Genomic DNA, 72089 nt, shown 5'->3' with positions numbered 1-72089 from the left:
AGCTTTTCTCATGTTCCTGACCCAAACAAGTTGTAAGAATATCATCTAGTATTTTATATGTAGCAGTCCTTGGCATCAGCCATTTGTCCAAGAAGTTTGGTAGCTTTTAGTGTGGAAAGGCCTCTATTGCTTCTGATGATGTTAGCTGTCATTTAAATTCCCTTTATTCCCACTTATATAATATGACAGTTTCCTGTGGCTTTTTTCAAGATTTCCTCTTTATTTTTGGATGTCGTCATGTTGACTCTGATGTGCTTTAGTGTGATTGTATTTACCCAGCTCACAGTGCACTGTTCTTCTTGAATCCATAAGTTTAGTCTCTTCATCAGATTTGAAATACGGTTAGCCTTTATTTCTTCAAATATTTTTCTACACCCTCTCTTCTTTTGGTGCGAATATAAATATAGATACCTTAAAATACTTGATATAGTCCCAAAGACTATTGAATTTTTCTTCATATTCATTTTCTTCCTCTTCTACATAATAATAAATATACAATTCTATTGAATTTTTTATACTGTCTTACAGATCATTGAGTTTCTGTCAATTTTCTTCATTTTTTCCTCTTTTATATATTGTAAAGTCTCTATTGATCTATTTTATTTTACTTATGTTGTTTAATTGAGTTTTTACAGAATATCCTTTGTTTTTCATAGTTTCAGCTTTACTGCTCATATTCCCCCAAATATTCATTGTAATTAAATTTTGTTTCAGGACCTTGAATATATTTATAATAGCTGCTTTAAATCCCTTATCTGATAATTTCAAAATGTATGTCTTCTTGGGAATCATTTCTGTTGACTTTTTTTTTTCTGAGTATGAATCATTTTGCTGGTTCTTCACATGTCTACTAATATTTCTATTGCATGTTGGGTGATGTAAATATGTTGTGGGGTTCAGTTCTATTTATATTCTTCTTAAGTGTACTGATATTTGTTCAAGCAATGAGTTTAAATTAGTTGAATTCAAACTTCAAGCTCTGTTTCTTTTATGATGGTCAGCAACTGAAAATCTGTATCCTAGCTTCTCACTCCTTTATTTGCCAGGCTCCTTGTATTTCATTAACACTAAACTAGATAAGTGTTTCATCATGAATTATGCAGATTTTATAGAGAGATTTTGGCACTTATTCCATGTGCAACTACTTTTTAAAAAGGGACTTTCCCCCTTAATCTCCTAGCCAATATACCAATTTCAAAGTTAGTATGCTGACCTCCTACCCTCAATATCATAGAGATCAGGGAATACCTTCCAGCAAAATTGAGAAAACATGTAAACCATACGTGGTACACTTGCTGTATTTGAGAGATCATCCTTTTCAAGACTCTTCCTGTTTTAGGTCAATACCTAATTACAATATTTCTTAATACTGCATATAGGTTTTATAGGTGTTATCTATGGGAAAGTTTAACTATACAGGTTGGTTTCTCTATTATTACTGAAAGGTAGAATCTCAAAGTTATTTTTTTAAGATTTTATTTATTTGACAGAGAGAGACACAGTGGGAGAGGAAACACAAGCAGGGGGAGTGGGAGAGGGAGAAGCAGGCTTCCCGCGGAGCAGGGAGCCCGATGTGGGACTCGATCCCAGGACCCTGGGATCATGACCTGAGCCGAAGGCAGACGTTTAACGACTGAGCGACCCAGGTGCCCCTCAAAGTTATTTTTAAGTGTGAACATTTTTAAAAATTAAAATTTATACTAACCCAAAACTTAAAAGTGGAACTGCTCTGATTGGATAAAGAAATGGGAACAGAATCTTGCCCTTTCTCAATACAACGGACACATACAACACAAAATTATTCATGTAGCACTCCTCCAAAATTCTACATTTGCATAGACTATTTGAAAATAACTATACCAAATAATGAATATACAAAGAAGAAACCTATACTATAAAGAATGTGTTCACATATGTAGCCAGAATAATTAAGTTTCACCACACAAACTTTAGGCAAAACTCCCAATGAACATCTTTAAAAATGTGTAAGACTTTATATACATTTGAGGGTATTTTCAAATATATAATTTACTATTCACAACACTCCTAAGGTACAGCACATATAATTATTGTCATTTTAGTAGTGCTACTACTTTATAATCCTATAAGAAATCATGAAAACATGTAATTTAGTGATTGTATATACCTGACACTATGTTAAGAGTTTTGCAAATATCATCTTACTTCATTTCTACCAAAAGCTTTTGATACTGGGTTATTAGTTCAATTATAAAAAGTGAAACTGAGCAATCAAAAGATCTTAAGACTTACTCAAGGAGAAGGTAGTATAAATATGATTCACAGATCAAACCTTAGTTTGTATGCTTGTGAAAGCACATTTTTTAAAATATTATATCATTCTGCATTTCCCACAGAAGGTAAGTGTCTTTCAAATGAATTAAATAACTTGACTTTAAATATACAGTCATTCTACAGAAACTGGACTCAAAATCATTTCTTATAATGGTTTGACTCAGCCTTTTTTGTATATTTTATTGCTTGAAGGAAGGTACAGACAATATTAAGACTTTAGGACATTTATTGCAACCCAGAAATTTCAATAGCTTAACTCAATAAAGATCTAGTTCTCTTTTACATAAAATCTAATATGAACCAATATCCTCTATTTTGGGTTATAATTTGAGCCAGTGGTATTCATTAAAAGTATCATGTGAGGGTTATATTCAAGCACAGACTTTAGGGAAGTAAGGGTGTGAGCTATGTATATCATTTGGGAAAACATTGTGGGGGGGAGAGAGAAAAAAATGCAAAGTTCCATATTGAAACTGTTCTTAGAACATGAAGAATAGTAAGGAGACCAGTGTTCTTGATACAGAGAGGGGAGATTGTAGAAGGTGAGATTGAGGAGGTAACGTCTGTAGGTCCTTGAAAGCCACTGCCTGTAAATGAGATAGGGTTCTTTTTCTTCAGTCCTCCACACCTGGCCCTAATACCTATCACCAAAAATTAAATAATGAACCTTGTAATTATATGAACATCTTTCCTTTCTTTTCTTGAGAACAGACTCTGAATATGGTTGTTATCATAAATGCAACAGACTTGTGTGTTTGGCACTTAATCTGGAAAGATATGCTTTTATTGTATGTTTCTTGATAAGCTTCAGATTTATGTTTCACACTGCCTCTTTAATTTTATGGGTACCCCTGTGAAAATGTTGTTCTCTTTAAATGCTTAGAACCAAGTCATTGGATTTTCATTTTGCTCTTTGACCAAAATCAGTTTGGTCCTCTATAAGTGAACTTTACCACAGCAAGCATTGTTTTGTCTTTTTGCCAAGTCTGGAAATTTGGACACTCCATCCAAGTCATTTGATTTTTCCATCTCTCTTGTGTTTGCTGTACGCTATAACTCACCATCTTGTGCTGACTCCTAGAGTCCTAGTTCCTTCAGTTTTACTCTGCCCCAAATAACAGAACTGACACCAGCCTTAATTTTTTAGTGGTGACATATGGTGTTGACATCCTGAAGAATGCAAAATGATCTGATAGTCCTTTCAATTGCACAGTCATCAGTTGGAGTTGATAGGCTACTACTGTTATGTGACTTATTACTGTAAAATGATTCAATGTATAATGTGCATAAATTTTCTCCCAAGTTGTCGTTTTGCAGTAGCAATGCAAAAATACAAAGCAAAACAAAAAGCAATCATTTAATAAGCCCCTGAGAGAGGTAAAATGATCTACTTCATTCTAGAAATATGTTTCATCTCAGTAAGGGAAGTCATGATGATGCAAACACCTATAGATTAAGTAAATTAGGAAGAAATAGTTGTGGAGAACTATTCTGAAACTGAGTAACATTGATTAGCAGATTAAAATTATAACCCAGGGATTTGATATGTTTTGAAACATCTTTACATACAACACACAGTGCTCATCATGACACATGCCCTCCTTAATCCCCATCACCCAGCTAGTCCATCCCCTAACCACCTCCCCTCTATCAGCTCTCAGTTTGTTTTCCAGCATGAAGAGTTTCTTATAGTTTGTTTCCCTCTTTGCTCTTTGTACTCCCTCTCCCATTTATTGATCTGTTTTATTTCTTAAATTCCACAGGAGTGAAATCACAAGGTATTTGTCTTTCTCTGACTGACTTATTTTGCTTAGTATAATACACTCTAGCTCCATCATGATTTTCTTTTCCTTTAAAGATTTTATTTATTTATTTGACAGAAAGAGACACAGCAAGGGAAGAAACACAATCGGGGGAGTGGGAGAGGGAGAAGCAGGCTCCCTGCTCAGCAGGGAGCCTGATGCAGGGCTCAATCCCAGGACCCTGGAATCATGACATGAGCTGAAGTCAGATGCTTAACAACTGAGCCACCCAGGCGCCCCAAGCTCCATCAGGATTTTCTTTTGTTTTTCTTTTTTTCCCTTTTATTTTTTTTATTATGTTATGTTAATCAGCATACATTACATCATTAGTTTTTGATGTAGTGTTCCATGATTCATTGTTTGTGTATAACACCCAGTGCTCCATTAAGTACGTGCCCTCCTTAATACCCATCACCAGGCTAACCCATCCCCCCAGCCCCCTCCCCTCTAGAACCCTCTAGAACCCTCAGTTTGTTTCTCAGAATCCATAGTCTCTCATGGTTTGGGGGAAATCGGAGGTGGAGACGAACCATAAAATTTATTTTATTATAGTGGGTTGCATGTTTTTTTCTAAGTCAGAGTCTCTGAAAACACTTTTCAGTGAAATTTTTTTTCCTAAAATAAAATTTATTTATTATACTCAGTACCTATTTTTTCTAAGTCTGTGTCTCATTAAAGGCAGCACTGGGTCAGGGAATGAACAAAATTTTCCTAAGTTAATTGATAGGAATATTTTTAGCATTATGGTGCTTTCTCCAAGGATTGGCTGTATTTTCCCTATAGATTCGTTCTTGAATTTGATAGGTATTAAAGTTTATGATAGAAGAGCTCCTCAATCTGCTTATCCAGAAATGCATCTAGGTTTTCTTTTGCAGATGAGTAAACTGTAATCCCTTAAGAATTCATTTTGTTCAATTTTTAAATATGCTTCTCTCTGCTGCCTCCATGAGAAAGTACATCTTTTTAAGCAAAAGAATGTTTCTCATACTTTCCTTGGCATCAGTATACAAATATTCAGGTATTATTCTGAGTCCCTAAATATTTTCATAGAGTAGGCAAGCATATAGACTATTAAGAGAGAAAAAAAACCAAATAGCTCCAGGTTTTTAAGGTTCATATTTACTTTTTCTCAAGTTATTATACCTGAGAATGCACCTGACTCAAGGCATGATGCCAGTTTTTCTTCTGATCCCACCTTTCATAATAAGCATTCTCCATTCCCAAAAGAAATTCATGCCTATCTTTTACCCATCATGATACTTCACTGTTACTTCACTTTGGGGATAAAAAGCCTCAAAGATGCCAAGTGTGTTAGGGTTCTCCAGAGAAACAGAACCAATAGAATATAGAAATATGTACCAGAACCAATAGCTATATATGTAATACAAATATAAATATGTATATAACACACACACATATAACATGAATGTATATATAAAACAAATATATATAATGAAAACATATATGTAATGAGACATTATGAGGAATTGGCTCACGTAATTCTGGAGACTGAAAAGTCTCACAATCCACCGTCTGCCATTTGCAAGCTGGAGACCCAGGAAGCCAGAAGTGTAGTTCATTCCAAGTCCAAAGGCCTGAGAACCAGTGTCAGCAGTGTGTAAATCCCAGTCCTTTAGGACAGAAGATTAGGGGAATTGTCCTAGCTCAAACTGTGATGCTGGGGAGGGAGGAACTGGAGGGCAAATAGAACCTTTTGTTCTATTCAGGATCTCACCAGATTGAATGATACCCACATACCTTGGGGAGGGCCATGGATACCTAGCCCACAAATTCAAATGCTAATCTCTTCCAGAAACACTTTCACAGACACACCCTGAAACAATGTTTATTTGGGTGCCCCATGGCCAATCAGGTTGACACATAAAATCAATCATCACACCAAGCAAAGGGGCAATTCAAAATATTGATATTGTGAACATTCTTTTTTTCAAGATATCTAAAAACCATGGTAGGAATTTGTGTCCCCCAGTCTGGTCCCCCCAACACACACACATACACATTCTATTAAGGTAGAAAAGCATTGTGAGAAATGGTATGTTCTGACTTATTCCACAATGTCTGAATTAAAATGTATTATGGAATAAATTTATGGGAGTAATATCAATTTCTCTTAACAACTTTACCTCTTCCAATCAGTGCATTCATTGTTACTAAGAAAAAGAAATCAAAAGGAAGGAAAACATTCAGACCATTAATAAAAACTAATGAAGAAAGTGACATTTGATTTCATTCAGTAACCTCTGATAGTAAAGTAGGGACTTGATCCCAGAACCCTTCGATCATGACCTAAGCCAAAGGCAGACACTTAAATGACTGAGCCCCCCAGGAGTCCCTAAAATATATATTTCATTATGCCAGTCGTGTCTTCTAAAGATCTCACAATAAAAGGTCCTGGTAGGTCTCCTGGGTGGCTCAGTTGGTTAAGCGACTGCCTTCAGCTCAGGTCATGATCCTGGAGTCCTGGGATCAAGTCCTGCATCGGGCTCCCTGCTCAGCGGGGAGTCTGCTTCTCCCTCTAACCCTCCTCCCTCTCATATGCTCTCTCTCTACCATTCTCTCTCTCTCTCAAATAAATAAATAAAATCTTAAAAAAAAAATAAAAGATCCTGGTATAAAACTTAAGTCCTCACCATCACCAAAGGTCTAATAAAAAAATGGCCCCAGGGCGCCTGGGTGGCTCAGTCATTAAGTGTCTGCCTTCAGCTCAGGTCATGATCCCAGGGTCCTGGGATTGAACCCCACATCAGGCTCCCTGCTCTGCAGGAAGTCTGCTTCTCCCTCTCACACTCCCCCTACTTGTGTTTCTCTCTCTCTCTCTCTCTGTCAAATGAATAAATAAAATCTTAAAAAAAAAAAAAAACTGGCCCCATTACTTCTTTAACAGGTGCTGTTACTACTCTTCCCACATACCTGCTCACCCCTCTCAAGCCATACCCACTTCCTTTTCCTCCTCCAGCATCCCAGAATATGTTCATTCCAAGATGTTTGTAAGGCTCTATTTGAACCCTTCTATAATGGGCAGCAGGATAAAGAATTTTAGCAAAGCATTTCAAGTTTTTGTGTTTTTTCTTAGAAATAAATAATGGTAGTGCTTTAAAAACACTTGTGAGCAAAAAGTGGGAAAGGGCAAAAAACATCACATCAGATTACTGCAATTATTGGAAGAGAGTGCTAAGAACGTGAGCTAAGGTGGAAAGAATTGTAAAAGAAGATAGACTTTGATGCATTTATGAAGTGTCTGGCCGTTCTACATGGGAAATAAAAAAAAAAAGTTGAAATGATTCAGAGGTTTGTTTGGGCAACCTAAAGAATAATCATGGAATCAAATGAAACTGAAGTTAAGAGCAAGCTTAGAAAGATAGAACTGACCTTTATACACAAATCTGTTCTTCCATGGATTGTCTGGCTTGAAAGGTGCAGGTAGTTCATGGACCTGAGGGGAGACCATTCTGGACTACCTGGAGGCTCATTTCCTCTGTCTTTGTATTAGTTTAGCAGCTGGCTTACAAGGTCCAACACAGCTCAATTAAAAAACAAACAAAAACTGGGGGCGCCTGGGTGGCTCAGATGGTTAAGCGTCTGCCTTCGGCTCAGGTCATGATCCCAGAGCCCTGGGATCGAGTCCCGCATTGGGCTCCCTGCTAGGTGGGGAGCCTGCTTCTCCTTCTCCCTCTGCCTCTGCCCCCCTCTCCCTCTCTCTCTCTGACTCTCATGAATAAATAAATAAAACATTTAAAAACAAACAAACAAACAAAAACTAAAATTTGCTTAGATGAAACTCCATAGATGTTTCCAATACTCCTAATTCTAAAAACACTTTGAGCATTATGGAAATGGAGCCATGTTCTAAAAAAATATTGACCATGGTAAAGTCAGACCAGCCATGCCCAATTCAAGCTGTGTGATAATGTGGTTGTGATCATGTTACTAATTCCTTTTTTAAGATTTCCCCAGTAAACCTTCATTTTTCATGGGTCTCTTTCACATTTTTGCACACATTTTTAACTTTTCCTTTGTATAATGGCTAATTTTAATCTCTTTTTTTGTCCCCCAAATTTCTAAATTGTATTTAGTATTGTAGCTCCCTAATTTTGATTTCAGTCATTAAAAAGAAATATTGAGATTTGGACTACCTAATTCCACATTTTCAAATAGAAAAACAGAAGTCATTGAGATAAGAAAATTTTAAGTAAGACTATATACAGAAATCCATGCACACTGGGTGTTATATGTAAGTGATGAATCACTAAGTTCTAGAACTGAAACTAATATTACACTTTATGTTAAGTAACTGGAATGTAAATATCTTGAAGAAAAAAAAAATATACACAAAAATTCTAGCTCAGAACACTAGGCTCTTCTGTGAATTATCCTGATTCTATAGGGAGATATTTTAAAGAGACGAAGGCCCTCTAGTTATACATTCCAGCTCTGTAAGTGTCCAACAATGAAGCATTCTTGGCTGTAAAGTGGTTATATTGACAGTGTCTTCTCACAGGGTTACTTCAAGAGTTAACTATGATAATTTATGTAATATACATTTACTAGTATTTAAAAATATTAGCTTATTTTATTGTTGGTGTCATTATTACTGTTCTAGACTATGAACTTTTGGGATTCCTGGACTTCAACCACAGCTGCATTTCAAATGCCTACTTCAGAGTGTGGTAAAGACCAAGTTTTTGATATATATTTCTTTAAGGAATTAACCATTTATATGACTTGATTCCATTGTTTTTCACTTTTAAAAGACTACAGAAAACTGATATTGAAAGAAAAATTCAATTAAATTTGAAACAGTACAGTCAAAGATATGTAATAATATTTATATGAGTAAGGAGATAGGGCCATGTTCAAATATTTACACCTTCTTCTATTATTAAGTCTAAGTAAAAAACTAAATATTACCCGTCTATTTTGCTCATTCCATCATTTTCTTTTTTTTTTTTAAGATTTATTTATTTATTTTGGGGGAGAGAGAGAAAGAGCACAGACAAGCTTGTTGAGTGGGGGGAGGAACAGAGGAAGAGGGATGGAGAGAATCTCAAGCAGACTACCGTTGAGTGCGGAGACCCACGCAGGGCTCATCTCACAACCCATGAGATCATGACCTAAGCCAAAATCAAGAACTGGATGCTTAATGGACTGAGCCATCCAGGTGCCTCCTATTCCATCATTTTCTTTCCTTAAATTATACCCTGTTCTATCCTTTTGTGCACCTAATTTGAAAGTTATAAAAATTATCTTTTAGCATACAACATACTTATTAAAACCTTTAGCATACAATGTTTAGAAAACCTGTTTTTTGTGTCATTACTAAATATCATGAGATACCATCATGTATGCAATGCTAAATAAAAGTATATAATTCTAGAAGATATTTTAGCTTTATATCAGTTCATGATAGAAGTAATTTTAAGATACATATTTTGACCTAATATACTTTGTTATTAAAAATTCTATTGAAATTCTTTAACAAGAATTGCATTCTATATCATTCATGTTAGAAATATTGATTGCTAGGGCGCCTGGGTGGCTCAGTTGGTTAAGCGACTGCCTTCAGTTCAGGTCATGATCCTGGAGTCCCGGGATCGAGTCCCACATCGGGCTCCCTGCTCAGCAGAGAGTCTGCTTCTCCTTCTCACCCTCCTCCCTCTCATGCTCTCTGTCTCTCATTCTGTCTCTCAAATAAATAAATAAAATCTTTAAAAAAAAAAAAGAAATATTGATTGCTATTATTAGCCATAAGATTTATATTCACCTTTTTAATTTTTTTAAAATTTTAATATATTTTAATTTTATTTTTTTATTATGTTCAGTTATAGTTGCTACATCATTACATCAAACTGCATCATTAATTTTTGATGTAGTGTTTAATGATTCATTAGTTGTGTATAACACCCAGTGCTCACCTTTTTTTTAATTTAATATATATGACCCCACTTCTGGGCCCCCAAAATAGTAGAAATCATATTTATAGAATAGCAAGATTGTAAAACTAGAATACTGCATTTTTTTCAGTTTTTAAAAAATTTTATTTTATTATGTTATGTTAATCACCATACATTACATCATTAGTTTTTGATGTAGTGTTCCATGATTCATTGTTTGCATATAACACCCAGTGCTCCATTCAATCCATGCACTCTTTAATACCCATCACCAGGCTACCCCCCCACCCCCCTCCCCTCTAGAACCCTCAGTTTGTTTCTCAGAGTCCATAGTCTCTCATGGTTCGTCTCCCCCTCCGATTTCCCCCCCTTCATTTTTCCCTTCCTACTATCTATTTTTTTTCAACATATAATGTATTATTTGTTTCAGAGGTACAGGTCTGTGATTCAACAGTCTTACGCAATTCACAGCGCTCACCTTAGCACTTACCATCCCCAATGTCCATCACCCAGCCACCCGATTCCTCCCACCCCCCACCCCTCCAGCAACCCTCAGTTTGTTTCATGAGATTAAGAATTCCTCATATTAGTGAGATCATATGATACATGTACTTCTCTGATTGACTTATTTCGCTTAGCATAATACCCTCCAGTTCCATCCACATTGTCACAAATGGCAAGATTTCATTTTTTTGATGGCTGCATAATATTCCATTGTGTATATATACCACCTCTTCTTTATCCATTCATCTGTTCATGGACATCTTGGCTCTCTCCATAGTTTGGTTACTGTGGACATTGCTGCTATAAACATTGGGGTGCACATAGCCCTTAGGATCACTACATTTGTATTTTTGGGGTAAATGCCCAGTAGTGCAATTGCTGAGTCATAGGGTAGCTCTATTTTCAACTTTTTGAGGAACCTCCATACTGTTTCACAGAGTGGCTGCCCCAGCTTGCATTCCCACCAACCGTGTAGGAGGGTTCCCCTTTCTCTGCATCCCCGACAACATCTGTCATTTCCTGACTTGTTAATTTTAGCCATTCTGACTGGTGTGAGGTGATATCTCATTGAGGTTTTGATTTGGATTTCCCTGACGCCGAGGGATGTTGCGCACTTTTTCATGAGTCTGTTGGCCATTTGGATGTGTTCTTTGGAAAAATGTCTGTTCATGTCTTCTGCCCATTTCTTGATTGGATTATTTGTTCTTTGGGTGTTGAGTTGGATAAGTTCTTTATAGATTTTGGATACTAGCCCTTTATCTGATATGCCATTTGCAAATATCTTCTCCCATTCTGTTGGTTGTCTTTTGGTTTTGTTGACTGCTTCTTTCTCTGTGCAAAAGCTTTTTATCTTGATGAAATTCCAGTAGTTCATTTTTGCCCTTGCTTCCCTTGCCTTTGGTGATGTTTCTAGGAAGAAGTTGCAGCAGCTGAGGTCAAAGAGGTTGCTGCCTGTGTTTCCTCTCTAGGCTTTTGATGGACTCCTGTCTCACTTTAGGTCTTTCAACTATTTTGAGTCTATTTTTGTGTGTGGTGTAAGGAAATAGTCCAGTTTCATTTTTCTGCATATGGCTGTCCAATTTTCCCAACACCATTTGTTGAAGAGACCGTCTTTTTTCCATCGGACATTCTTTCCTGCTTTGTCGAAGATTAGTTGACCATAGAGTTTAGGGTCCATTTCTGGGCTCTCGATTCTGTTCCATTGATCTATGTGTCTGTTTTTGTGCCAGCACCATACTGTCTTGATGATGACAGCTTTGTAATAGGGCTTGAAGTCTGGAATTGTGATGCCACCAGCTTTGCTTTTTTTTTTTTTTCCCCCAACATTCCTCTGGCTATTCTGGGTCTTTTCTGGTTCCATAGCAATTTTAGGATGATTTGTTCCATTTCTTTGAAAAAAGTTGATTGTATTTTGATGGGGATTGCATTAAATGTGTAGATTGCTCTAGGTAGCATTGACATCTTCACAATATTTGTTCTTCCAATCCATGAGTATTGAATGTTTTTCCATTTCTTTGTGTCTTCCTCAATTTCTTTCATGAGTATTTTTTAGTTTTCTGAGTACAGATTCTTTGCCTCTTTGGTTAGATTTATTCCTAAGTATCTTATGGTTTTGGGTGCAATTGTAAATGGAATTGACTCTGGAATTTCTCTTTCTTCTGTCTTGTTGTTGGTGTGTAGGGATGCCACTGATTTCTGTGCATTGATTTTACATCCTGTCACTTTACTGAATTCCTGGATGAGTTCTAGCAGTTTTGGGGTGGAGTATTTTGGGTTTTCCACATAAAGTATCATATCATCTGCAAAGAGTGAGAGTTTGACTTCTTTTCCGATTCAGATGCCTTTTATTTCTTTTTGTTGTCTGATTGCTGAAGCTAGGACATCTAGCACTATGTTGAATAGCAGTGGTGATAGTGGACATCCTTGCCGTGTTCCTGACTTTAGGAGGAAAGTTCTCAGTTTTTCCCCGTTGAAAATGACTAGAATACTGCATTTTAACATTTATAATTATTTAAAACACATTAACCAAAGACTGCTATATAATTGTGAACAGCATAACACACTTCTTTTCTTGGGCTAATTCATTTATTTAATTGTCCTTTTTAGTGCCCATCACATGAAAGAGTAAGTTGTTGTAGTTTTCATCTGGGATATTTCTCAGATACAAAAGTGTAGTTCTGAACTTTTGTTGCTTTAGATGAAATCAAAATGGTAAATAATGGAAAAATGAATAATTCTAATTCTTACTACTGGATTCTATCCATATTACAAAATTGAACCAACATAAATACAAAGAAAATGCACAGAAAATGCTGAGGATTAGAAACTAAAAAAGAAGTTACAATGCCTTCCTATTCCAGTCTTCTAAATCTTAAATTGGAGGCCTATGTTCCTGCCATTATTCTATTGTGTACATTCATTTTAAAATTCTAAAACCTTTCATTTTATAAATCAGAGAATTTTTTAATTATTTTAAATTTTGTCATTGCAGGATACTACTGATTTTGAAAGTTTTAGGGGAAAAGGGAAAGAAATCTATGGAACTTGTATATTGCTTTGGTTCAGGGTGAATTCTAGGAGGGATAATCTATAAAACCAGTCCAAAGTGTTAGCTGAATTAGAAGCTGTTCAAATTAACCAGGCATTTCCCCCTACTTCCAAAAAGAATCAAAGAATTCCAAATACTGCCATAAAAATGGATACAGTGAAACCATCACACATATGGTTTTATCAGAACATATTCTCTTCCCTAAGTGAAAATAAACTCCTTCTGAGAGTAAAAAATCTGAACAGAAATCCCATTCTTGATTATCTGCAAAAGCTACAAAAGCACTTATGGGCCTATTCAACCACCAGAGAGGCAGAATTTTAGGGAAGTCCATTCCTGAAATGTATCTTTATTTCCTGATGTGCTTATTGCAAATGCTATTTTAGCTGTTAGAGTATCTTAAAGACATAAAAGCAGTTGGTTAGATGTTCTAAAGATGATGGCAGTAGCCTGCAGCTTACATAAACACGATAGGGTCCATGGACATAGTCGCAAGAAAGCAGAACATCGAAAACACAGCTTATATAAAACTTAATACACTTAGCCTGGAAGATACTTTTAAACATTTGCTAAAATTACTTTACAAGCAGGCATGTTCACTATAAAATCATCCTAATGGAGAAATAAAGCAGGGGTACAGAATAAAATGTAAGATATTCTCTCAAACAATTCTATTTAAGCATCTAAATAACAGCTAGGGTTATCTTGATGCAATTTACAGAATTCCTTTACATGAAGATTTCATTTATATTTTCTGGTATAGATAATTATCTTATTAAATTTAATGTTGTTCCTGAAAGCTCTCATGTTTCCATAATATCTAAATGAGTCTCTGACCTATTTACCCTCCAGATATGTGTGCTTGTGTGCATGTACTACTATCTTTTAAGTAAGATTAGTTCATGGGCTGTCCCTACAACCCTGTGTGCATAGGTTTTTTTCACAGTTAATTTTATGTAGGATACAGTGCTTATTATTGACTGGGCATTATTGTTCAGAAGGAAGAATTGGTAGTTTTGGAAGAAGAAAATTTGTCAATTAGCAGAAATTCATTTATGATTAGTAAATTCGGTAAAGTACAGAACCCAGACTTGCTTGGAACTAACCTGCCTGGGTATCCTTTCACTGAATTGATGCTTTCTCATCATTTCCTATAAAAGAAGTAAATTTAAGGGGGGGATGTACTCCCTCATGAACTTGACCCCACATTGCACACATAGTAGAGCTCCTTAGCCACAAGACATATTTGTGGAAGACAGTGGGATGATCTCTTGCTGACCTTGTTTTTGTGAGCTTTCACTTTCCTCAGTGGTCTATTCCCTCCGGCAGTCAACATAAAGTTAGGGAAGTTAGGGAATTGACAATGAATTTGATACTTGGCAGGTAGTGACCATGAAGGAGCCTACCTTGTCCAATAAGCTGGAAATATTAAAAATCAATATATATTCATATACATGTATAATTAAGTATACATATGTAATTATGTATACTTAATTTTTTAAAAAAAGAAAGTTTTAGTATCCTGTGGAAATTGTTAATCATATTTCTTAGGTAAATACCAGTCATTATGCCTGGAAATGCTTATAACAAAAATCATAGCATGCTTGCTTTGCTTGGCCTTCTACTTCCTATTATGTAGAAAGCAACAGAACATTATATCATCTTTAACAACAACAAAAAATTTAGTAGTCCTCAAAATCTTTCTTTTTAAGGTTATCACATGACTAAGGTTACAAGGCCATCTAATGAAATGAAATCCAAAGAGTGGGTGGCAGTTCAGAGAGGTAGGGTGGAGAGACAAGATAAGTCTTTAGACAGATGTGCTGGGAGAAGAGGTAGGTGTCCACCATAGAAGCAGGAAATCAAGCAACTGAAAATTTAAATTCTTAAAGATGTGGGCTAGCCTGAGACTTTAGAATTCCAGGAAAATCCCCAAACAAAGGAAGTCAGACACCACCCTACAATTCATTTCTATAGTCCTCCACCAAGGGTTCACAAGGAATGTTAGTGGTAGGGCAAGAGGCTTGAGAGAAAAACCCATCCATGGTGGAGACATGTGGGGATTTCCCAGGTGAAAGCAGCAGAGCCTAGAGGACTCTCGGCACACTGGACACTGCATAAGTTTAAGCTAGTGATTGACTGTCACAGGGAGACAAATAGCATGTCTGTATACCAGATATGAGACAAAAGCCATCTGTTGCTGGAAGAGGGATAAGAAACCTCTTCATCCCTAGGACTCTTCACTGACTTGAGGCAGAAGACCTCTGGCACTGGGTGAGGGGTACAGAACTCTTAGCCTAGGCTCTGCGCCAAATAATAGGAAAAGGTTGACTGCCTGGTAGGGTCAGGACTGCTAAGAAGGCCTCACTTCTGAGGTTTAGGTACACAAGTCCTGCCTAAGACTAAGGATGAGGCAGGAGAATTGAACAACCTCTCCACTCAAGCTATGAGCCTGCGCTGAGCACCAAGAAACACATACATACACACAACTAAAAAAATTATAGACTATCCCTCATGTAGACACACATAGAAATCCTTAGCAGAACATTAGGGAATGCAATTCAACACTATTAAATGGATAATACTTCATGATCAAGTTAGATTTGTCCCAGAAACACATGATTGATTTATCATATGATAGTTTGCCACATTAACAGATTAAGGGTGTAAAATCATAGGATCATTTAAATTGATGTGGGAAAGCCATTAGATGAAACCTCAGAATAGGAAAAAAAAACTTTCTCCACTTTATAATGGACATTTACAAAGAAGCTACAGCTGATATCATCTTTTAATATTGATAGCTTTTTCACTAATCCTAGGAACACCTCAAGGATGTTCTTTTTCACCATTTTCTCACATAGTATTGTACTGGAAATCCAACACAGTGCCATAACACAAGAACAAAAAGCATGTTGGATGGAATTAAAAAGAAAACTTTGGGGCGTAGATGTCTGTGTGCCTAGAAAATCCTAAAAATCCTACCAGAGACCATAACTTGGGAGTTTTTATAAATTTTAACAAACAATTGCCATATGACCCAGTAATTCTACTCTTGGACATTTATCCAAGAAAAATGAAGACCCACATTCACATAAAACCCTGTACATAAATGTTCACCAGTACACAAATGAAGCTTTATTCTTAATAGTACCAAACTGGAGACCACCCAGATGTCCTTCATTGGTGAATGAGTCAACAAACTGTGGTTCATCCACACCATAGAATACTACCCAGCAATATAAATAGGCCAACTATTGATACACACAACTTGGATTAATCTATGAGGAAGTATGGTGAGAAGTCGATCTGAAAAAGATGTATAGTATATAATTCCATACATATAATGTTCTTGAATTAACAGAACCTAGAAATGGAGAACTGATTAGAGGGTGCTAGAGATGGAAGGGGGAGCTGCAAAAGGACACCACTAGGGATCCTGGCAGAACTGTCTGGCATCTTCACTGCATCAATGTCCATATCCTAGTGATGATATTTTAGGGTTTTGAAAATGTTATCTTTTGGTAAAAGGTATGAGACATCTCTCTGTATTTCTTTTTGTTTGTTTATTTGTTTAGAAAAGCAATGTGTTTACTATGGAAAATTAGAACATATATGTATATATACACAAAGGAAAAGAATAAAAATCACTCTTAAGGCCATCATTGTTTACATCTTTATACTAGCCTCTCAGAGTTTTCTATATATATTTTTTTATTTCTCAATAAAAAAATGGGATCATACTGTGTATTTTAGCTTGCTTTTTTACCTAGGGCATTGTAAACATATTTTCATGTCATTAAATGTTCTTCCATGCATGAGTACTAATGGCTGCATAATATCCCATTGTCTGCCTATTTTATACCAAAATTTATTTAACCAATCATTTATTGCTAGCATTTAGTTGACTCTAGTTTTTTTTTACTTTTTTCTATTGATTGATTGATTGATTGATTGATTGATGTAGTGTTCCATGATTCACTGTTTGCATATAACACCCAGTGTTCCATTCAGTGCGTGCCCTCTTTAATACCCATCACCAGGCTAACCCATCCCCCAACCCCCTCTAGAACCCTCAGTTTGCTTCTCAGAGTCCATATTAAAATATTGCTTTAGAGGATTTCTCCTTAAGTCTGGTCCAAAGCAGTCATCTGCATGTGGTTGAAGCTTACTTGAGGTGGATAAGGTACGAAAATGAGAGGTTTTAAATCTTTCCAGGCTTTTTTCCCAGTCTTATAAACTGGGGAATATGGGTTGGACAATCTTTAATATCCTGTAATGCCAATTTTGTTTTGAAAAGGAAAAATGTTTGTCTTATACCAAGTCTTTATCTACTTCCCACTGAATGGAGAAAACAAGAGGAGATTCTAAACAATACTTACTTTACTTTTATGAGTATACAGCCAACCCTATTTTGCACCATTGTCAGGGCCATTTGAAAAGGAGGATCCTGGGTCCCCATTATGTTTCTACCTCCTACATGTTGTATACATTTTGGCAGGTTACTTAAAAGTTATAAAACAATGGTAATGGTCATGTCTTATAATAGTTACAGTGGCTGAAGGCCATCCTGTGGTAAATTATCTACCAAGGTTTGTGGGAACAAAGGGTGGAGGTGAATAAACATGTTGGTTTCTTACTTTGCCTCATTTGTCCCATAGATATTCAGATATATTTGAGAAAATAAAATTGCCAAGCCCTTTGCTGCATATACATATTACACAGGAAAACAATATACGTTTTTAGTCAGATATTTTATTGAAACTTTCTGCTTAACTATTTAACATACAAAGAGATTATACATTATTTTATAGGATATGAGAAAGTCTTTAAAGTTTTTCTATTTTGGGACAGTGAAATGAGCAGAAGTAAGGTGTATCACTTGGGGCAGAAACTTTAATATCTAATACCCAGTTTACAATTTTTCCATTTCCTGTATCATGGAGACTGATATATCCCAAATGGTGAAGTTTTGATAGCCTGCATCCCTGATTAAGGGTGACAGGAAATGGAACTATCCACTTAATAAATAAATAGCCACCAGTTTAAATGTGAATGAAATTAATGACAGTGGATCATAGCTGTAAGAGAGCAAGACACTCTCTGAGGAGCAATACATAGAGAAGCTCCAAAGCCAAAGGGAGAGGAAAAAAGAATTCTAAGGCTTTTGGAAGACTCTGGCACCTAGAGCTACAACCAATTCCTAGCCATAATAACAAATCTTCACACTAAAGTCTATTTATCTCAGTTCTTATATATAACAGTTTTCAACAACAGAAATTATGAAGCATGCCAAAATGTAAGAAAAAATATAGCCTGAAGAAATAAGCAAGTGCCAGAACCAGACTTGGATATGACACAGATGTTAGAATTATTAGACAGGGAATTTAAAATAATTGATTGACATGTTCAGGGTTATGCAAAAAGTGGGCCACATGCAGTAACAGATGAGTAATGCAAGCAGACACATGGGCACCCTAGAACGTGTAAAAAGCAAATGTTAGAATTATAAACAAAAACACCTGTAACAAACCACAGATTCCTTCAACAGGTTCATGAGCACACCTAACAAAATGGAGAAAAGAATCAATGAGTATAAGTCAATAGAAACTTTCCAAACTGTAATGCAAAGAAAAAAAAAAAGAGAATTGACCAAAGCACTCACATTGGTGAAATACCATCAAAAGATGCTATATGCAACTGATAAATTATTTAAAAAATAAATAAAATAAAGAATATTTGAACAAAAAAAACCCACAAAAGATGTAATATATGTATAACTTGAATACCACAAAAATAAAGAATGGAACAGAAGAAATATTAAAATAATAACGGCCAAGAGCTTTACAAAATTAATGACAGACATCAAATCACACATCCAGAAATCTCAGAGAATACCACAAGCTTGACAGCTGGAGTGGATAGAAATCCTTCCCGTCCTCAGTGTTCCCATAACCTTCATGGTAGTGATTGTTGCAAAAACTGTAGTGATCCCTTTAGGGAAGGGAGAAACATCCCTTTTCCCAAGGATATAGTCAAGGAAAGTGCTATGCCAAACTAGCCAGGGTTCTTAAGTTCATAAGTTTTTGATTCACTTCCATATCCCCTTTCTATTGGCCTATATCTGTTCCCAAAAGAACTGGTTAGGGTCACTAATCAGTTAGGATCACTACCTCGCAACCCTGGAAAATCTATTGTAATCTACCCACTCAGGGCCTTCCCACTCATCCCACTTATGTCTGCTTTAAAGGTAATTTTATTCCAGGGGCTCTTTTTCCCTGGAGGGTCTTTATCAGGATCCTGCAATTCCATCTTAACCAGGCTTCCTAAATTTGACCCTCAGTGAACAGGAGTCTTGTTTCCTCACAGAAGGCTTCTGGCTTCCACTTAACAAGGAAGTGGCTTTACCTCCTCCCTCACCATCACCTATAACACACCATACAAACACAGACTCTTGACAAAGTGTCTGTTATTATTTTAAGGCTATGTAACATGAAGAAGAGCACTTTATGTAACCATTACTGGACAAAGGTCATCCTCCTGGTAAATACTATGCAAACTTTTAAAGATAAGCAACTAGGAACTAATTTTGCATTTATGGAGGGAAAAAATCTGCCTCATCAGGCCACCCATGAAAATTGGGTTACTATTTAGGCTTAATGATTGGTGCTAAATTTGCTTTTTAATAACTCTGCATTTATGATTTTGCAGAATATAAGACAGGAAAAAATCCTTATGTTTTTCAAAGTTCACTTATGTATTTGATCTTGGGGGCGCCTGGGTTGCTCAGTCGTTAAGTGTCTGCCTTCGGCTCAGGTCATGGTCCCAGGGTCCTGGGATTGAGCCCCACATCGGGCTTCCTGCTCGGCAGGAAGCCTGCTTCTCCCTCTCCCACTCCCCCTGCTTGTGTTCCTTCTCTCACTGTGTCTTTCTCTGTCAAATAAATAAATAAATAAATAAAATCTTTAAAAAAAGTTCACTTATGTATGGAACAGGACAGTTAGATGAATTTGGAGATTTAGAGGAATCAATGTCATACAGATAATGAAAGTAGTGATGGTACCTAAGAGAGCTATGTTTAAAAAAAAATCAGTGGTCTAATGTGAAAAGAGAGAACACTATTGCTTAAAGGATTCACAAAAGAAAAAGAATCCATAATGGAGGCAAACAATGACCTATGGAGAATTAGGACACTAAGGCATCTAAGGGATGTGGAGATTTTTAATAAATTTAGTGAAAGAGGACTCATTGGAGCTATGAAGATAGAATCTTGATTGTGATGGATTGCTGAGGAAATGTCATGAAAAGCTTCAAAATTTTTGGTAAATTGTGATTTTGAGGAGATTGAATTTATAGCAGACAAAAAGTAAATTGAATAATATCCTAACAACATAGTATGAGAAAAACACTATGCTAGATTTGATCCAGGTTTAAGGATTTATAGGATATTTGTATTTGAAGGGCAAAGTTACAGAGGGCAAAACACAGATGTAGCCATAGAATGTAAAGAATTTCTTATTTTTCTATTTTTTAAAATTATTATTATTATTATTATTAGAGAGGGAGCAGGAAAGGGCAGAGGGAGAGGGACAGAGAGAATCTTAAGCAGATTCCATACCCAGTGGACACATAAAGGGAGGATATGAAAAAATGTTAATGAATTTTGACTTACAATTTGGGAGTGGTTCTTTGGCTGAGGCTGTTGATTATCCATAAATATTCATTTCTCTCTGTTTCAGCACATGACTTTTAGCCTGACATTGCATTCTCTAATGACCCTTGTTACTTGTGGCCATGTAACCAAGTTCCTGCCAAAGCTACTTGGATAATACTGATAATGCCATTCTGGTTCATACTCTTAAAAGTAATACACTCTCTTAGCCTATTCTCCTGTCTGAGAGACATTGCAACTGTTGCAACTTCTTTGGACCTTGAGATGGAAGCTGTTCTCTCAGCTCTGAATCTTGTAGGATAGAACTAATATCCAAAGCAACAGCAGATGTGTCTCTTGTTTAAGCCACTGTTACAGTGAGCTACTTTATTACAGTGTCACAACTTGTAATCTTCTGCTAAAGCTCCCATAATGGACAGTCCATTTTCATAATTCCATTAATGTATTTCTAATTGACATGCACAGATATCTAATACCTGAATTACATTCAAATTGATCAAATGTGCAGTTATAATTTAACAGTATAATTTTTACAACTCAACACTGTTCTCCAGCATACATCAAGATACCCATAGCTAACCTTGTGTTACAAAATTGCACAAAAGGTTTTAATTTTTTTTAAAAAAGACAAGCATCTCTGAGTCAGTATTCCATGAAATGCTAAAATAAAATGGTCATTTTAACTGCATACTTGGGTTGAGTATCAGTGAACAACTTCAGTGACCACTTGAATGAAGAAATTTAAATAATCCCTAATTCCTTTTGGTTTACATATATTCCCAGTTATAAAAGGTAGTTATTAATCTTGAGTATGTTCCTCTCAGCTGATTTCCTCCTCAAAACCAAACCAGACAAAAATGCTGTCACTCAATTCTTAGTTCTTTTATATGAAATAGAAAGAATTACATATTCTAAGAATGCAAAGCCTTTAGGCTTTTGCTAGTGTTGTTACTTTTTAAATTATATTTCAGGATTTTGGAAAGCTTTCACCAGAAAAATATTTTTCAAGATAAACTTGGGTTCTCTAACTGTGATAGCAATAGTAAGGAGAGGTTCAGGTTTTTAAAGAAGTCAATGAACTACATGTACATGTACAGCCTTTATGTAACACCATTTGTCTGAGTCAAGCTGTTGTTAAGCAGTTTTTGGTGTATTCTCCAGAGTGTACTGACCAAGCTCTAATCTCATGGAAAGGTAAAGATAACTGAAGTGTTTGGAGAGGTAATGGGAAATCAGTGCCCGGGAAGAGCACTTAGCTATGTTTTTAACCATAAATGTCAAAGAACAGGGTCATAAGTGTTTCTGTTTCTTGAAAGTGTTCTGAATTTGAACACTTTTTATTTTCTCTTGGGCTCTGGCTTGAGAAAAGATGGGTAGTGAACTGACTTTCCAACATTTATTGTCTAACACAGTTCTTTCTTCGAGTGGTAACACCCTTGGATATAGTTTCCCATTACATTTATGTGCAATCATCTAATTTTTTTTTAAGTTCTCATATCCTACTGATTAAGTTCGTTCCACATTTGTTCATGGTCGAGGAATTCTTAACTGAAATATACTTCCAGGTGTGGGAGTTGTCATGTAGTAGATTCCCCCTGGATTAATTCTGTTCTAGTATTTTCTGTTATGCAGGGCAGAGCATCTGGCCTTTCAGATCTTGGACAGAAATGGTAAACCGTGACTTCCAACAGTGTGCACTTGAAAATGTTATCTGGTACGTGGCTTAAATGTATCATTAATAGGTTCCAGTATTTTATTTCTAGATTTATTTGTTAATTCAATAAATCTTTTCTAAGAACTTCTACTAACTATGTTACCATTTTAGATTTCAGAGTTATACAATTTTTAATGTGACTTACTACTCTCAGGAGTTACAAATAATATGTATCAGGAAGTCAGGTAATTGCTAACTTGATTATTAGGAAATCAAGTAATTGATACTATATGGACCAGTATTTGGACTCCATGAAATGTCAAGCACTTTAACCAAGGTCTTATCAAGATAGAAGAAGAAAATATTGAGGATAAGCAAACAATCTTTTCACAAAATTGTAAAGTGAGTCTTTAATTTTGGAGGTTTTATTCTGTTTTCTAATTCCACGTTAATTAAATGGTGACTATGTTCAGGTAGCATGGCTAATGGAATAGGTTGATTTTTTTTAAATTTAAATTCAATTAATTAACATGTGTGTATTGTTTCAGGGGTACAGTTCTGTGATTCATCAGTCTTTCATAATACCCAGTGCTCATTACAACACATACCCTCCCCAATGTCCGTCACCCTGTTACCCCATCTCTCCACCCCCCTCCCTTCCAGCAACACTCAGTTTGTTTCCTATGAATAAGAGTCTCTTAGGATTTGTCTCCCTCTCTGGTTTTGTCTTGTTTCATTTTTTCCCTCTCTTCCGCTATGATCCTCTGCCTTGTTTCTTAAATTCCACATACCAGTGAGATCATATGATAATTGTCTTTCTCTGATTGACTTATTTCACTTAGCATAATACCTTCTAGTTGTATCCACATCATTGCAAATGGCAAGATTTCTTTCTTTCTTTTTTTTTTTTTTTTTTTTGATCTCTGGAATAGGTTGATTTCTCACAAGCACACTAGTCCAGGGCTTCTTAAATACACACTCACGTGGCACATGAAAAATTATATGATAATATCAATAGATGCAAAAAGGCATTTGACAAAATCCAACACCCATTCTTGGTAGAAGCTTTTCATAAACTAGGAATAGAGGAGAACTTTCTTAACTTGGTAAAAAAATCCACAAAAAGAACTATAGCTAATGTCATTATTAATGGTGAAAAACTAAAAGCTTTCTCACTAAGGTCAAGAACAAAACAAAGAGGACCCTCTCACTACTCCTTTCTAACATCACACTGGATGTTCTTGCGAATGCAATAAGGCAAGAAAAATACATTTAAAGGTATACAGGTTAGGAGGAAAGACATAAAACTGTCTGTTCATAGATAATATGATGTAGAAAAAAATCTGAAAAGCTGACAAAAAAGTCTTCTAGAATTAATAAGTAATTATAGCAAGATTGTAGAATACATGATTAATATACAAGAGTCAATTCCTTTCCTTATGCCAATAATGAAAGTGGCACATGAACACAACCACACACTTACAGTTTCTAAAATGATGTGAGAACTAATTCCACTCCACTGAGTGCCAATTCAGATACACAAATATTCCCTGAGGAGCAGATTTCTATAGATTTCAGGAAATAGTCCTCACACCCATTACAGAAGGAGATAGTCTGTTGATATAATGGATTATATTATTTGGTTTTTGAACGTTGAACCAACTTTGCATGCTTGGAATAAACCCCACTTTTTCTGGTTGTATAATTTTTTTTACACATTTTGGATTCAAATGTTAATATTTTCATAATTTTTTCATCTGTGTTCATAAGACATATTGGTCTGCAATTTTCTTTTCTTGTAATGTCTTTATCAGGGTTTTGCGTTAGAGTAATTCTGGCCTCATAAAATGAATTAGGAAGTATTCTCTCTATTTCTATACTCTGAAAGAGATTGTAGAGATTGGTATAATTTTCTTCCTAAATCTTTGCTAACATTCACTAGTGAACCTATCTGGACCTGGTGCTTTCTGTTTTAGAAGATTATTAGTTATTGATTCAAATTAACAGATATAGGCCTATTAGATAATCTGTTTCTTCTTGTGTGAGTTTTGGCTTATTTTGTTTCCAGGAATTTATCTATTTCACCTCGGTTATCAAATTTGTGTACGTAGTTTTTCATAGTATTCTTTTAATGTCCATAGAACTTTTAGTCATGTCCCCTCTTTCACTTCTGAAATTAGCAATTTATATCTTCTTTCTTTTATTCTTAGTTGTTCTGACAGAGAATTATCTATTTTATTGATCTTTTCAAAGAACCAGCTTTTGGTTTCATTAATTTTTTCTGTATTGATTTCCTGTTTCAAATTCATTGATTTCTGCTTTAATTCTTATTATTTCTTCAATTCTGCTTGCTTTGAATTTATTTTGCTTTCCTTTTCTAGTTTCCTAAGGAGGAAACAAAGATTATTGATTTTAGATCTATCTTCTTTTTCACTATTTGCATTTAGGGCTATAAATTTCCCTGTAAGCACTGTTTTTACTATATTTAACAAATTTTCATAAGTTGTGTTTTCATTTTCATTTAGTTCAAAATGTTTTAAATTTGTCTTGTGATTTTTCTTTGACTTATGTGTTAGAAATGTGTAGTTAAACCTGTATTTATTTTGAGATTTTCCAGTTATCATTGTTATTTGATTTCTAGTTTAATTCCACTGTGGTCTGAGAGCAGACATTATATGATTTGTATTCTTTCAAATTTGTTAAGTGAGTTCTATGGCCCAGAAAGCAGTTTCTCTTGGTGGAATTGTTCCTTATAAGCTTGAAAAAAATGTGTACTCTGCTGTTGTTGGATGAAATAGTCTATAGATATCAGTTATATCCTATTAATCAGTGGTGTTGTTGAGTTTAACTATGTTTTCACTGATTTTCTGCATGCTGGATCTGTCATCTCTTGCAAGAGGCATGTTGAAGTCTCCACATATGATGGTGGATGCCCCTATTTCTCTTTGGAGTTCTATCTGTTTTTGCTTCATGTAGTTTCACGCTCGGTTGTTAGGCACATATACATTAAGAGGAGGGTATGTGTTGTGGGGAGCACTGTGTACTGTGTAAGACTGATGAATCACAGACCTGTAACCCTGAAACAAATAATACATCATATGTTAATAATAAAAAAAAAGAGTCTCTGTCTTCTTAAATAACTGACCTCTTTATCATTATGTAATGCCCTTCTTTATTTCTAATAACTTGCTTTACAGTGACATCTGCTCTGTCTGAAATTAATATAGCTTCTGTGGCTTTCTTGTGATTAGTGTTAGTATGACATATTTTTCTCCATCTATTCACTTTAAATCTATTTGATCTTTATGTTTAAAGTGGATTTCTTGTAGACAGTTATAGCTGGGTCTTATGTTTTGATCCAATCTGACAGTCTCTGTCTTTAAATTAGTACATTTACACCATAGACTTCAAAGTGATTATTGGTGTGTGAAAATAATATCTACCATACTTTTTACTGTTTTCTATTTGTTGCCCTTGTTATTTGTTCCTATTTAGTCTTTTACTCTTGTTCTACCTTTTGGGGTTTTAACTGAACATTTTATATGATGCCATTTTCTTTTTTTAGCATATCAATTATACTTCTTTTTAAAATTTTTAGTTTCCCTAGACTGCAATTTATATTCACAACTATTCCAAATAATACTTTAACACTTCATGAGTATTGTGAATATCTTATAATAACAGAATAATCCTAATTCCTTCCCTACATCATTTTAAATCATTGCTGTCATTCATTTCATTTATATGTAAGCATACTTAAACATACACATTATTTATTATATATATATAATCAAATACATTGTTGCATTTATTATTTTGAACAAATTGTTATCTGTCAGAGCAATTAAGGAAAAGAAAAAAAGCTTTTATTTTACTTTCATTTATTCCTTCTTTGATGCTCTTTCTTTCTTTATATAGATGCAAGTTTCTGAGCTTTATCATTTTCCTTCCCTAAAGAACTTCTAGCATTTCTTGTCAGGCAGGACTAGTGACAAATTCTCTCAATTTTTTTTCTGAGAAAGTCTTATTTCTTTTTTACTTTTGAAGAATAATTTCACAGGATACAGGATTCTAGGCTGATGGGATTTTTCACTCTCAAACCTTTATTCCATTCCACTCTCTTCTTTGCATAGTTTCTAAGAAGTTGGATGTAATTCTTATCTTTGTTCCTCTATAGTTAAGATATTTTCCCTACTCTGGCCTTTTTCATTTTTATTCTTATCTTTGATTTTTTTGTAGTTTGAAAATAATATGTCTAGATATAAGGCTTTGGGAGTTTTTTTTTGTTTGTTTGTTTAATTGCTTTGTCATTTGTCCTGTTTGGTGTTTTCTGGGGTTCCTCAATTGGTGGTTTGGTGTACGACATTAATTTGGGAAAATTCTGTCATGATTGTTTCAGACATTTCTTCTGTTCCTTTCTCTTTTTTTCCCTTCTTGTATTCCCATTATGTATATGCTATGCCTTTTGTCATTGTCCCACAGTCCTTGGATATTTTTGTTTTTGTTCTATATGTTTTTCAGTTTTCAAGGATTTTATTGATATATCCTTTGGTTCAGAGATTCTTTCCTCAGCCAGGTCCAGTCTACTAATAAATCCAACAAAAGAATTCTTTATTTATCCCTAGTATTTCTTTTTTGGTTCCCTCTTAGGATTTTTTATCTCTTTGCTTATATTTTCTCATCTGTACTTTCATGTTGTCTGATTTCTCCTTTGGAGCCCTTAGCATATTAATTATAGTTGTTTGAAACTGTATGTTTTTTGCCTTTTAGTATGCCTTATAATTTTTTCTTGATAGCAGAACATGATGTACCAGGTAAAGGAACTGCTATAAATAAGCTTTTAGTAATGTGGTGATAATGTGTGCAGGTAGAGGAAGCATTCTATAGTCCTATGATTAGGCCTATGTCTTTTAGTGAGCTTATGTCTCTGGACTGTTACCCTCACAAAAGTTTCCTAGTATTTTTCTCTCTACTTATTTGGGAAATGGATTGCTACAGTGGGCTGGTGTTGGGTATTTCCCTTCCTGAGATCACTTAGGCTCTGATAATATCCCAGAATGTTAAGCTGGGGCTAACTAGTCTCTCAAGAGGTCAGGGCTTGTTAAGAACAGAATGCTTTGGCATACTTCAATATGGTTCCTTTTCCCTGTCCTTTACTAGAAACTTGAGATTTTTCCCTGATACTTGCTGTGAGAACTATGTCGAGCTCCTAGAGATAAATCATACAATATTATGGGGGTCCCTCTATGACTGAATCCCCCTAGAGATTTTATCTCTCAGAGTTCTTCATACCAAACCTCTAGTAATTCACCAGTTACAGTTGAGGCTTTCCTATCCCAGCACTGCTTCCCACATCAGTTTCTTTCTTTCTTTTTTTTTTTTTTTAAGATTTTATTTATTTATTTGAGAGAGAGAGAATGAGAGATAGAGAGCACGAGAGGGAAGAGAGTCAGAGGGCGAAGCAGACTCCCTGCTGAGCAGGGAGCCCAATGTGGGACTCAATCCCGGGACTCCAGGATCATGACCTGAGCCAAAAGCAGTCGCTTAACCAACTGAGCCACCCAGGCGCCCCCCACATCAATTTCTGCTCATGAGTCCCTGCTCTGGTAAGCCATATCTCCCTCTAGTTGCCTTCTGACTCTCTAGTCTTGAGGTTAGTGATTTGCCCTGCATTCTCCTCTCTCTTATAGATTCAAGAAGAGTTGCTGTTTTTTCAGTCTATTCAGTCTATTTACCTTCTGTTAGGGTAGAGTGGAAACTTTCAAGCTCCTTACATGCAAAACCAGAAACCATAGTCCTGATCCTTTCACTTTTAATCAGATGTTTATATCTTCTTGCCTAAATAAATGTGGCTTTGTCCTAAGGTCACGGCTCCCATTACACTTGTTCAAATGCAAATTGTAAAATAACCCATGCACATCATGGGAGATGACACTATTGTCATTTTTTATTTTCTTTCTATTGAAAAAAAACTACCGTCTTCTGAGACTCATATCTTGCTTCACCAATATTTATCTTTCCTCATTTCTTTTAACTCTGAGAATCTTAAAAATGTTATCAGTTTTGACTCATTCTCCTCTCTGTCCAAAATAGCTATACACAATTTTTTCTGGAAAAAACAAAAATAAGAACAAAACAAAACAAAAACACTACGTGAACGGAAAAAATCTCAACCAGACCAAGCCATGTAGAAATACATAAAACACACCTATGCACACACCACAAACATCTGCCTACTACTGGATTCAACATGAATGTTATGAGATACACCTTTCCAGGTCTGGCTTATAACTTTCCATTCAGTTTTATATAATGCTCCATCATTCCACAATAACTTATAAGGTGTAGACATCTCAATGTCCACCTCTACAAGCAGACTTCAGATATTTTCCAAGGTAAAGTAGCATATTTATTGTAGCATTTATGTATTTTTTAACATATGATATATATAAACCTGCACTACTGTTTTCTCCTCCTCTTCATTCTTCTTTATGCATCACTGGTACAGTTCTGGAGTATTATACCTTTCATTTATCCACAAGCCCTGTGTTTTTTATTCTGTGATTTTGTATAGTGTACTGATTTTTAAGAATACATAATGCCACATGATAGCATATCTCAGTTGGCAAAATTTTTCTGGTGATGGAGGTACCAAGATATTCTGTGGGGGAAAGTTATACTGTTACATGTTTCTGACTTTCAGCTTTAGTCAATTATCTTTTCTGTTCTCAGAGGTTAAATTTCGATCTTTCTCTGAACTTTCATATTTCATATGGAAAAGTAAATAATTCAGGGACAGTGCACTTTAGGGTAGTAAAAACAAGAAAGTATACAAGATATTTGAGTTTAGATTACATCATAAACAAATAATCATGGATTGGCTATTGAAATGATTCATGAGGAAAGCAGGAAAATCCTTAGTTCTCTGGCTTGACAAATGATGCTATATTTAATCAAAATATAAAATATAAGAGGAGAACTTCCTTTTAAAAATTTTGATAAGTATGTATAGCTTTGTTGAGTATGAGGGACATGTGGATCAGCATACAAGAAAAAATGGAGATTGAGAGAAGAGCTAAATGAAAGTTTGATCACTTGTAGCTTGGTTATTGGTTTTAATATTGGAGATACATAAACACTGAGGGAAAGACACCCTTATGAAGGAAAAATTGGAAGCATCAGGAGGTAAACAAATCTACAAAAGAGGAAGTTCTTTTGACAGTCAGAAGGGAGGAGAATCTGGAAGAATGACTGACTGTACTTGGGTAGCATGAGTTAAGCATTCTCCATCTGGATGTGGGGCAATGAAGATGCAAGCACAAATGCACATGACAGAAGAAGAACCCATAGCAATTATTGCCTGGTACATTCTCTTTTTCCAAATTTAACTACTTAGAGATGATCACAATCCAGAAGCAATTGTCTGTTACTCTCTTCATTGGACCCAAAGCAAAAAAAACCATCATGGGACTCTTGCTTATTTCCTAATCACAACCTGTGCATTAGTCAAGCAGCACTTGCACTTATTAATGCTTGTGTGTGTGTGTGTGTGTGTGTGTGTGTATCACATATACATATACAGTTCCATCCACTGCCTTATAATTCCTGAATCAGTCAACATACATAAAAAAAAAAAAACTTGGTTAAATAAAAACTAACCTAAAAATAAATAAATAACATAAAAACTGACCTTGAAGAGTAATTTTTTATGACCAACCATTTCTTTCAATTATTTTTTAAATTATTTATTCTGTTTTTTTATAACCTAAAAAAATTCACAAACTTCTTAAATAATCATGATATGCAGTACTGCCTCATGGTCATGGTTTCATTCTTAACCTCTTATATCCATAATTTCTATTTCTGTAATGTGAAATAACAACTAACTTATTTAGGAGAGAAATAAAATTTCCTTATATAAATCTGGTTATTAAAGAGCAGCATTACATTACCAATGTAGACATTTATTCATGGACTGGGACATAGTTCTTTTGATGAGAAATATTATTGTAGTTTTAGTTATACTGTGAAAATAATTGTTTTAGACAATATAGAAAATATCTAATTTTTAGCTCAGCTCATATAAAATTTAAAATAAAACTCTTTAAAGCTATAAAGTCACCATTTATTAAAGGCAAATACTTATAGATATCTATAATGTGTATGTTTCTTTAGGAAAGAGATAGAAATGAATAACTAATTTAATATAACAAATGCTGTTGGCACTCAAAAACAAGGTTACTATTTCCTGATCAGAAAAAGTTACATAAGAATCTGTGTGTAATATTTAGCTAGCCCAAACAGAACTGTCCTTCTAAGAAAATTTACATTGCCCATTCTTGACATAATTATAAAACTCTGCCATATGTTTCTTACATATGCCAAACATTTGTGAGGAGCAGATAATGGCAACTTGCTAGACAATGATGAAGCGGGGGAAAAAGATATCTTAGACTCCTGAACAAGCATGCCAAGAAACAAGTGATTTTTATTATAAAAAAAGTACTCTAGTTGAAATTCTTGATTAAAGATACAGAGTGACTATGAAAGACAAAATTATATAGCTGGGTGCATGGGATAAATATAATTAAGGCCTGGATTCCACGAAGAAAAAAATATACAGAATAATTGTGAGTTAGGTTTATTTGCGTCACTGCTTTTTCCACTTTACTACCTATTTGTTCTGAAGTGAAATCAGATGAGAGAAGTAAAATCTAAACTGATGAAAAATGCTTTCATGCTTTTATACACTTCAAAATCATAACTTTCTATCAAGCTTGTGCGTAGGTAGTGACACTCTTTCTTAGCAGGAATCTGCCGCTTGAATACAAAAATAAGAAGCACCATGCTGTGACCTGACAAAAAGAGAACAAATACAATATGGGAAAAAGGGTGAAGAAACAGCTTTATATGTTAATTATTTTAGCCACTAAATAGATCTGAACAATACATATTTTACATCATCAAACCCAGTTGATTTTGATGTGAGAAGTTAAAAATTACATGGTTTATAGACTTCAATATTAATGGAGTAAAAAAGTATTGAAAATATTTTTACCAAAATTCATGACATATATACTTAAAATTGCAAAAAAAGTAAGAATAGATCATATATATGTGCATATATATGTGTATATATAATATGCATTTAAACTAACAAATGGCATGATAGGATATAGACATTCAAATATTTTATATTATATATGTACATATATTTTATATTTATATATTTTATATATGTAAAATACATATATATGTTGCATAGGGTGTGGCAATTTGAGAGGGTGGGTTAGATATAATTTGAATATCTAAAGAGCATATATATGATTATTAACTTTCTCTAGTAATTTAAACAGTAACGTATTTATTCAACATCTACAAATTTATTACCATTATTGTGGAATACAGGAAAGTTTAAGATATATTCCCACCTACAATTTTTACAATATAATTCTGTAGACATAACTAATGTACATAAAATAGTTGAAGAAAAAATGGCATTATACACTGATCAGGCAATTAGAGAGGAGTTGAATATATAAAAAACATGCTATACACATGGAATTCACAATTAAAAAAATAGATTTAGAATCATGTGGGGTATATTGAGTGACAACTTCAAGAGGTTCTAGAGCTAGGGCCACGCCATAAATAATGTATAGTATGAACAAGAGCAGGCTAAGAATAAAATCTAGTAGAGACAATGGTATTATTTTAATTTACAGATTAATTTGTAGGGCTTATCAGCAGTATATTTACATGTGTTCATTCAAAGACACCTTATTTGAGGGGTGCCTGGGAGGCTCATTCAGTTAAGCATCCAGCTCTTAGTTTCGGTTCAGGTCATGATCTCAGGGTCATGAGATGGAGTCCCGCATCTGGGTCCCTACACTTGGCTTGGAGCCTGCTTTGGATTCTCTCTCTCCCTCTCTCTCTGCCCCTCCCCTGCCCTCCTCCCCATTCACAATCTCTCTCTTTCTCTCAGAAAAAGAAAACACAAAAAACAAAATATATTTAATATATGTTGTTGATTATTAATATTGAACTCTTTTTCTGTTACACAAATGCTTCCAAGGGCCCAGTGCAAAAGCACAAAGAAATGTCTCCAATTCAACAAAAAAGTACAATAATATATTACTATTTTGCAATGTTAGCTGAGTTATCTTAAGCAAAAGTGAAACTCACCTTCCACATTCATGGAAAATAAGGATGAAGGTTTAATAAGCAGATCATGGGGAAACATTCCATAAAAGGGGATGAACAAAAAGGGGAAAATGGTAGGAAGCACACAAAAGTATGGTATGGATTGATACATGGAAACTGGATAAACCAGAGATAATTCCTATTGCAAGAAATGCCATATTCAGAAAGCTGAAATTTAATGGCTATCCTTGCTGATACACATATATACAGTGTTTCATTCTGTGGATTTATAAAAATCAATGTTTTTAATAATGGGAAAATTATTGAGGATAAAAGTCTTCTCAATGCTTTATTAAAGTATATAAACTCCTTTCAGGTGGAAAATCAATTATTATGTGCTCATTATGTTAAAATTTTATTTTCTCTGTGTTTTTTAAGGAATCTTAGTTAAATAAAAAGGACAAAGCCAACCAAAGGACAGCCCAATTTAAACCCCTTTATTCTTCAAACCCCTTTATTCTTATTCCTCTGGTATAAGAGCCTTTACTATTCAGAATCTAGCTAATGACATAGAAAATCTAGAATTTAAGTGTAGGCCTACTTTTGTCCTGGGATCTCTACAGCCCTGGTCCAAGAATAAAGACCTTCTTGCTTAGATCCTAAAACAGCACCTCCCAAGTGTCTTACTTCACAACCAGTGAACTTTCAAATCCTTATTACTCAAAATTGTTTACACATTTTAATGTGCATTCTTTCTCTCTTTGGAACTAGGACATTTAAATTTATTTTGTAGACTCACTGCTTTCTTACATTTTTCTAAGTAGGTATTTCATTTTTTATTGAATGTCAGTTTCATTCCAATATTTATTGTTTTAGGATGATAAAATATTACCTTGATCCCTGAATATGCAATGTGTTTCTAATATTAAAGGAAACCATATATTTGTGTAAAAATTAAACCTTTTACATAATTATACATGAAAATGTTAAAAGACAAAATGAGTTGTAAAAATAGATGCAATAAATACTGAGCTCACATATTTTGGATATAGAAGGTTTATAAATGAGTGATAAAATCTTAAAAAATATAAAACCAAAATCAAGCACAAATTATTTTACTAATAAGTTATTAGTAAAAATACAGAACAATATATACAAATGTCTACAAATGTTATGATATATTCAGGTTTACTAATCATAGAAAAAATGAAAGAGAAAAGTGATGGAAGGGTATCTTTATACCTTTCAAACTGGTAAATTTCTAAAATGTGGTAATGCATCATCAGCATTGATGGGTTGCTAGAAATGGAAATTAGTATTTCTGGAAATCAACTTGCAAACAAGAGTTAGTTTAGGACATTGTATTCATTCCATGTCTAGAAATCTAACCTAAGCAATTAAGTTTAATTTGAAAAATATAATGTATGATCAAGAAAAAAAAACACCCTAAAGATTCCATATTAGGAAAGATTATGTATCAAATGTGGAATCTACATAAAACTGGCACATCTCCAAAAGATGTTTAAGTTTTGAACAACTTTGTTTAGAGAATCCTCCAAATTTTTCTGACTTGAAAGAAGGTTAATCTTTTGTCAGGCATTTTGGAGGATCATTAATCATTGAAATTTTAAACTTAAAATTTAATTGTATTCAGAAAAAGGAAGTGATGTGCAATGCTTTCTGTACTCCCTTCCCCCTATTTAAACATAGAGCCTCATACAGACACCATTTCCCTGCCCAAGTTGTAGGCCTCATTTAATTTTATTTTTCAGAAGTATACTCTGTGTGTGTGTATGTTCACTATTATCCTCCTGGGGTCATTGCTCCCAATTATGAAACCTCTTATGCCCCTGGTATTCTGACTGTCCATTCACAGCTTTCTCTTGGATAAAGTCTTTTTACTCCTGCAGCCAATTCTCCTGGAAAGAGATATTTAGAAATATACCCCCTGGTGGGCTCTCTTTTGTAGATACATTGTGTAGATAGTATTTTTCCTAACCCAGGTATAATTGAAGGCTGCTTTAGGGCAGCGCTTACTCTGGTCTGCCACGTTAAGCCCCAAACCCAAGTGTCACATCTTTGAAGAGTGGTTTAGCCTGCCTTCAGAAGATCCTAGGTAATGGAAACACATAACATACAAACAACCTTCTTCAAATATTTATTCCATCTCTTTGAAGTTGGTGGTGAATTTTTACTGGCTGCTCTAGTCTTAAAATGTCCTAATATGTCCTGCATATGTGGTTTAACATCTCTTTAGCATATGGGCGCATTTGACCTGATATAATATTTTTTACTTCTGGGAACTTAGCAGAACCAGAACACCTCAAAGTGAATGCCTAATTATTACTTTTGATCCAGTTTTGAAATTTTTAGATGTGTCATAGATCCGTGGTCTCTCATTTCTTTGGTATGAAGAGAAGATTTTATTATTCTTGTCCTTTGAAGCCTCCGTTGAAACCAAGACCCCTAAAAATTTGCAGTGGATTATTGCTGAATGATCCAGATTTAAACTCTGTTAGAATGTTCTAAAATCTTAAAATCTTAGGATGTTCTTCAAATGTTTTCAATCACCTCTTTGAGACATTGACGTATCATCACAATGTTCTAGTGTCCTTGGCCTCTGGGACCTCAACTGAAACCAAGACAAAATTTGCGCCATTTTAACAAAATTTTATATATTATATATTTCCAATTTCAGATATTCATATCAAATTGGGGATATAGAAAAATATATATGTAGACATAATCATATATAGGCTAACAGCTTAGGGGAGTATATGTTCTGAAAGAGCAATTATCCAAACTGAGCAGATATACACTTTCATCATCGGAGCCAGAATCACCCAGCAGATTGAACCACATGTTTTATGGAGAGGTACAATATCCACCCAAGTCAAGAAGAAGACTGACATAAAATCCACAGTTTCCATGCCTGTCATCTTTGTTTCCATCTGTCAATATACAAGATAGCACCTCATTCTGCCAAGAGTTCCATAACATCAAATTTTTTTACTGCAATGTGTTATACATTATTGTCACTGTCTCAGCCTTCAGCTTCCTTTCTCTTCCAATGTGGAGCATCATAACTGCAGAATTCCCTGTACTCTTAACTTTACTAGCTTTCAGTAATAACTGCATTAACCAAACTCAGATTCTGTCTCTCTGCAGAACATATAAGACTCTCTACCCCAAAATTTTCTTGGACAATCATTTATTATCTGCTTCACTCTGAGCTAAAGATCCAGAAGTGGAGGTTGGTATTCTCTTCTTTGAGACTACTTTTTCTCTTTAAATATTCTTTATTTCTCATTCTCTTCCACTCTTGAACACTTTGGCACCCAGTTCACAATCACTTTGTCCACTTCCAGATGCCATTGGTATCACCCTGAGTGTAGATGTCCACACAGACAATCTAGAAAACAACCAAATTCTCGGTTTGAGGATTTTTAATATTTTTATGTCCAGTGACCTTCCAGACTCTCATTCAGCAATCCACTTCCACAATTTCAGTTTTGACCTTGTCATTACCTATAATACAAGTATTCTATCTCAACATATCACTAATAATAAGTGATTCACAGCTCTGATCACAGTCTCATTTATTATGCACCTGCTTGGTAAAAACTCTTTGTCAGGAACTCAGACCTCTATAAATTTTTCGCCATCTACCTCTTTATCTCACTTTATTATTATCCAGCTTGGGTTCCATGGTCCATGATTTCAAGGACATTCTTGCAAATATTCTAAACTTTCTTGTTCCTCTGTTGTTCTTATTGAGCCTATCAAGCAAAACAACAACCTTTGATAACCTAGACTATCATAATGCAGCAGGCCCTTACCCCAGCAGCTGAGCAGGGGTAGGTAATTTCACATATGAGGTCATGTGAGCCTCCTAAAACGTATTATCATCATTCACAAGCCAGCCCTTGGACTGCCCATCTATCTCTCCATAAAATGTTTTAATCTTTTCCCCTTTCTTCAAATTTTGATAATCATACATATCCTTAACTCTAACAGATGTCTTTGCTATCTACTGTCAAAGAAAATAGAGATCATAAGATTAGGCTAAAAATATATATATGTGTGTGTATATATATATATACACACACATATATATATATATATTCTAATGTATCTTGTGTATTCAATTATTTAACTCTCAACTAAAAATTTACCATTGATTTTTATCAATTTACTTTGTTTTAATCAAAATGGTAAATGTATTGGATGGCAGTTTTCCTTTTCCTATCTTCCTATGGCATGGAGAAAACTCAGAGATTCAAATTCATATGTTGAAAGCACCTTGATCCCTGAAAACAACCAGCTAAGTATAGCCACTCACTTGCTCTCAACTGAGTGGTGATATAAGAGATAAACTCTTTTTTGTTCTACATTTCCAAAAAAGCAAGAGTAATATTTTATTCCTTGGAAACACATTTGTAAAAATGTATCAGTAAGATTAAAAGATTCAGAACAAGTTTATTTATATGCAGCACAAACATTGAGGATCAAAACATCTGCTAAAAAAGAATACACTTGAAAACAGAGCATATAGTTGACTGACTCCACTGTGCAGGGCATTCTTTGTGTTGTTTTTAATCATTGATACTGTCATTCATCTCTTACAGTGTTATAACAGCTGGCATTATTTTCACTAATACAGAAAATGTTACCTTGAAGTTGTATTATGGTTATGTGTACAAAACATGATATAGAAAGTAAAACAAGAATAAATATACTTTAGTTACATTTATATATGTAAATATTCAAATATGTAATACACTTATAATTCAGAAAAAATAATAGTGTTAATTATAAGATAAACATGTTTGTTTCCCTTGAAGATACATGACTATGAAATATAAATGTTTCTAAATACAAAAAGGAAGAATTTAGTTGACAAGTTTTTATTCATTTTGTAAAATGTGATATTCTTAATTAACTTTGACTTCCATAATCTAACGTCCATCCATGTTTTCTCTTTATATTTATTAACACTGTTACTGCTTAAGGTGAAAAAAATTATTAGAATATAATTGAAATAATAATAGAAATAATAATAATAGAAAATTCTCATTCAGTGTAATCAAGTCTGGTTTATAAATATTTCAAACACTATGTTAAGCTATTTCTAATAGTGCAAAAAACAAAATTTAGCCTTTATAATTTAGTTTCCGCATGACTTGCATTGTATTATAAATATAGCCTTTATAATTTAGTTTCCACATGACTTGCATTGTATTATAAATATTTTTTTATATCTTATCCATCTTTATTGAGGAATAATTGAGAATAAAATTGTACATATTTAAAGGATGCAGTGTGAAGATGTAATATACAATGTGCAATAATTACCACAATCAAGTTAATTAACACATCTGTTATCTCAGAGACTTAAGTATGTGTGTGTGTGTGTGAGACATTTAAGACCTACTCTCAAAATTTCAAGTATGCATACCATATTATTAACCATAGTCACCATGCTCTGTATTAGCTCCTCAGAACTTATTCAGTTTATAACTGAAAATTTGTAACCTTTGACCTATACCTCTATATTTCCCCTCTCCCCCAACTCCTGGCAACCACAAATTTACTGTTTCTGTGATTTTTTTTTTAGGTTTTCTTTGTAGTTTCCACAAATAAGTGATACCATATAGTATTTGTCTTTATCTGGCAAAATATTTTAAGTAGCATAATGCCCTCCAAGTTCCCTGTGTTTTCACGAATAGCACGATTTTCTACCTTTTTTTTTTGCCTGAATGATGTTTCAATATATATATTTGTTACTAACTGAATTCCTCCTAATATTTAAAACGGTTCAACTGTCAAAATGCAGACAGACCCCTTGGTTTTACTTTTGTAGTTACTTACAGAAAATTACAGGAGTGTGAGATTGCTTTTCATATTCAGGCCTTTTCCTTAACAGGGTTATAATTTGTAGTAATTATACATGAAAAAAATGTATTTTTGTGATATGCTATGTTGAGAGGGAAAAATATTTATAATTGTCATAAATGCTTATCTAAATATTATACAATGTAATGTGCTCAAATGTCTTAATTTTTGCTAATTTTCTAAGATACATTAAAAATATTTTGTATTTTTTAGCAAATGGACTCAATAAGAAAAAAAATACCAGAACTACAACAAATATACATATATATGTATGTATAAATATATATATCACATTTTCTTTATTCATTCATCCATCAGTCGATGCTTAGATTTTTTCCATACCTTGGCTATTTTAAATAATGCTGCAATCAACATAGGAGTGTATTTATCTCTGAGATACTGATTTTATTTCTTTTAAATATATACCCAAATTTGAGATTCCTGGATCATATGGTAGTTCTATTTTTAATTTTTTGAAGAAGCTTCATACAGTTTTTCATAGTGATTGCACCAATTTAAAATTCCTAGCAACAGTGTGCAAGGGTTTGCTTTTCTCCACATCCTCACGAACACTTGTTATCTCTTGTCTTTTTGATGTAGGACACGGGACAGGACTCAGAGCAGAAACAGCAAAGCCCTGGGGATGGTTGGCCAAAACTCTCAGAACCCAGGGGGCAGAGCACATTGCAGCAACACCACGCTGCTGATGTCTGATCAAACCTCCAGTTAGCCACCAAAGACGGCTGAGTGCAGCATGCTAACAGCATGGCCCCGTTGATGGCAAATCGAGCTTAGCACTTGTGGGGCACAGTGCAGTGGCAGGTCGGAACTGCTAGATGGTGAGCGCTGTGGTGCCCCATCTTGGAGAGCGAGGCACAAGCAGAGTCAAGTCTCACCACCAGGATTGCTCAGGGACAGCAGGCAACGCATCAACTGTGATCAGTCTTGGTGGAGACTGACCCTGAGGATGGTGGGTTCCTCAGTAGCAAAGGTTAGAAATGTCTGTGGTAGTGATGAGGATTGTTGAAGTCCTCCTAGTGTTGTTTTGTTTTGTTGTTTTGCTAGTGGAGTGGAAACCCTCTGAGGGAATCCCTTTGGGCACTGAGCAGCTCCAGAGGATGGCATGGCATGGCATAGGTAGGATGCTTTCTGTGCTTCTCTATGTGGCAATTTTTGGTTTTGGGTGTCCAGGGAGTTTCTGCTACTTTGTTGTAATCCAGAGCTTTTGCATAGCTATTTTCTGTGATTTGTAGTTGTTTTTTTGTGGGGGAGATGAGTGTTCGGACCTCCAGCCTGCCATCTTGTCAATGTCATTTTCTGTATTATAAAGTTTAGGGCACTATAACGTTATGTAAGTGTCCTAATTATGAAGAAGTACATTAAAATATATACGGTATGAATTTTGAATAGACTAGACATAAATCAGTGAGAAAATTGGCATTCCTAAATAACCTCTTGAATACAGAGAAGAGGAGGTATCATTAAATCATCTAACCCATTCTAAATTGGTTTGCTCTTATGAGTTCATATTTAAACATTAGCTAAACTAAAGGCTATTACCAGACAACCAAAAAACACCTAAATCATAGTATAATTGAAATGATATCACATGTGTGCAGTTTATTATTTGTTTGTTTCCATACTCACCTGAGCTCTGGGAGCCTGAACCTTTGGACTGGATCAGATGGTATCATTCTCTCACTTTCTACTGATTGGGCTCAGAAACTGGAAATAACACTAGGGGATTCCGGGGAATCCCAATTGTCTTCCTTTATCCTTGATGCTGGAATGCTGGTTCAGTGTCTCTGTAGTTGTAGTGTTCCACTCTACCCGAAGCACCTCATCCATAGTTCCCCTCACAGTCCTGTTGCACTTTTGAATCTAGGTTCGAAAAAGACTTTATTTGATAGTTTCTAAGTACCTCAATATCTTTTAATTCCCATACACATCTGTAAGTTATCCCCTCATTAAAGCTTTATGAGAAATCTATTTGATAAAAATAATAATAGCATTCACATCTATATCTTGTCGATCAAAAACCACATCTGGTTCTTCAGTTTCTTTCCAGCAGGTGTTATTTCAGTAATAAAAATGATTGAGGTAGTCAAGTCAATAAAGTAAATAAATAAAAGCTGTATGCATCATTTAGTTTTTGAAGAGTAAAAAGGTTCTTGCTTTATATCTCAAGGAAGTGACTTGAATAGACTTTCCACCTAAAATATACTGTTTTTCATTCAATAATGGTCAAATATTGATAATTCGACCCTCTGAACTCAAATAATACATACCTTTTTAAAAATAATTTACTCAATATTTAAATGTAATTTGTATTCTCAAGTAATGGGGAGTTGTTACTCAAAAGAAGTAAATTTAGTACTATAGTAGTGGCTTGTTTTGATAGATTTTGGACACTACAAAGTTAGGGAGAATATGTTTTATTCCTTTCTGTGTCCCAGCACGAGATTGGTCCCAGTATGTGCTTACTAAATGTTCTAAATATGTGTTGGTTAAATTAGTAAATATATTAAAAGTTGGACTCATATAAAAATATATTAAAATTAGTAAATATATTAAAAGCATTTCACAATAGAGGGCTTTCACATGCTTAAGCTCTTTGGCTTTTTACAACTCTACAGATAATGTTTTATCATCAATTTTTCACATGAAGAAAGAGGCATGGACATTTTAAAAACGTTTCCAAAATCAATAGCTAACTATGTGTTGGAGTCATGAATCCATTCAGCTTATTCTATAACCTGTTTCAGTGATAAGGTACTACAAATGTGTCCCCTTAATATAGTTTTCCAATGTTATTCAGCATTTAAGAATATACATTGAAGCCACTATTTATTGAATGCTTATTATATGTAATGTGCTCAATTATCTACTTACTGCTTTTAAATGCTTAAAACAGCTCTAAAAAAGGGATATACACTACTTTTATTATCATCATTGTATTATTACCTTACACAAGAGGAAACTGAGGCAGAAGATGCTAAGCTCCAATACTGTACTCCGCAAGACACAGAGATATTAAAACTTACTAGCCCACCTTAAGAAAATATTTTATTCTCCATCATCAATAGTGAAAAATAAAACTTTATCTAAAAAACAAAAGAAAACATTAGAGAGCAATGGGATAATATCCAACCCATTTATCTCCATAATAACAATCATTGTGACTAATTTTTCAAAAGCATTGATATTATATTATTAAAATCAATAATTAAAATTCTTGACATAATTCTAGACATAAAAAGTCAGTGGTATGTGTCTCTTGAGGTTTGGCTCAGAAGACGCAAAAATAGAGATCAACTCAATATCTGTTTAAAATACCGGTTTTGGGGTGTCTGTGTGGGTCAGTCGATTAAACGTCTGCCTTCGGCTCAGTGCATGATCTCAGGGTCCTGGGATCGAGCCCCACCTCAGGGTCCCTGCTGAACAGGAAGCCTGCTTCTCCCTCTGTCTCTGCCCCTGCCCCCTGATCATGCTTGCTCTCATGCTCTCTCTCTCAAATAAATAAAATCTTTAAAAAAAATAAATAAATAATAAAATAAAATAAAATAAAATACCAGTGTTCAGAATTAGTGAAAACCTGTTTGCAGATTACCAGGAAGTATATTATAATATCATTCATTGGAATATATATTTTTAGTTTTTTTCTATTAAAATAATTGCATCTTTATATATACTTTTGTAGCCATTCCATCAGACTTAGTCTTCTCTATTGGTGCTCTTAGAATTAATCTTGTGTGAAGCAACATTTTCACTGTTGGCAAACTCTTACAGGGTTTTTTTTTTGAAATTGGATTTTGTAAATTTCCTCCCTAAAAAAAACCATAAACACAAACAAAATTGGATTCAGTATATAAGCATAACATTATCCCTCTGTTTCAATATATAAATAACAAATGTCACGCTAAGTGAGATAGTTCATTCAGGAAGGCAAGTTGGTTGAACATCAATATCTGAAAACACTCTAAAAAATAATTATAACATGTTTTTAGTGTTGAAGCAGAACCTATTCTTGTAAAGGGTTTGGTTATGTCTTCCATTTTGCTATCAATATTTATATATTGTTTTCTGCTTGAATTCCTTCTTTATTTCTTTGTATCTGGAGCCATCTATTTTTCACTTGTTATTGTCCAAATAGAGAAACTTAACTTGATTCGATTTATATGAGATAAAAATGAAACACACTCATAATAGTAAATGGAATCATAGAATAACATTTTACTTATCATAGCTAAATAAACATCTGAAATTAGCAATCAAAAACTTGAAAAAAATCTATGGTGAAGAATAGGAATTTCTGAGTTAAGCATCTGATAATATTTGAAAATCATTTGCATATCATAGCAATCACTCTGCAATAAAATTATGGTTCAGTAGAACATTAGTTCCCGCTTTTATTCAGACAATCTTAAAATACTTGATTTTATGTCAATGGCATAAAACCAAAAAATTATATATAAGAAATGTGTGCATATGTGTACATGCGTGCATGCATGTATCTTAGTCTTTGCAAAGTTCAAATAAAAATTCAGAATTGAAGTGGTGGTTACTTCCTTACATATTTACCTTTGAATGTCCTGTTTTAATAAAGGTTGTTAAGGAAATGATAACAGGAATGGAATTTGACTGCAAAATATATATTGCTATTCTTATGCCAGATTTCAAGATGAAGAAATAACAACAAATAGGACACAAAAAAGTAGACACAACTTTTATGTAAAAGCTACTATCCAAAAAAGGGGATGACTAGATATTAAGATACTGAACATTTCATAGGACATCATGTCTTTCTGTTTAAAGTATTTAGTGGAAGTTAAGGAACTGAGCAGTATATGTATATTTAATATGTACATATATACAGTTTAATCATATGAGACTGCTAATATTTAGCTACTTTTAACTTTAATAAACAGTGATTCAACCTAATACTATAAATATTAATGGTTCATATATCACACAAATGTAAGGATTTGCTTCACTGCAGGTAAAACCATGGTAAATGTTGTCATGATTCAAAAAAAAGAAATAACCATTGGTAATATTTATATTTACTTTACATGACCACACCCATGATGAATTTTTGATCGCTAAGAAGCAGGGAGCATATAATTGAACCAAAGTCATTGATTATTACAATTGCATAAATATATGTGCATACATAATCTAAGTATATTACCTTAGTGCCACCTGATTGCAAATTAAACACTTCAATATTTTTTTAAAAAGTTAGAGACCCAGTGTTAAATAGCCCATTTACATTCAGAATAAATGAAATATAGAAAAAAACACAAAAGCATTTCACTGATGAATACTCCTTTGTGCAAAATCACATATATATGTAAAATATATGTCTTTACAAATAGTATATGTATATGAAATTCTTAATTTTCTGTGCTAATAACTTTGCTACTGTTAATAAAAGAATGCCAGAAGATACCTTCTATTGATTTTCGAATCTCTTTACCTTATTGCAGACTCCTGATAATTGTTAGTTTTGCTTACAAAAAACAAAGATTGATTGACATTATCTCTGTAAGGGGGTTATATAAATGTTGGGAAGGGGCAGAGTTAAAGGTCATCTTTCTACATCATTATTCAAAGGGTGGACATTTGATTCAGATAGAACTAGATTTATTTCCAGTTTTTATCCCTTCAAAGTAAGTTTATTTTTAGCAAATTTTATTCCAATTTTCAATTTCTTTATCTGTGAAATGGTAACACTAATTGGGCTCACTCAAGAAGTAAATGAACCAATTCATAAGAAAGCACTTGCCAAAGGACCGAACACATGCTAAGTCTTCCATAAAAAGAAGCTGTCTATAGTTGCCATTACCATCACTGCCAGGGCTAAGTAAAATGTGCAAAATATAAATACAGAGCTCCTTATTTAGAAAGCAGGGGGGGAAGTATTGCTAAAGTACTTAAATATATCCTATTTCATGATGTTTTTACTTTTTTCTGAAGATCACAAATTCATTCCACTTGAATGCCTATTCCTCTCCCAGCATAAGTTTAGTTTACATGCAATTTCAAAGTACCTTGAACCTGACTATGCCTCAAGGAAACTTTGATTAATATCCATACCCACTGTTAACAGCTGTGGGTTTACATACTTTGAAATCTAAATACCCACAAAAGGAATCCGACTTTTCCATTCCACATTTTTAGAACAGGTCACTGGTTGTTGGCCTCTACCTAATGGCTTTCTTTGATTAGCTTACCCACCATTTTTCCAATTAGCTATGTCCACGGGAAAGAGAGGGAGGGAGAATCACAGAGTAGTAATCACTGAGGGGCATTAGTGGCTATGCTGAGGCATTTTCCATTAAACCCAGGAGTGAACAAGTCAATCATGGTGATTAGCATCATTCAAAATATGGAAAAAGTCCTTTTATCCAAATAATTTAACTTGGCAGAAAATCTTAAAATAATTAAAGGTGGTATATATTTTATACATTTCAACAGTGAAAATATAAAGGTGAATTTATTTAAAAATTTTATCATCTAAAGCCAAGGGCTTCCCTTGTAAATCAGCTGATGGACAGTCCTGTGCACTTTCTTTTTCTTTTCTTTTCTTTTTTTTACATAAAGCATACTCATAATTCATCACATGCAATTTTCTGTTTCCATCTCTTTAAAGTACATTGAGCAATTACAAACACTTGTAAGCAATTTGTGTGCTTTAGATTTAGATGCCTGTGATTTCCTCTCCATTTTTTTTTTATAGTGATGTCAAGCCCACACTTTGAGAGCATATTTCAAGCAACTCACCTTTATAGAGTTGTTTTCAAGGCATACAACTTAGCTTTTATAGAAACAACTCTATTTTTACACCCCTATTTTCATAAGTTTAAGTGATATTTAAATACATTATGTAAGTGAAAAAACAAAAACAACTGGTACAAGCAGATTTGGGGATAAACACATCTGATACTTGGTACACATGCTACCGAAACAAAGAGAACAGAAGTGTAAGAGACAGAAGTTATGGAAGCCAAAGGCATTCAGCAAGCCATAGACTTCAGTAAATATGTTCAACAGAAAGACTGGAAGGCATTGTTTTATGTGATAAGTTGGTAAAATGGAGGTCATCTAAGATAATTTTTGTTATGTTTTTATTCCTTACCTCATTAAATTTATTTTTTCCACTCTTACCGAACGTGTCTCCAAATGGGAAGGGAAAGTGGAAACAAACATGTTTTTTATGCACATCTACTAAATAGGTAATTAAACATTTTACCTTATTTAATTCACATACTGAGATGACCTGCTCATAGTTGACATGATGAGCTTGAAATCAGTATTTTTAAAATATGCTACAGTGCAATTCTTAAGTTTGGAGCCAGAAACAACACATATAATGAATCCTGAGTATTTGTAGTTTGGGAAATTAAACAGGAAAGATAAATTTGTTAAAAATATGGTATACCTGTTGTGGAAACTTTTCAGGAAAGGACAGGGTGCATGAATAGAGATTACATATAAAAAAAGGAACTAAGGAAAATTGCAGATTGGATTTTTTTTCCCACGACAAGAAATCAGCTTACTGATTTTAAATTCACATCATACAAAGGGGATGACTTTCAGACAAACCCTCTAAGAAATGTTAACAATAAAACAGGACAAGAATAGGTATAATATTGTCTAAAGATTCCTTCAACCAACTTATATTCATATTTCCATTTTTAATGTGTCAAAGACAAAGCATTTCACAGATACTTCAAGCTTTTGTCTTTAATAAAAATTGAGACTTTCCTCCTAAATTATCTGGCATCGACAGTCCCTTCCTCCCTAACCATTTCTCTGGAATGACTGATAATTCAAGTTTTAAGATCCTCAGTCTCAGGAAGCAATTTCATTTCTATATTATTTAAAGCAAAAAAATATAATAATTTTGTAATCTTCTGTCCTGATATTAAGAATATGGAACAAATAACTTCCTGTTTCCACAGAGATTTTTTTCTTAAAAATACATTACTAAAACATATACTCCAAGAGAGCTAGAATTTTACGTGTTTGAATTTTTATCTCTGTATCTAAAACCTAGAAAAGTATCTGGCACATGTTTGATGCTAAATTGGGATTCATTGAATGCATATAGGAGTTCCACGGACAGTTTTTCCCATCATTAACTGGCCTGTAGTAAAATTAGTAGTGACTGTAGAGCATTCCCTAATGAGGACATGCCTGTCCCATAAATGAGGAGACACAGAAAGAACTGGTAAATACACAATCGTGTCAATTTCTGATCTTTAGTGAATTCTCCAGAACTGGAGATCCTGGCTCAAAGTATGTGAGCAAATTCAAGGATTTTACTAAAAATATCTAATTGTCTTGTGGAAGGAATATTACTGCCAGCATTATAAAAGTACATTAAGTACAGAAGTTAGTCCCTTAAAAATATATATATTAATTTTAGCATCATGTATAGAGATGTTGAATCACTATGTTGTACACCTGAAACTAATGTAACATAGTGTGTCAACTATATTCAAATAAATTAAAAATAAAAACTGACAAAAAATATTAAATTTGAGATGTATTGATTTTTAGAACTGTTTTTTCTTCATATTCAACTCCATAGCCCACTTTCATTAATTTTCCTATATTGTGAAGTATGTTATATTTTATCAATATTTAATACCTTTTCACGGATAAAAAATATTGGATAATATTTTACCTGGTGATTACAAATGTTATATATCAATTTGTTATGTGTCAATTTTGTGTATAGTTAATCACTCCTAGAGATGAATATTACCTTCTAATAAGCTATAATTCTATTTTAATATATGATTTTAATACTGTTCTATTGTGACTTGTAAATAGGTTTTAATATCAGAGGGAGAAGCCATAGTTGGGTTGGCAAACTTAACTGACATTATTCTTCCTCAAAAGTAGTAAACTGTAACCAAGGATTCTTCTACATTAAATCTGAAATGATGATATACTCTTGCACTACACAGCAGAATTTTATGGAATAATTTTTTATATGCTATTGAGCATCTAAAAATTAATTTTTGGACTATTGTCTATTTTTACATTTTCAACTTCATGAAACTGTTCTTTCTCTATCCCTCCCTCCCTGTTTTTTTTTTCCTCTTTATTAGAATTAGTTTAACTGTTATCTTTTTTGTATTTTTTTTCCTGAAAAAAACAATTCTTTGGGTTAATCATCAGTGCTATATTTCTCTTCATTATCACTTCTCCCTCTATTTTTATTTACTCTTGAGGCTTACTTGATAATAGTCTGCTAGTTGATAGACTTGATTTCACTTAATTCAGCATAATTTTATTTGGGTTTTAATTTTCTTGGACCAAATCTCTATATTGGAATATATACCTTCTTCACTTTAATTTCTGAAAAATTTGTAAACCTGTGATTTGGCTCTATGTAATCATGAAGTAACTGAGTGGAGTGAGGACTTTGTTCAGTATTTTTTTTTAATTTCTGTAATTTGGAAACATAATTATGGAGGCTGTCACATTTCTCCTTCTACTTTTTAAAAAGGTTTTTAGGTTTGTGTATGGGTATGTTTTAACTCCTAACCAATGGTTACTAAATTGAAACTCTCCCATAGACACTTAAAAGTGACATTTGTCTTCTGTATGATTTACAGTTTTAATTATTTAATTGTTCTACACCCTCACTCATACTGCATTTATTTTTTCATATTATCCTCTTTTGCCCACTTGACTGCTCAAAGGTTAAGGGAATCTTTGAAACCACTATTCCAGTGCATTTTTTAGGTTGTATTTTAAAACATTTAAAAAATATATTTGTTATTGTTCCTTTGCAATAAAGTTCATGATCGTTAGCTTGCCCTTTTGAATGACTTAATCTTTTTCTTTTTTTTGTAAGATTATATTTATTTATTTGACAGAGAGAAACACAGCGAGAGAGGGAACACAAACAGGGGGTGTGGGAGAGGGAGAAGCAGACTTCCCGCTGAGCAGGGAGCTTAATGCGGGGCTAGATCGCAGGACCCTGGGATCATGACCTGAGCCAAAGGCAGACGCTTAACGACTGAGCCACCCAGGCACCTCAACATTTTTCTTGATATCTGCATTTTGTTGTAAATATATTGATCCCTGGTTATTTTAATGTTGTTAGCCTGAGAATCATTCTCCTGTCAAGATATTTGGTTCAGTTTGTTTTACTTTTGTAGTTCAATCTTCAGAAAATACATGGTTGAGGAAGTGATTTTTTTTCCTATATTTTCTTTGTGGTTTTGTTTTGTTTTTGTTGTTTGTTTGTAATCCAACATGAAAATTCTATTTTTAGCAATAGAGGTTTTAAACTCATTTACATTTACTTTCAGAATTGACACAATGTGGGCGCCTGGGTGGCTCAGTTGGTTAAGCGACTGCCTTCAGCTCAGGTCATGATCCTGGAGTCCTGGGATCAAGTCCCACATCCGGCTCCCTGCTCAGCAGGGAGTCTGTTTCTCCCTCTGACCCTCTTCCATCTCGTGCTCTCTATCTCTCATTCTCTCTCTGTTAAATAAATAAATAAAATCTTAAAAAAAAGAATTGACACAATTGGTCTTTTGTTAACTTTGGTGCATTTGTTTACTTTTATTTTGTTTTTTATACCATGCATGCTCCATGAACTGCTTTTCTTTTTTTTTTCTTTTTTTTATTGAGAGAGAGAGAGAATGATAGAGATCATGAGAGGAGGGAGGGTCAGAGGGAGAAGCCGACTCCCCGCTGAGCAGGAAGCCTGATGTGGGACTCAATCCCGGGACTCCAGGATCATGACCTGAGCCGAAGGCAGTCGCTTAACCAACTGAGCCACCCAGGCACCCTCCATGAACTGCTTTTCCCCTGAATCTTTCCTCTAGTTTCATTTTATGAAAAAGTATATCATATTTTATTAGCTTTCTATATTTGATATAGGTAATACCATCTATATTTTTAAACATGTATGTTAACTAAGAAACAAAAGTTTAAAAGACCTTGTGTGTTGCTAAGCTATAAATTAAGTGGGGAAACCAGAATCTTAATATGGTTCTGATGTTAATGCCCATATTGTCTCCACCTCAAAGAAAAGAAAAAAAAAATAGCCTGTATATTTTACTAAGGCTAATAGTTCATACATTGAGCCATCAAATGATATTTGGAAATGCAATAGAACATAGGCTGAGATGAAATGGAATGAGCTCAGCCCAGTAAAGTATATCTGTGTATTGCAGGGTCTCTGCATGTTAATTGGTATAATATTTTAAAAGACATGGTCAGTAATTTTCATTTGATATAAGTGGCCATTTGGCAACACCATAGTGCTATAAGAAGCTGAGTAATGGGATCAAAAAGGACACTTGCCTTAGCTGACTATTACTTCTTATTTAATATACATTGAATAGACTATTAGTCAGGAAACCTTGTAAAGAGTCTATGGCACCATTTATCGCTACTGAAAATAATTTTAGCTAAATCATGGTGGGATGATGAAAATAAAGTGTTACACATAACAAAATACATGAACAAGGAGTTAGAATGATTTGGTGATGCCCTAAAAGAGAATATTAAAAGTCATCTGAAAATGGTGAAGCATCTAGTCTTTATGATTGCTAAGGTCAACTTAATACATGGCCAGAGCAGGTAAGAGCATAATGGCCTTGGTTTTATGTTTATTTAGTTTGGGTGCATGCAAATAAAAATGATTAGGTCAAAAATATAAGAATTACAGCTATAAGAATTATGTCTGGATCTGAAAGTCAGAAGCAAATACATATCCTAATGTAGGTTACAGAAAGTAACTTCTTAAACTATGCAGGGGAGGCATAACTTTACCTATCTTAGGTTGTCAGCTGGAACTCTAACAGAAAGACAGATTAACAAGAGAAAATCAGTTTATTAACACGTGTAACACACACCACACAGAAGAAACCCAAACAAAAAATGACTCAAAGCAGTGGTTTAAGCTAAGACTTATGTTTTCAACAAATAACAATAAATTTGTGGAGAAATGACAAGATGAAAGGAAGCAGTTCTAGGCTTCCAAGGCAGCAGTCTGGGAAGGTAAATATAATGGTAGGAAACTAATGGAGCAGGGTTTGAAGATTCCTCTGCTATCTTTTCTAGACTGATTAAGAATTTGTCTCCAGTAAAAATAGATATATTCCGCCCTTAGGCTGAAAAGGGGGAGCTTTCTTTTGGGTTTGCTGCTTCTTAATTGCCTTCAGCTCAAAATAACTTTCATGTCAAAGAGGCATATTTTGGGGTGACATATTCAGGTTTCCTTCAACTTCCTTATTCACCTCAACCTCTTTAGGGAGGAATGCTAGTAATCAGACGTAACATGTAATGAAGGTGAGACTCCCATCACAGGGATCCATTCAGATTTTTGGAAATTGTTAAAATACTTATAAATAATTTCTATAATTATAAGGCTTTAGTAAATCTAGGACTTGAGTGTAGGAATATATTGGACAGTGTATCTCTTTTGAGTTTCTGAATCTATCAATGAGTACTGGACCTTCCAATCTTTGTGACTATGATGCAGTAATGTATTAGGGATTGCAGATGATGAGTCCTGAATATGGAACTTTTGGAACACAATTGGTGTGATGCAGAGTGAGGATTCTTCCATTTTATGCTCGCACTGCAAGTAAGACAAACAACACCCAGTTAAAATTAAATTTCTGATAAACAGTAAGTTTTCACTATGAGTATGTTTCAAGTGATTCATGGAACATGTCTACTAGAAATTTTTTATCTGAAATTCAAATTTAACTGGGCATCCTGTATTTTATCTAGTACTCTAGGCTTATGAGACATAACTTATTATATGGTAGCTGACCAGTTGGTTAAAATGTTGAGTTTTGTTGCTTAGAATTCACAATCAAGGCTTTTGGAGAATATGGGACATTTTAGAAAAATAAGACTCTCAAAAAAATTCAAGCTATTGGTGTATGTCCATGACTTATGTTTACTCCTCAGTAAGTGCTAAAAGAGACAAATGCCAATGCTACTAAAGAGAAAAGCCTCAATTTCAGTGAACCTGTCTAAAAGAAGAACAGACAGATACACAGTTGTGAGAAAAGAAAACCTTTCCGCTTTTTGCCAGAGATCCAACACTGCCAAGTGTCCATAATTTGAAACTGCCAAAAGCAACTTCTCTGCCTCATGCTGTAGATGTGGTAAACCAAAACAGGAAGGTCAAAAATATCAGGATTTAGCTTGGCATCCAATGGGAAATTAAAACAACAACAACAACAACAACAACAAGAAAATAGGGAGCCTAATTCATTATTCCCTCCCAGAAAACTCCAGTAGATGCTATGTTTGGCAAGATACTATCCTTACACATAAGAGTAATTTATAAGATGGCAGGCAAGCAAGGGAGATAACGTTTTACCTATTCTTTTTCATTGTCAGAATCAAATATCAAGTCCAATACCAAGACTAAAGTCACAGACTGAGTTCTATACATCTATGGCCAAAAGACAGAGTCCAAGAGTGGACTTCGCATTAAAATTTTATGGTTTAAAAGGTTTCTGGTGCTGGACATCAAGAGGATGTGCAGTCTGCAAATTGTCAGTCTTGGGCCAGTACTGATGATCACTGGACCTGTAGCAGAGGACCTGTACCAAAGATCACTGTATATTTTTGCAACTAGTAGCCTTTTCTAAATTCGAATGTTTATTGCAATAGACTTGTTTTTCCATTCATTAGTATATTTTGTATGTGGAATCATGTTTATGTGATCAGAGAGCTCAAAGGTTGCAGAGAAACATCTGGACATTTTAAAGTTACATGTACCTCATGTTTATGTTCTGGAATAAGATATGATATTACATAGAAGCATAGGCATAACAGCTTCTTCATTTACAAAACTGGCATGGGGACAATTCCATTGGATTAGAAATCCTTAGATGTATATAAATAAGTGAGGATCATTTATATATATCAGGGACATGTGTGAGTTCTGAGTTCTCAAGGTGTAGACTTGTAGCATTCATTGTTCAGGTGTGTTTATGTGTTAAATATCTTATTTTCCTATGTCATTTTAGTAACCAGAGAGGAGTACCCTCTTCAGTGGGGTTTAGGTTAGAAATAGCACTTGATTGCTTGATTCAGACCAGAACCATCAGGCTTTTTCTTTGAAGCTGGTAGAGAAGTGTCACTCTTATGTGATCCCTAAAGCTGAAAAGATATGATCCCCAAGTTCTCAGCCAGTATGTGCTCTGCCATAGAGAAAGGGGATGATTAGGGAGAAGAAGGGAAAGAGCAAAAGAGAAAGTTCCCTGGAAGCAGTTAATGTATCTAAGAACCCTGGAGACTATTGTTTTCAATCTAGATGTTGGAACATTTATGTGGGTTGTAAAATTAATGTAGTGAATGGTGGCCAGGATATTTTTAAAAACAAAACAAAATAAAGTAGAACAGAATAATTAAAATATGAATGTGTATCATATAGAATAAAATATTTTATGATACTTATTTACGTGTATACACATGCATGTAAGGTTTCCCAGGATTGTAATGTAGAATGTGTTTCTTACTTTGAGTAGCTGTCAAGTGTTTGAGTCCAGTAATGAAGACATTTCTAGTTCTTGGGACTAATTTTTTTAATAGTGTAAACTACCCAAAAATTCCCTCTATTATCTACCTACCATTTTAACTTCGTTTAATTTAGTGTTATAAGCACCTAGTGCAATAACTCATTTAATCCTCCCAATATCTCTATGAGGGAGGTACTGTTATTATCTTAATTATAGTGGTGAGAAAAATCAAGGCACACAGAGTTCAAATAATTTTGCCTAAGTTCATGCAGCTGGTAAATGGCAAAGTCAGGGTTACACTGGTACCCTAGAAAACTATCTTTTATCAGGTAGAAGCAACAGAATACAAAAAAAAAATCCATATTTTGTAAAAATATGTAGTGTTTTATAGAAAGAAAAGAATTTTGCTGAAACTAGCAAAGAAGCTGTCCTATTAATTGTGGTGTCCTAAAATGGAGGCCATGACTTCTTGAAGCTGAGATTCCTAGGGCCATCTAGGGCCAATTCCTTTTCTTATGGGAAAACTCTATGCTATGATTACTGTTTATAAATTAGTGAGCAATCCTTGAATCCTTAAATGTCCCACATAGATCTTTAGAATAAAGTACACACTCTTTACGATGACATTAATAACTCTTTTTGAAACCAAATACTTGTTGAATTTTTTTTTTTAGTTTCAAGATTGTATTGATAGTATCTATCCAGAGACCCAAATATGATGTTTTCTGTAAATAAGAAAAATGCTATTTATATTGTAAAGTGAAATACCAAATTTAAGAACATATTATCTCTATGTGTTATAATCTAATTAGTTTATAAATACTTAAGGTAATTCATAATAATGTCTGTGGATGAACTAGGTTTCCAACTGAAGATATAGGGAGTATGTTTTGGTCCACAACTGTCTCAGGAGACTTCCTGGAGTAATCTGGACACTCCCCACCCCACCCCACCCCAACCCCCACTGCATGCAGAGGTCAAAGAGAGACCAAAGAAAGAGGCAGGCCATTCCAGGTTGGTAGGTGACAGTTTTACTAACAAGGGAACTTACACACAAGGCTTGGTCTTGTGCAGTAGCAAGACGAATGGATCCTGCACCCGCCCGCCAAATCTTAAAAGTTCGTAAAGTGGCCTTAACTGGGTTCAGTCATGTATACCATGCAGGTGTTCTCAAAATCACATCACGATCTCAAGACTATGTTCTTGGAACAACAGCCTGTGGGAGGAGAAAGGCAAGCAGAACTCATATTCCAAGGACAGGGGAGGAAAACCCAAGTGCCCGGGTCCAGCTCACAGGTCAATCAGAGGTCATTTCTTCAATGACGTTCCCCAACAGTATATCTAATTGTTATACAATTTGTTTGATCCATTGTATACATATAAGCAATTCATGGATAATTGAGCTACTGTGCATAGCTTTGGAAGAAATGAGTAAAAATGTTCATACTAATTCTTGTACCTGTATATGACATCTTCTCTATGTGAGGCATCTTACAAACTTGATTTCAGAACAATGATGAAACATAATAAACAGAGGCTTAGTGAGGTTAACAAAACAAGACTATTTGGTACATTAGTTGAAGAATTATCAAACTCTATATATGCCTGAGTCCAAAGTATATGCTCTTTCTACTAAGTCAGCTGCATTTTTGGATACAAGTTGGAGACCTGAGCAAAAAGGGTTGAGTGAGAAGTGTAGGAAGCATTATTTTCAGAAAAAGTAAAAACAGATCTACCCATAAATAGATAAAGCATTAACTGGTTAAAGAGAGGGTAAGCCCACCAAGATGTCTTCATCATTTCTTTGTAACTTTTTTCTATCTTTTACTGTGATCTACATTTTTATTCACATTAGGTATACTACCCTTAATTCTCCTCTTTAAATGTCCTAGTTGCTCTTAGCAACATCAAATTATGATGACTCCCTTAGAGCCTTAACAGCTTTAAGTATATTTTACTGCTCTGTGACTTGCAAGGCATAATTTAAAGCTAAAATTTAACTTTTTAATCTCTTTGTGGTTCAGTAAATTTATTGCTTAGGAGAAGTAAAAGGATAATAGGAGAAATAATTCTCCAATGAATTAATATTATAGAACAACCTTACCAGGTTTTCTAATCTATAGGGCTCAGCTAAGCAGGAAGGGCTGAGAAAAACATAAGGGGGTCATGGTTTCTCTGGTGACAATGGAAAAATTTGGCATCACTCCTTGAGACAATGCTCATTGCCACCATGATGGGATTGTGAGATCAAGTGGAAAATATTTAAACATGGTCAGGCAGGTAAGTTTCTAAAATAAAGGTTTAGAGTTTCAGTACTATCTCCTGATAACTGTAGTAAAAGTCTGCATCCCTGTACAAAACCCCAGATTTCGATCAAGGACAAAGGTTATGTGCTAATCAAAAATCATTTGCTCTCCCCACACTGTAATAAAAGTCACTTTAAAAACAACTTCAAGACATCAATCCCCTGCTAGAAAGTAAGGTGAATTAGGCAAGGTATGTGTAAATACTAAATGTAAAGGCTTGAGAGCAGGATATTCTGGAAATATTTTGTATTGCCTGAATAGGTAGTTGTGTATCTCTTCACACACTGGAGCTATACTAGATGAATTCCAACCATGTGAATTTGAACTGACTGTTGTGAATAAGATTCTGTCTCCTAGCATTAAATCTGAGAGGGAGAAACTAGCAGTAAACAAGTGGCTAACGAGAAAGTAATTGACTTTGTGCGACTATATACTACTTGTTCCCAAAGAAATAGATAATAAACTGAAAGGGATATATTGTAGCATAAGAACAAGGAAGAACTGCCCTACCCTAAAGATTTCATGATTAAAATATATACATCTGAAAATTTAGTCCAAGAAGGAGAATACATTTTTTGGAAAATGTATTCGTTGTGATCAAATATAAGAGATAACATGCATATTAATGTACATATACACACATTCTGAGGTTGGCAAGAGAGTGAGAAAAATTCTCAGAAACTAGAAAATTAAGAGAAAGCATAGATTCAGGGAGGTAATTTGGCAATACAAAAGCCTAGCTTCTAAGGCATATACATTCCTTCAGGACTCAGGGCTGGGTCATAGGAGACAAGCCTGAGGTGCTGTTTAGGAGAAGTAAAATTATCCATCTCACAGGAGTAGAGACTACAAAAAATGTCTGTTTCAGCTTTGACTCTGAATAGAGAAGGGGAAAAAAGAGCTCCCTAAAAATTTTAACTGCATGATTGTTCTCAAATAGGTCCAGGACTATAATTTACAATATATCTGCTTCCAGAAAAACCTAAATGGTTGATTTGGTTTAGATAGGCCTCATTTAGGTAGTGCCTGTATTTCTCTGGAAGAAAGAAAAGCAAAATTTACCTTAAACAGTTTTCAAAAAATTCCCTTAAAAGTGTTCACAAACCATGGACTCAAATTATAAATCACAAAGTACATGAAGAAAGAAGTCACCATTAGAGGAGAAAACAGAAACAAACAGTCCCCTAAGCTAGCAGATATAGAACTTATCACAAATACAACATGAAATAAGTTTGTTTTATATATAAAAGCAAAATTTTATTTTTTTTTAAATTCTAGGATTTAAAATATAACCCAGTATAAATTGCTTAAAAGAGACATATTTGTATGTATCCAACATAGTTACATTAAATGTGTTATGCTCAATTAACAGAGAATTTGGGAATATTGTTTAGATGCTTAATTGTAACAAACATGTGTTTGTCAGATATCCACATAAGAGGCAAATTGATCTTTTGCTTGAGGTTTCCTCTACCAATTATTTTTTATTAAGTTTTTTTGTAACAAGAAAATTACAACATTCTTTTATAAATATTGCAATTTGAATCGTGCATAGAAGACATTGTTAGAAATACTAAACCAAATAAAACAAGTATAGCTGAATTGATGTGAAAAAATTAGACAAATTATACATTAATGCAAAAAAAAATAAGAAAGAGTAAAATATTTGATTCTACAAGAAGATATAACCATTCTGAGAGATAATGTATCTGTCATCAGTTTGAAAGTGGATGGAACAAAACTGACAGAATTCCTAGAAAAAATGAAAAAAAATCTAGAATCATATTGAGGCATTTTAATACATATTTCCTGGGAATTGACTGATACATCAAATAAAATAGTCAGAAAATTGAAGATTTACACAACACAATTAAGAAACTTAATCTAATGTGTATATCTGAACATTTCATTCAACAGCTAGAGAGCACACATTGTTTTTCTAGAATTCACAGTACAGGGCGCCTGGGTGGCTCAGATGGTTAAGCGTCTGCCTTCGGCTCAGGTCATGATCCCAGGGTCCTGGGATCGGGTCCCGCGTCAGGCTCCCTGCTCCTCGGGAGCCTGCTTCTCCCTCTGCCTCTCTCTCTCTCTCTCTCTCTCTCTGTCTCTGTCTCTCATGAATAAATAAATAAAATCTTTAAAAAAATAGAATTCACAGTACATTTAAACATTAACATTAAAAATTAAAAATTAACTGATTATTAAAAATTAATAATAAAGAAAGCTTCATTAAAAACTTAATTAAAAACATAATATTACACAAATTTCTCTGATCATAATGCAATTCAGAAATCAATTAAAAAAAACCCTGAAACAATACTTTAAAAAATATGGCACATTGAAACAAACTACAGATAAAAGTCAAATCATAATGGAAATTAGAATTTATTTGCATTTGTTAGCAAAATATCATGTAAAAACATGTGGAAGCATATTTAACAGGACAGTTTTATCCTTAAATATTTAGCAAAGTCCATGATAAGTCTCCACCTTGAGAATTTGTAAAAGGAATAGGATAATAAACGCAGAACACAAAAGAATTTCAAAAATACACAGAATCAATTATTCTAAAATCTTATAATTCTAAGTCTAATAAATTGGCCAACCCCTGACAACATTGCTGGAGAAATACAATTAAGGACTGAAAAGAGGGGTTACCTAGTGGCTCAGTCAGTTAAGTGTCTGATTTAGGTTCAGGTCATGATTTTGGGGTCCTGGGATCAAGTGCAGCGTCAGACTCCCTGCTCAGCGGCGAGTCTGCTTCTCCCTCTCCCTCGGCCCCTCCCCTGCTTGTGCTCTCTCTCTCTCTCTCTCTCTCTCAAATAAATAAATAAAATCTTAAAAAAAAACAAAAACTGAAAGAGACAAAACTAAAGATATAGTACAAATAATAAAAATTAATGAGAAAATATGATAAAATATGTTAGCAAGTAAGAAAAAGTTGCTTTAAATGAAAATTGTTCTAGAAAAAGTGAAATTTCCATAATTAACCAAAAATTAGACACTATGGGTTTTCCACATTATTAAATAATGAAATAAATTGTTTTTGTTTTGTTTTTTTTTTAGATTCCAGATATGAGTGAACTCCTACGGTATTTGTCTTTCTCTGACTGACTTATTTCACTTAGTATAATACCCTCTACATCCAGCCATGTTCTTGCAAATGGCAAGATTTTACCCTTTGTTAAGTCTGTATAATATTCTAATCTGTGTAAATGTGTACACACACACATACACACACACACACACATACACACACACCACATCTCCCTTATCCATTCATCTATTGATGGGCACTTAAGTTGCTTTCATATCTTGGCTATAAATAAACAAAAAGCAGAATCAGAAGTTTAGAAATACAGAGAACGAACTGATAGTTGTAAGAGGGAGGGAATTTGGAGGGAAGGGTAAAATGGATGAAGGGAAGTGGGAGATACAAGTTTCCAATTATGGAATTAATAAATCACAGGAATAAAAGGTACAGCATAGAGAAAATAGTCAATGATACTGTAATAGGGCTGTATGGTGACAGATGGTAACTACACTTGTGGTGAGCACAGCATAATGTATAGAAAAGTTGAATCACTATGTTGTACCCCTGAAACTAATGTAAGATTATGTGTCAACTATACTCAAAAAGATTTTTAAAAAATAATGAAATCAATACTTAAACATTAACCAAAAACCCATCATCATACCCAAATCATCTTAATGATGAATTCCATCAAATATTCAAGAAGCAAAATATTGTCACTTTCAAAAATTTGGAGTATTAAACAAGAACAATAACAAATCTCTTTAAATACTCTTATGAATCTTTTATAGATTTGATACATAAACCTTAGGAGAAAAGGAAATTATAGGCTGCTACACTCATAAATGCAAATTTTAAAAATGAACAATGTTAGAAAATTGAATCTAACACTGATTTAAAAATATAATCTTCCCCCTATAACTCAAAGTTGGATGAATATTTAAAAATCCATTGATGTCATATACTAGATTAGCAGATTAAGGAAAATCAATCATGTTTACTTCAATGGATTTAAACAATCATTACATTATTCATACCATGGATGATTAAATATAAAAGAACCCTAAATGGAGTGACAAAAATAATTTTCTTAACCTGATAAACTCATAAAAAAGTTACAAGTATATTATTTAATAGTAAATTTTTAAAAGACTTCCCTTCAAAATCAAGAGCAAGTAAATTATGTCCACAGTATTTCTTATATTTAACAGTTAGCAAGTAAGCAAATAATAGAAATAAGCCAAAAATTTAAAGGCATCGTGATTGGAAAAAAGAGATTTTGCAAAGTGAAGGTGTGTATTTACACAGAAAACCTGGAAGAATCTACAGTCAAATAATAGGAGTAGTAGGATTGTGAGCTATATTAGGATAGCAAGAATATGATGTAGTCATTAATAAACAAACAAAAACTGGGTTTAACATTTGCATACAAAATTGATTCTTGCCTGGGATGCCTGGGATGCCTGGGTGGCTCAGTCAGTTCAGTGGCTGCCTTTCGCTCAGGTCATGATCTCAGGGTCCCGGGATCGAGTCCCGCATCTGGCTCCTTGCTCAGCGGGGAGCCTTCTCCCTCTGCCTGCTGCTCCTGCTGCTTGTGCTGTCTCTCTCTCTGACAAATAAATAAATAAAATCTTTAAAAAAAAGAAAAAAAATTGATTCTTGCCCACACCATGTCTGATCTTGGTGCAAGAAACTCTATAGTGTGTCATACATGCTGTGATTCAGTGATCCAGGCTGACGCGGACAGAGGATATTGCTCATCTCCACACCAGGCCTCTGTATTCTCCAGAGCAAGGTGAGCAATTATGCTCTCAAATTAATATAAAATAGAGATATATCTTCATGAAATGTGACACGTTTATTTCACACTACCCAAACACAAGCTGTTCCCAAATCTTAGAGTTGAAATAATTGTAAAGTGGTCTTTGACCCTCTGCTCTTGGCTGATATTTTGCAAGCCTCCAAATATTTCAAAGCCACTGTTTTGGTATTGATTAAATGAGAACAAAATGTGTTATGAGCTCACTGCAATTGCCCTGACATACAGTATTTTATCCTGTTTTTATATCTTTTTGTCTCATGAAGCTTTTGATAGGAAACAAAAAAAGTATAATATATGCAGAAATAATTTGTCACATAAAGATCTATACAGATGTAATAAAAGGATATACAAGAAACACTCCTCAGAAATTTCAGAAATCAAACATATCTATGACTGAGTTCGTGATTCCAAGAATTAAATCATGAGTAGTAGAGATAAAATATACATAATGTTTAGAATAAGATAATGATAAATGCTCTCTCACCAGTATTCCCTCACCAAAAAAGAATTTATGTGTTATAGAAGGCCAAGTAAGCCAACCTTAACTTTAGAAGGCTGATGTTCTAAGGCTTAATGGAGTTGGGCATTAGGAACTAAGCCCAGTGCTTGCAGACTGTGTAGCTTTCAAAGAATGATAGGAATGAGAGGGAAGCATTCTAGCAGCAAAGGAAGGGTGAACATCATTGGAAAGTTACCAAAGCTATATCGGTAATACTGACTAGTCTAAGGTGGCTGACATATGCTATTTATAAGAGGGAACAGTGAGATAAAGAACCCGAAGTGGTGTAAGCATGGGCCAGCGGTCAGATCATGGACATCCTCAGTTGTATTTTGTAGAAAATGGGAAATCACTATAGTTTTGATTTCCCTAATTATTGGTAAGCTTGAGCATTTTTTCATGTACCTGTTGGCCATTTATTTATATGCCTTTTTTGAACAAATGTCTATTCAAGTGTTTAGCTCATGTTTAGATCAGGTTATTAGTTTTTTTGGTATTGAGTTGTAAGAGTTTCTTGTATATTTTGGAGATTAACCTTTTATCAGATATATAGTTTGAAAATATTTGTTTCCATTCTGCAGGTTGTCTTTTAATTCTGTTGATTGTTTCCTTTGCAGTGCAGAACATTTTTTTTAAAGATTTTATTTATTTATTTGAGAGAGAGAGAGAGAGCACGAGCAGGGGGAGGGTCAGAGGGAGAGGGAGACTCCCAGCTGAATGTGGAACTCCAGGTAGGGCTCTATCCCAGGGTCCTGGGATATGATCTGAGCTGAAGGCAGACAATCAACTAAGCCACCCAGGCACCCCTGTGCAGAAACTTTTTAGTTTGATGTAGTCCCACTTGTTTATTTTTGCTGTTATTATTGCCTGTGCTTTTGTGGTCATCTCCATGAAATCATGAAGAGACTATTGTGACCAAACTTTTCCTTTGTTTTCTTTTAAGAGTTTTACAGTTTAAGTCTTACATGTAGGTCTTTAATTCATTTTCAGTTGATTTCTGTGTATGGTCTAAGATAAAGGTCTGATACCATTTTTTAGCATGTGGATATGCAGTTTTCCTAGCACCAGTTTTTGAAGAGGCTGTCCTTTTCTTGTTGTGTATTCTTGATGCCCTTGTCAGTGGGCATATATGAGTGGATTTATTTATAGTCTCTCTTTTTTCTTCTATTTGTTTATACGTCTCTCTTTGTGCCAGTACCATTATCATTTTGAATACTGTAGCATAATACTCTATGTATTATATTTTGAAATCAGAAAGTGTGATGCCTCCAACTTTGTTCTTCTTTCTATTAATTTGACTATTTGTGGTCTTTTGAAGTTCCTTATACATTTTAGAGTTGCTTTTTTCTATTTCTGTATAAAATGGGTTTGTTATTTTCATAGTAATTACGTTGAATCTTTGGATCACTTTGAGTAGTATGGACATTGTGACAATATTAAGTCTTCCAATCTATGAACAAGGATGACTTCCAGTTTGTTAGTGTTTAATTTCTTTTATTAATGTGCTGCAGTTTTCAGTGTATAGGTCTTTCATCTATTTAGTTAACTTTATTTTAATTTTTTTGGTGCTGTTATACATGGGATTATCTTTTTAATTTCCAGTAGTTTTTTGTTAGTGTACAGTTATTTTTGTATATTGATTTTGTATTCTGCAACTTTTCCTGAAATTTTACATCAATTCTAACAGTTTTAGTTGTGGAATCTTTAGGGTTAGGGTTTTCTGTATATAGGATCATGTCATATGCACAGAGAGACAGTTTTAGTTATTCTTTTCCAGTTTGGATGTCTGTTACTTATTTTTCTTGCCTAATGTCTCTGGCTAGGATTTTCAATAGTATGTTGAATAGTAGTGGTGGGAGTGGGCATCCTTTTCTTATTACTGATATTAGTGGAAGAGATTTCAGTTTTTCACCAGTGAGTATGGCTTTCCATATATGGTTTTTATTATGTTAGTTTCTTTCCTTCTATTCCTAGTTTGTTGAGAGTTTTGTTTGTTGTTTTTTTTATCATAAAAGGGTGTTAAATTTGGTCAAATTCTATTTCTGCATTTACTAAGATGATCATATAATTTTTATTCTTTATTCTGTTAATATGGCATATCACAGTTTTTGTGTGTTGAACCATCCTTGTATCTCAGGGATAAATTCCACTTGGTAATGATGTATAATAATTTTTTATGTGCTATTGGGTTCAGCCTACTTGTATTTTGTTGAGAATTTTTGCATCTGTATTCATCAGGAGTACTGACCTGTAGATTTCTTTTTTGTAGCACCATTAATAAGATATCACCTCACACTGTTAAGCATGGCTATTATTGGAAAAACAAAATACAGTAAGCATAAAGGATACATATATCTTTTTTGAATTTGTGTTTCTATTTTCTTTGGTTAAATACCCAGTAATAGAATTACTGGATTGTAAGTTGTTTCTATTTTTTAATTTTTTTGAGGAACATCTGTGAGCATAGCATAACATACCATTGTTGAATTACTATGTTGTACACCTGAAGCAAAGGTAACATTGCGTGTCAACTATACTTCAATTTAAAAAAAGGCAAGTGTTAGTGAGGATGTGGAGAAATTAGAACCCTTGAACACTTTTGGTGGGAATGCAAAATGGTAGAGTTGCTATAGAAACTGTACATAGCTTCCTCAAAAAATTAAAAATAGAGCTACCATATAATCTAGCAATCCCACTTCTGGATATTTATCCAAAATATTTGAAATTAGGATCTCAACAAATTACTAGCTCTCCTATTTTCATTGCAACATTAGTCACAATAGTCAAAATGTGGAAAAGGCATAAATGTCAATCAATTGATGGATAAAGAAAATGTAGTATATACGTACAATAAAATCCCAGTCAGCCTGAAAAAGAGAAGAAAATTCCACATTATATGAAAAGAGATGAACTTTGAGGATTATTCTAAGTGAAATAAACCAATTATAGAAAGACAAATACGACATAATTCCACTTATATGAGATAGCTAAAATAGTCAAATTCATTAAATCAAAGAGTGGAATGGTGGTTGCCAGGTCTTCAGGGAGGGGTAAATGGGGAGTTACTAATCACTATGCATAAAGTTTCAGTTAAGCAACATGAATAATTTCCAGAGATCTGTTAGCATTGTAACCTATAGTCAACAATAATGTGTTATACACTTAAAATTGGTTAAGAGGATAGATCACATGTTAAGTGTTCTTACCACAATAAAAGAGAAGAAAAAGATAAACAGAAGAAATATACTACAACAACAACAAAAAGCAAATGGGCAATCACTATTCTTTTTCAACATTCTAAGGTAAAAGTAAACAGGGTAGAATGCTAGACAAGAAAAGAATTGCAGAGGTAAAAGATGCAATTTTCAATTTTCTTGGCTGAACTTAGTCATAGATTATGTATTTCTAGGCAAATAGTGCCTGAGAGGATGGAAGCACCATTTAAATAAGTGGTGAGATATAATATCAATAAGCAGGAGGATAATATTGCTGATCATTTTTATACCATAGCCCCTCCCCAAAGTAACATGGGAACATCAACCTAAAGAGCTTATTTTCAGTTTGCAGCACAAGTAAACTATCAATGAACTAAATATGTAGGACTTGAACTCGAGATTTCAAAGCCAGGAATGCAGATTTAGAGACCATACAGGTGATTTCTGACACCAAGGGAATAGCAGACTATTCCCAGATGAATATGTTACAGAGAAATCAAAAGACAGAACTCATATTTTTTTAGAGGTTGTTTAGTTTCACCAAGATGAAAGGAAAATAACTTCATACATAAAATAATATCTTTTGATTACTACTGTATATGTTACTCTGGGTGTATTAAAATGCAGAGATTAAAACAGTTTACCCTCATGTAATTTATAATCTAATAAAACATAGATTGGTAGGAGAAATGCAATCTATAAATACTGAACATGAAATTGTGGTATTTTGGGTGTTTCTCATAAATTATTTAGTCAAACAACAGCCTTGCAAATTATCTAAATTCTGTGTATATGGGTAAAAAAGACATGGAAAATAACACAGGGACAAAATTCTGATCAAAATACCTGTGCTTTTTTTACTTCATCAAATGAGCTGTTAAGCAGCATAGTGGTAAAGGAAATGTCTTTATGATTAAGAAGTCATTAGGAACTTTTAAGGATCTGGTTGTGTAAAATTTTGGAAGAGGTAACATAACTCTCCGTGTTTAATGGATTAGCCCAAGAAAGAGGAAGCCAGAAATGACATAATATTCTAAGAAATATGAGTTAGGGAATACAGCCAAGAATATGATCTTCAGGGAAGAAGAAGGCTCATTGGAAGATTCTTAAAGAATAAATGCAACTAGTGTGTTTGCAGGCAAATTAAAAGTCGAAAGAAAGAAAAAATGATTTCATCATTGATATCCTAGGACCCCTGAAAAGAAATACAGGCATCCAATCAAAGACCTAATTCAAAAGGCAGCACTTTAAACAATGAAAAGAATAAGAAAATACATGCAAATCTTTGTTATGTGGACAGATCACAAAGAATAGCAAGTAGGAACACTAATAAAGTTATAGCAACAGAGAATAAGAATCCCTTAGGAAATGCCATTAAAACACAGATTCTGGATTTGTTTCCTCACCTTTAAAAATCAGAAAAGCTTCACTATACTGTACAACTGAACCTAGTGTAACATTGTATGCCAATTAGACTACAGGAAGGAAGGAAGGAAGGAAGGAAGGAAGGAACGAACGAACGAACGAACGAAAGAACGAAGGAACGAAGGAACGAAGGAAGGAAGATCTTAATAAACATGGATTTTTAGATATTTAAATAATTTTCTCTTTAATCTGGCACTAATAATAGTAATAACAAATAATTGTTAATGTCATAAAACTACACTGTGATCCCTGTATCAGTTATGTATATACTTACACATTTACAATGTTAAGATATATATATATACACACACACACATATATATATAATGTAGATAAATATATAATTATATACCTTATATGTGTGTGATTTTATTATGCATATGTTAATTTCAGAAAAATGATAAGTTAAATATTAAAATATTACATGTTTAATGAACACAAGATTGAATCCAGATTCCTTAGCAATATAGCAATAAATGCCATCAGCATCAATAATTATCATTATTCAAGGAATGTGACATCTAAATTCATATATATGTATGATCCTTAGTTGATTCTGTACCCATTTTCTAGAGTTCTGCCCGAATTCTACTCATCTCTCCTGATCTTAGCTTCCTGGCAGTGATTTGTGTCTTGAATATATAAGAGCTTCAGAGGAATTGGTAGTTTACATTGGAAAGAACACAAACTTCACATCCTGACACAATTATTATAGCCGGTTTGAGTTATGGCAGATTACTCTAGTTTTCTGGTTTCAGCTTCCTCATATATAAAATAAGGGTATTAACTACAATCTTATAAATTCTCACTTATCTTGTAACCTAATATGTAGTAAATTCTTATAGGAATTCAACATTATTAATAAAACTTGTTGCAGGGGCGCCTGGGTGGCTCAGTCATTAAGCGTCTGCCTTTGGCTCAGGTCATGATCCCAGGGTCCTGGGATCAAGCCCCGCATTGGGCTCCCTGCTCCGCGGGAAGCCTGCTTCTCCCTCTCCCACTCCCCCTGCTTGTGTTCCCTCTCTCCCTTTCTCTCTCTCTGTCAAATAAATAAATAAAATCTTTTAAAAAAATTAAAAAATAAAACTTGTTACAATTACATAACTGTGTGTTGTTTATTTCATAGTTAGGGATTAAGGTCTTTCTTGATTTTTCAGTATTTTGTTTGGTCAGTGTTAACTGGATGTATGTTATCAAAGTCAAAGTCAAGGAATGCTTTTCTTTCAAGTTAATATAATCATAATGGTATGCTAAAACTATAAAAATGAACTTATCTTTGGAAACATGATAAACTTCATATAGAGACAAACAGAATTTTATCGTAAAAAGTATTTACTATAAAAATGTGATTGAAACTCAGTCCAATATTAAACTTGACAATCACATATTAGAGTTATTGCTACACACAGAGGTTCTAAATATGTGATTTAAAATCCATTTTATATTACACAGGGACATATTTATTCATCTGAATTTGAAATAGGGTTTTTACACTGTTTTCAAGGTTCTAGAAATTCTATCAAATTTGTTTCTAAAAAGAATGGTTCCATACACTCAGGATGGATGTTTACCTTATTGATGATATTTTACAGAGACTGATATGAATCTACTGTTTTCTTTTCTCTAAGCTTCTGCCTTCATAATACAACCTCAACTTCCATCATTGCTATCCCCTGATCTATTAGTTCTCTGTTACTGAGTTTGTCTGTACTCCCTCCAAATCTTCCATTTTAGACTGGAACATTCATGGCTAGCTGTGACTGTAAAACCAAATTCTTTCTCAAATTCTCAGCTCTGATGGAGCTGGCTTAGTTCCACTTCCTGCTTTTGTTTCCCAAAAGGTAGAATTTGAAGTGATACTTAATATAATATCTGATAGAATTATCAACAAAAATAAATGAGGAATCTCTCAATTCATGTTTCAGGTAATAATGTTTTCTATTCATATTCCAGCTGAGAAGAAACTCTAGTGTCCCTAATCCCCAAACTAAAACGTAGTGCTAAAATCAGAGGGCAATCATACGAGTTATTAATAACTCAATATCTGCCTTAACTCTACCTTGTTTTACCCATTTCAACCTTCTCCTGAATATAGTCATTTTCCCAAACAGTAATTTAAGTGTCAAAGGAAAAAGTGCTTAGAGACATCTGATCCATCAGGGATACAGTTTTCTACTCTGGAGTATCATACACATTTTGGAATCAAGGCAGACTGACTAATGGTGGCTGTTTTGCTACACAACCATCAACATAACTTTGCACAAGTAACACAAACTTTCTGAGCATATTTTATCTTTAAAATTTGGAATATATTAGTATGTACTTTGACAACCTTCCCAAACACTGAACAGTGTCTGAGATTAATCTAGAATACAATCTTTAATGTAGTAATTAATGGAAAAATCTCCCTTAAATTTAAAAAAAGATATTTTCCTGAGAGAATAAAAACTTGGAATCTGCCTAGAAATGGGAGAACTGCCTCAAAATTTTAATTTGTTACTCTATAGTGTTAAATATTATATCTTGCATTTCACAAACAACTTATTTTTGAGAAAACAGGAGGCATGTACACATCTCACATTTTGACTAATAATCTTTAATGATCTCGAGATCCTTTTAAATGGAATTTTGCTTGGAAACATAACCTAAGAAAATTAAAAGTAGAAATTATTCTCTTTATACTATATTATATTGAACCACAAGAAGTTGTCATTTCTGAAGGTCAGAATTGTTGAATATCACCAATTTCATGAGTCAACCCAATTATTTAGCACTCACTCTAAGTCTCAATAGTGAGTAAATGTCAGATAAACAAGTTTTATTTTTAAGTATACTGCTTGTAGATCAAAAGGTAAATAGTCATCCTTTAAAATGTTTGTTACCAGGGCGCCTGGGTGGCTCAGTTGGTTAGGCGACTGCCTTCGGCTCAGGTCATGATCCTGGAGTCCCGGGATCGAGTCCCACATCGGGCTTCCTGCTCAGCGGGGAGTCTGCTTCTCCCTCTGACCCTCTTCCCTCTCGTGCTTTCTATCTCTCGTTCTCTCTCTCTCTCAAATAAATAAATAAAATCTTTAAAAAAAAAAATGTTTGTTACCATATAAAATCTTACTATACAATAGACAGAAGCCCATTTGATGATATTCACAATGTTAAATTGTTCTCAGTATTGTTTTTTCAATTGGAAATGTTCTTTAAAATATTTGTGTGCATGTGTATGTGCTGACCGTATTTATTTATGAGTTGGAATTCTTTTTTTTTTTTCTTTTGTTGACCAGGAATTAGGTTGCTTTAAATTTTTAGTGTCTCAGACAATGTCACTAAGAATATCACAGCATATGCCTTCTTGTATACACAAATAGGTATTTCTTTAGGAAAGATATTAAACAGTACAAAACTGCTGGTAGTTGTATTTTAACTTCTAGTGGTGCTGACGATTTATTCTCTAAAAAGACTGTGTCAATTTATACTCCTACAATATCAAATACCCCACAAACTCCACATATAGTAGTATCAATTAAAATATTTTTCTAATCTTCTATGGTTTTAAAACTGATTTATATGAGCTCTGTATCTGTTGTAGGAAATAGGAAATGAACTTTTTCTTATTATAAAAGTTAAAAACTAATTTCTTCTCATCTATACCTTATCTATTCTGGATATTAATCTCTTCTCTGTTATATAGGTTGACAATATATTTTAGCAGTCTGTAGCTTTGTTTCCTAATTTTTAAAGTGTGAATTTTGATGTAGTCAAAATTACGGACTTTATGGCTTTTGTATTTCATATTTTTTTTCTTTCTGGTTGCACATTTTTAAAAATAGTAATTCCAATATAATTAACATACAGTGCTATAGTAGTTTCAGGTGTATAGTATAGTGATTCAACAATTCTGTACATACCCAGTGCTTATCACCATAAGTATGCACAATCCCCTTTACCAATTGCACCCATCCCCCACCCCTCACCCCTCTGGTAACCACCAGTTTGTTCTCTATATTGTCTCTTTTTGTTCATTTGTTTTGTTTCTTAGATTACACATAGGAGTGAATTCATATGGTATTTATCTTTCTCTTACTGACTTATTTCACTTAGCATTTTCCTGTTTAGATCCATTCATGTTATTGTAAATCATAGGATTTCATTATTTTTTATAGCTGAGTAATATTTCACTTTGCATATATATATTCATATATCCATTTGTATATCAATGGGCACTTGGGTTGCTTCCATATTTTACGCATATCCATGCGTAAATAATGCGCAAAAAATATAGGGGTGCATATGTCACAAAGAATGTCATTGTATATGCCTTCTTCTAGACAGATATTTCTTTAGGAAATATATTAAACAGTACAACTGCTGGATGATAGGGTAGTTATAGTTTAACATCTAGTGGTACTGACAAATTATTCTCTAAAAGGACTGTGTCAATTTACACTCCTTTTTTGATTACCGTTTTCATATTGTTTGAGGAGATACCCAGTAGTGGGATTACTGGATCATATGATAATTCTATTCTTATACACCAACAAATTGGACAACCTAGAAGAAATGTATATAAATTCCTGGAAACATATAACCTCCCAAAACTAAATCAAGAAGAAATAGAAAATGTGAACAGACTGATTACTAGCAATTAAATTGAATCAGTAATCAAAAAACTCCCAACAAACAAAAGTCCAGGACCAGATGACTTCACAGGTGAATTCTACCAAACATTTAAAGAAAAGTAAATACCTATCCTTCTCAAACTATTTCAAAAAACAGAAGAGTAAGGACAACTTCCAAATTCATTCTATGAAGTGAGCATTACTCTTAAAACAAAGCTAGATAAAGACACCACCAAAAAAGAGCACTAAAGGCCAATAGCTGATGAACATAAATGCAAAAATCCTCAACAAAATATTAGCAAACCTAGTCCAACAATACATTAAAAAAATCATTCACCACAACCAAGTGGGATTTATTCTTGGGGTGCAAGGGCAGCTCAATATTTGCAAATCAATCAATCAGTGTAATACAGCACATCAATAAGAGAAGAGATAAAAACAAAATGATCATCCATTCTTAATGAAAACTTCAACAAAGTAGGGATAGAAAGAACGTACCTCAACATCATAAAGGCCATATATAGAAGACCCACAACTAATATCTTCCTCAATGGGGAAAGAGCTTTACCTCTAAGGTCAGGAACAAGACAGGGATGTCCACTCTCACCATTGTTATTTAACATAGTACTGGAGTCCTAGCCTCAGCAGACAACAAAAAGAAATAAAAGGCATCCAAATAAGCAAGGAAGAAGTCAAACTTTCACTATTCCCAGAAGACATGATACTCTAAGGAGAAAACCCAAAAGATTCCACCAAAAAATTGCTAGAACTGATACAGGAATTCAGCAAAATCATAGGATATAAAATCAATGTACAGAAATCACTTGCATTCCTATACACTAATAACGAAGCAGCAGACAGAGAAATCAAGGAAGCGATTCCACTTACAATTGCACTGAAAACCATAAGATATCTAGGAATAAAACTAGCCAAAGAAGAAAAGAGTTGTACACTGAAAACTATAGAACACTTATGAAAGAAATTGAAGAGGACACACACACACACACACACACAAATGGAAAAACATTCCATACTCATGGATTTGAAGAACAAATATTGTTAAAATATCTATACTGTGTAAAGCAATCTACACATTTAATGCAATCCCTACCAAAATACCACCAGCATTTTTCACAGAGCTAGAAAAAAACAATCCTAAAATTTGTATGGAAACACAAAAGACCCCAAATAAACAAAGCGATCTTGAAAAAGAAAAGCAAAGCTGGAGGAATCACAATTCCAGACTTAAGTTAAATTACAAAGTAGTAGTCATCAAGACAGTATAGTACTAACACATAGATCAATGGAACAGAATAGAAAACCCAGAACTTGACCCACAACTACGTGATCAACTAATCTTCAGCAAAGCAAGAAAGACTCTCCAACAGAAAAATAACAGTTTCTTCAACAAATGGTGTTGGGAAAACTGGACAGCAACATGCAGAAGAATGAAACTGGAACTACTTTCTTACGCCATATACAAAAATAAATTCAAAATGGATGAAAGACCTAAATGTGAGCCAGGAATCCACCAAAATCCTAGAGGAGAACACAAGCAGTAACCACTTTGACATCGGCAGTAGCAACTACTTATTAGACTCATCTCCGGAGACAAGGGAAAACAAATGCAAAAATTAACTATTGGGACTTCATTAAGATAAAAACCTCTGCACAGCAAAGGAAACAATAAACAAAACTAAAAGGCAACTTCCAGAATGTGAGAACATATTTGCAAATGGCATATCTGATAAAGAATTTGTATCCAAAATCTATAAAGAACTTATTAAACTCAACATCCAAAAAAAACAAATAATCCAGTTAAGAAATGGGCAGAAGACATGAAGACATTTTCTTCGAAGAAGACATTCAGATGGCTAATAGACACATGAAAAGATGTTCAATATCACTGATCATCAGGAAAATACAAATCAAAACCATAATGAGATACCACCTCATTCCTGTCAGAATGGCTAAAATTAACAACACAGGAAACAACAGATGTTGGCCAGGATGTTGAGAAAGGGGAACCCTTTTACACTGTTGGTGGGAATGCAAACTGGTGCATCCACTGTGGAAAACAGTATGGAAGTTCCTCAAAAAGTTAAAAATAGAAATACCAGCAATTGCACTACTAGCCATTTACCCGAAGGATTCACAAATACTGATTCAAAGGGACACATGCACCCCAATGTTTATAGTGGCATTATCAA

Source organism: Eumetopias jubatus, unplaced genomic scaffold (assembly GCF_037043125.1).
Source record: "Eumetopias jubatus isolate StellerSeaLion01/CBP00866 unplaced genomic scaffold, mEumJub1_p1.0 scaffold_1, whole genome shotgun sequence".
Lineage (NCBI taxonomy): Eukaryota > Metazoa > Chordata > Mammalia > Carnivora > Otariidae > Eumetopias > Eumetopias jubatus.
The sequence above is the reverse complement of the archived record's forward strand: the minus strand, read 5'-3'. Positions refer to the sequence as shown.